This window comes from Corvus brachyrhynchos, unplaced genomic scaffold (genome assembly GCF_000691975.1).
Source record: "Corvus brachyrhynchos isolate BGI_N302 unplaced genomic scaffold, ASM69197v1 scaffold101, whole genome shotgun sequence".
Lineage (NCBI taxonomy): Eukaryota > Metazoa > Chordata > Aves > Passeriformes > Corvidae > Corvus > Corvus brachyrhynchos.
Window position 1 is genome coordinate 12405272 of NW_008237239.1, and position 72089 is coordinate 12477360.

General features: G+C 37.0%; 1 protein-coding gene and 1 long non-coding RNA gene across 4 annotated transcripts in view; both read right to left on the reverse strand.

Annotated features, from left to right (window-relative positions):
- Window positions 1–5469: 5469 nt before the first annotated feature.
- PRKACB (protein kinase cAMP-activated catalytic subunit beta) lies at window positions 5470–41908 on the reverse strand. 3 transcript variants are annotated; one of them, XM_008630313.2, is made up of 11 exons: window positions 38015–38407; window positions 27873–27881; window positions 24975–25036; window positions 23900–24028; window positions 20319–20417; window positions 19240–19322; window positions 18596–18722; window positions 16340–16435; window positions 14706–14828; window positions 12493–12657; window positions 5470–8852 (listed from the first exon to the last, which is right to left on the reverse strand). In XM_008630313.2, exons 1-11 carry the CDS (start codon window positions 38019–38021, stop codon window positions 8727–8729), a joined length of 1026 nt encoding a protein of 341 aa, XP_008628535.1. In that variant the 5' UTR covers window positions 38022–38407; the 3' UTR covers window positions 5470–8726. The 3 variants fall into 3 exon arrangements, with proteins under 3 accessions (XP_008628535.1, XP_008628534.1, XP_017585473.1); XM_008630312.2 differs by lacking the exons at window positions 27873–27881; window positions 38015–38407 and adding an exon at window positions 41615–41908; XM_017729984.1 differs by lacking the exon at window positions 27873–27881 and having other exon boundaries at window positions 38015–38341.
- An 18072-nt stretch (window positions 41909–59980) lies between these two features.
- The window catches only part of LOC108445598, a 12764-nt gene continuing 655 nt past the window's right edge, over window positions 59981–72089 (reverse strand). The window contains exons 2-3 of the long non-coding RNA XR_001860528.1: window positions 63454–63543; window positions 59981–62032 (exon numbers count right to left, since the gene is read on the reverse strand). This is a non-coding gene — a long non-coding RNA (uncharacterized LOC108445598). The remainder of the gene's footprint in view (window positions 62033–63453; window positions 63544–72089) is intronic.

The following is a 72089-nucleotide window of genomic DNA, read 5'->3' on the forward strand; positions in this document are numbered from 1 at the left end:
AGGCAGAAAACCCATGGCCAGAATGCAGCAGAGCAACGTGGTACCAGCCTGGCATTCATTTTTGAGGCAGTTATGTTACAGTGTGTGTTAAACATAAGGTCAGAGCACAGCAGCCAGTCGGCCTCAGTTTACCTTCCATACATTTACCTGGGTACACTCTTACGAGGTAAAGAACAGGGTCTGGAGATATGCACAACCTTTTGTGAAAGCTCTGGTAGTCAGGCTGAGAGATCTGCAGGTGCCCAGTGCTGGAGCAGTGACACAGCTCCTGGCTGCCAGCCTGAGGGGAGCAGCACTGCTCCGACTCACTGACCAGGCAGGGGGGCAAATACCTCACTTTTGTCCTGGTGGGGAGGCCCTGAAACCTTTGCTTTAGTATCCTAAGGTACTTTTTATACAATATGCATTATCCGACCTTTTTTTCGTAATCATATGAATCTCCAGTAAAATGACTAGAGTTGCACCCTCTTCATTAACACACCAGCCTAAAAATGAACGTGTAGAGCAGCTGACTACAGTCCAAGGCCAGTGATACCTTTCTGCTTTTGCTTCATCTTTTTTCCAAGACTGAATTGCTTAAATAAATCTTCCTGCACGTGAATTATATCCACTTCACTGAGAATTTCCTGCCCTACTTATTTTGTTGTGCAACTCCTTATTGTGGTAGTTTCTTGTATTTAATAAAGCTTCTGTCTAGAATTAAACCTTTGTTAATTTAAAGCTTATACTTAATATTAAAAAATCCTTGTATAAAACACAGCTCATTGTGCCCATACTAGCAGTAATACCTGCCACATATTTGCCCAACTTGTAATAATGTAGCAAGAAGCTTATAAAAAGTATTCATATGAAATACCAATATTGTTAAACAGAATCCAGCCTAATAAAAACATTTTATAGAAACATGGCTCGGACATCTCAGTGAAATGACTACTACTTCTCTGGGAAATCTAAAATGTAGCATTTTAGTTGTACGAAGTGAGGCAAATGAAAAAGCACAACATGGTGATGCACTCAGAAAAACAATTACAGACAGACATGCGTCAACAAAACACAAGCAGAAATCTCAATTTCATTTCAAAGAGTACATTAAAAAATTAGTGCTAGTTTTTTCCCTCCTTTGCTGCTTTCTCCCAGGAGTGAAGAACCTGACTGTGAGAAATATCCAGATTTTTAGCATTTGTAAAGCGACCACGTCCCAGTAAATACTGGCATCTTCTTTCCATGTTGTTATTTTGGTGTAACTGCCAGAAGTGATGCCAGGTGTGGAAGACCAGAGTCTGGCACTTCATTCTTTGCTCAGCCTTGGAGGATGCTGCTCCTCAGCCCTCTGAAAGCACTGTGGACCTAGGGAAGGGCATTTTCTGCAGCTCTCAGTTACTGGTTCTGTTGGGGGAACTTACTGGGTGCTCTGCTCTTAGGCACTGAACTGTGAGCAGACCAAAAGAAATGACATCCCTATGATTTGTGTGTCAATATGCAAGCTCAGAGGATGCACATGTTGTTTTGGTGGACAGTGGTTGCCAAAACAGACTGCAAGAAAAGAACTGCTGTTACAGGGGGGCAAGTGTTCCAGTCACACATTAGAGACCCTGTTTTTCCCTCTACTCTGTTTTGATATAAACCAAACCCAGATGCATCTGAACATGAGCAGACATGACATTCAACAGTTCTGCATTAAGGTTGTAACAGTTAAACTGATCATTTAAACACTTACTCAGATCTTGAATTGGTTGATGAGGCTCTGATCACGGGTGCTCTCAAGAGCACATTTGCTCTAACTTGTTCTCCAACTGCTCTGGTGATCACATAATTCAGAAAAATATGAACAGTTGTTCTTTTGCCTGTAAACATAATTAGTAGAGATACATCTAAATTTGATTACCATCCAACTCAAAAAAAATTTATATCTGCTTTACTATAAATACTATTTACTTAACTAATCAGATTAGGAGCACTTTTCAATTTTTATTGGTGACAATCTTTGGTTAAAAACAGTGTATTTCTGAACTTTCAATGGCACATAAAACAGAAATGTGATTGTGGGCTATTAGAACAGACACTTCCCTCTAGTTCTAGCTTGAAATGAAAATAGGAACTATCAATCAGGGATTTTTAGTGAAATTTTCATATAGTTCATGCAATAATACATATTATAAAAAAAATGCTTTCATTCAAATTAGTGTCAAAACCTTCTTTTTTGCTCATATATATGATACGAAAACCTGTACAAAAATACTGCAACTATTAACTCTAAAAGGATTTAAAGGCAAAATCTACTAATACACAAAGAACAAATACTCATGGTTAGTATTGCATGTATTACCTGACATATTATGTGACTGGTACAATCTAAATTTTTCATTCCCTACTGCTCTTAAATATTTTCCAAGTCTCTCGTTCTTACTGTTCTCTGCAGCTGCCATTTCTTACACAGGATTCCACACCACGTAAATGTGACATCTACCGGCAAATAAATGTAATGAGAGCAGTTGGTTATGGAGAGCTCCTGAAGGTGCAATCATAGAATACTTTAGGTTGGAAGGAACCTTAAGGATCATCTACTTTCATGATTTTAGTTTACAGGATTTTGTAGTAACCCAAAACATTAAAAAAAAGTTCAAGAAAAGTCAGAGTTGAGTTCTATTAGTCAGTAAGTAGTAGCTGAATTAAGACCAGTTTAATAACTTCACACATAATACTAGGTATGCCCCAAAGCATAGGTTTGTGTTGTACAAATCCCAAGTTAAAAAGCATTTGTGCTGATATTTCAGGTTTCCTTGAGGGGCTTAAAAAAAAAAAAAGTTTATGAGACTTTAGGGAGTTAGTTTCCTCCCAGCATTCACTGCAATGCTTCTCTTGGCAGGCAATGTCTCTTGCAGCAAACTCAGTCCTGCTCTGAAATTCCTTTCCAGAGTCCATGAGCTGTGGGTGCTGTGGCCATGGGAGGTGGCTCTCTGGAGTGGATGTCCTCCTGGAGCCAAGGCCCTGGGTTATGTCCTAAAAACAGAGCAGATTCTTCTATGGAGGTGGAACTACTCTGGACATGAATTAATGTGCTTGCACTAACAAACTGTATCATGACATGCACGTTACATCACATTACGTGTTCTGCCACCATGATCCTGTTTCTGGTACAATGGGATGTTTTTACTAAGGCTGCCTGCTAAGTTCCTCTCTTACGTTTTTCCCACTGGTAAGCAAGCCTGTCAGATGCACATTTCCCAATAAATATGGCCAGAAAAAAAGGGAAATGAAGATAATATATTAACTGAGGACACACACTGAGGCCTTTTTTTCAGGGGGGCATTTGCAAACAGGTATTTTATAAACACTGGGCATTTATAAAATGATTACATATTGATAGCTTAACCTGAATTATCATGTCTGTGAGATAGGTGAATCATGTTTTACTTATCCAAGGTGTTACCTATCATTAATGGAATCCTGACACTCAGATCCCCAGCCCATGCAAACATCAAGTAGAAGGACGATGGCAAAGATGGGAGAAATTGAAGGAACATTCCAATCAAGCATTCATTTTGTTGAACTGTTACTTAGATAACTACATATACACTCAAAGTAGCAATGTAGATACAAAGTAAAGAGCAATACTTCTGGTATTGTGATATTGCTGTGTAGACCAAAGCATTAATACACCACTAAATTGAAATGAGGTCTTGGATAATTTTTTTTCTTCAATTGAATCAAATTACCTTGGTGGGGGAAGAATTTCAGTTAACCAAGCCTTTCCATCACTCCAATTTTCTCTTTGTTGCCCTAGTCAGCAGTAATTTTTCCTGGAACTTACTGAACACACTCAGAACATACCACACTGCTTGCCAGGCTGCTGAGACCTTGCTCCATTTGTGTCAACACAGGTACAGCTGTGTCCTTTCTCATTGTCCACAGTGCCTTGGAAGCAAAGGCAAAGGAAGAAGTTTCTGATAACGACCTCCCAGCAAAGGAAAACACCTGTCACCGTGGTTGTGTACAGATGGGAACAGATCACTGACCTCCCTCTCAAACTCCAGCAACCTTTCATCCTGAAGAGTTTTTGTGCTGCAACCTTGCCATCAGACATTAGATTGCCACTGTGTGATCCATCAAAATCTACACCTGTAAGCTGAGCATCAGTAAGAAATGTGCAAGTTTGTCACTGGCTCTTCCATTCGTGCTTCACTGACCAGCAGCTCATGTCAATGAACATCACAAGTATGTTGCTTTTAAGCTTCAAAGCAAAGAGACACACATACACAATTCTTAGAAATACGTTTTTGCAAAGACATTTGTACTTCACCCTCTAAGGGAGGGAACAGCACAATGAAGCTGTAAGGATTCTAAAGGAATTTTTACCTTGAAAACACTGTTGGGAACTGATCCCAATGATTTCATAGAAACCTCAAGCTGTTTTTATCCCACTGAGGGACTACTTTTTGTAGTAGTCAATTATAAGAATAAAATACATTTTCAATATCTGCAAGTTTCCTTCAGGGATCCCTTCTTGTCATATGATACCCCTCCCCAAATCCAAACCACAATAACAACAAAAAAAGGTAAAAATGTGACTAGATCTCCGATTGAATTCATACTTTTATTTGTCATCAAATTCAGAAATTAGAAAGGGAAGATATCTTGAGATCCTGTCCTGCCTCTAGGTACCCATCTTATACTTCAAAAAATTCCAACGCTTCACATAATCCCTATGTAAGATGACAAACACTTACTACCTATAAGGCATTTAAATATCCTTGTGGAGCTCTAACCCTTTTACTGCCCAGCCTGATGTTAGGTGCTCGTATTTTACCTTTTCTGTCAGAGACCTTAAATAATACCTCAAGCCTTCCAATAAAAACATTTTTAAAATGTATGCAAGACCCACACTTGTAAAACTGTGGTGGTCAAACTCTTTTTTTTTTTTTTTTTTTTTTTTTTTAAAATATCATTAAACACATCCAGATCAGCTATATACACCTAAGTTGGAGAACAGAATTGTTTACCAGTTTCTAATGGAATGGTTCTTCAATTCTGATCTGGGATAAATCCTCCTTATGCAGCAAATCAGAAGAACAGATTTTAATTACACCTTCAAATCTGTGGCTCAGCATGCTGTGTTTGTTTAGGAGCTGTAGTAAAAGCAGAAGACAGTATTTTCACAGGTTTTTTAGCTCAGCTTTAGAAAAAGTACAAAGGTCTTTAAAATGTAATGTAGCAGTAGTACCAGGAAACCAAGAACACAACACTGCAGTCGCAGGCGTACAGCAGCAGAAGCACAGAGGCCACAGCTCAGCTCAGACAGCGGGAAGAGGAGGAGCTGCATTACAGAGCAGGCACCGGAAGCCTCTCTGAACACCACTTGCAGAAAAAGCCTCAAGACAGACAAAGCCAAGACCATGAACAGTCTTTACTTCTATCAGTTTTTCACAGCACAATGAGACACAGCACAAAGTTTGTACAGCGGGATCTGCAGACAGTTTAAAAACAGGCAATTATCTTTAATAAAAAGCATCGAGTCTGAATGAAAATAATATGAAGACAAACAATACTGAAGCTAATGATCACCTTGCTTGCTTTTGATTGTCTGAGAAGTTCAAGACTTCTCACAGTGCCTTTAATGTTCTCCACACCACCTTCTCCAGACACCCTAGTGTAAAGGTTTAGTGTAAAGCTTAATGCGTCCCAACTCATACGTTTCACAACCTTTTCCTCTTGCTCTCAAACCCTGCTCACGTGTGGGGAGGTGCAACAACTGTCATAATACAACATTCTGATTCACAAAGAAGCAGCACAAGTGTTGTACATAATTTAATTTGCACTTCTGTATATAAATGTTTACTATTGCACACTATTGCAGCACTTAAAAACATCTAATTATTTGCAAAAATTAGTAAAATACTTTAAAGGATTTAAAAATAAGGGTTTTAATGCAACTGACAAGATAATAAAAAAAGCAATTTACTTAATGAGATACAATCCTTTATGTTGGAAATGAAAGTTACATACAACTAGAGTACAATTAAAATATACCATATAGTTCAACACTTAATTCCTCAAATGTGTAAAATTAACAAGCTTCTACTGTCATAGATATACAATTTTTCCATATTGTGAAAAGGATTTTTCAAATTAAATACAGGTAACATAATATTCTGTAGTTATATTTCATGACTGTGTTTAAATGAGAGGGTTGTATAATACTCACATTGTCAAATGTACTCACTAATGCCTTGGAAATTGCACACTTCCCCTCCTTTTCCAAAATAGAATCTCATTTCCATACTGAAGTCTATTATGCCATATTGGAAAAGTGTTTTACTTTCTAACAGGATTTTCATAAAATTAAAAAATAGCATAATATCATGGCATTATGATGACTTTTCCACTTACGCTTGTGTAGAATTTAATCTGGATATCAGACAGACATGTCAGAACCAATTTCCTAGACTTCTGTCTTACTGTACACGCAAGATGAATGATTACAGTATTTTACAGAACAGAAAAATCTCTGAACCTTCCTAGAACTATAAATGTAATGATTAAAAATTAAAATCATAACAGAATCAAATTGTGATCTCCAACATTTATTAAAATCTTTTAAAGTTCATAAACGACAACAAAGTTACTGTAGAATTTATCGCATACAGCTAGCATACAGCAGCATGTCCTTGGTCTAAATGAAATACAAAAGATTTTAACATTTTCATACAAAGGATTTCTTTAAATTTATTAATGTGGCGATATATCTTTGTTACATAAAATTTGCTACAGCAAAGTATCTTATACTTTTCTTGCATGTATGTAAATATGGGTGGACAAAGACTGCATTCAGTGTCAGCCTCCTAATGACGTTGTGCAAAAATGCTCAACAACCTAAACATACAGAACATTGGGTGGTATGTTTCATACTCTTTTGTAAAATGTCTACAAAGGCTTTTCTTTTAGGAGTGTCGTACAGATTAAAAGGAAGGAATGCCAGCTGTTTATTTGCACTGGCATTCAAAGAAATCCAATGGCTATATATCAATATAGCTCATTTTTTAAAAAAAAGAATCATCCTTGTATGCATGTAAATTTGTCATAAAACATGAGTCTAGTTTAAACTTTTAGATGTGCTGTTTTAAGACAGGTCACTGAGACAGCCAGAACCAAGTGTACAAATAAAACTACTATGAATAAGTTTAAAAGCAACCCCGAAAAAAGTGCTGAGCCGCTGATTATTAACATTGAAATAAATGTGTAAAAGTGCCCAAAGCTAGCACATGGTAGCAATACCTTTTAAGTCAGTTGGTGAGAGTATACAAAACATAATTAAACCCAAATACTTGTATCTGTGTGACCATACATTCTGATTGATTGAAAGAAAGTAGGTTAGAAATGAAGACACAACGCAACTAAAATAAACTCAGCTGTTGCAGTTTTTAAACTTGATCTCTTTTCTTCTTGAATGAAGTGCTGTAATTAAAAAGAAAATGATTGTAGCAGTACTCCATCCTCAGTTTACTAATATAGTATACCAGAATAAAAACTTGGCAATAACCTCTTATTCTTAACAGCTAACAAAAAATAACCGTGTTCATCCAGCGATGCATCTAGAACATTATTTTGCATTTGCTAAACCATTTGTTTTTCATAGCTAATGGCAGAGCGCATTTTGCTTTTTGTGGCATGGTGGTTTTTATTCTAATGGATGCCTTTTTTAATCAAAAAAGGCTTGAAGCAAGGAATACTTTGGGAGCCCAAACATTGGCTACTTTTTAAAAATTAGGAAAAAAAAAAAAAAGAAAAGGTGAATCAAAATGAATTCTCTACAGTACTGACCAAAACTTCCTTTAAGAGTTTAGGGTTCTTGATCTTAAACAAGCCATTTCATACCTGCCAACTGAAATGCTGGTAAGTTGACTTGGTTTAATATGGTCCAAAATCCAGACCAGATGGAATTACTCCCTCTCATGAGACTGTAAGCTTTCCATGGTACAGTCTGGTTATGGCAATTTGCCTACTGCCTAGGTGGGAAGTACAAAGGAAGGAGGCAGTGACGAAAACTGCAGGGATGTAGAAAACCAAGGCACGGGGTCTAGCTACTGTCCCCTACTTAAGCCATCCAATTGATTCTACTGAATTTTGGTCAGCCTCCAGGAAAAAATGTTTTTAAGTTAATTTAGCAGACATTTATATGGCGATAAATACTACCTTCAAAAATGCTAAAAATGTTGGCTAGGTTTAGTCTGAGCTACTAAAAAATTATTATAAATTGTAGCATCAGACACAAGACAGACATGAATTATTGGCTGGCACAGACTAGAAGCAACATTTATCTTTCACTTCAGTCTAAATCACACTAGCCGCAACACCTTCCATTTCACTCACACAAATAATACATTATTCAAAATAAAATGGAGCATTCTTGGGTAAAAAACTACTTCATTTCAAAGGGGGAAAATGAACAATACACAGAAACAAAGAACGACAGAAACCAAAGTTAAGTAGGAAAGTGGTCTATTATTCTGTGTTACTGCACAAACAGTGCTTGCTTAATTGTGCCTAGTTAGAAGGGTTGGTGCAAACTGCACACATGGAAGATGGCAATAAAGACCTCAGTCAGCTTTGTGGAATGAAGTAACTAGGTAACTGTTTTGACATATGATGGTCTCAGCTCCACCTCATCTGTTAACAGAGTGCAAAGATCCCAATGTGAGCCCTGATGTCATCTTGTCCTCTTACTCCTACTAAAAATCAGCAAATTCTTTTGCACATTTTTCTGTTAGAGACGCACGAATATCTTCTTCTTCATAGTCATCAAAGTTGCTGGTATCTCCAGGACCTCTGCACTTTGGTATGAATGGAGCTTCTACCTGTATTGGTGGGAGACACAAAAAGGCACATGAAATGTTACTGGCCTAATATCAGTAGATTTAGCATTGTAATGATGAGCGCAGCAATACTCCCATTACTTTTCAAATCCTGCCAAGAAATCAGGTATTACAGGTTTAAGCTGTGGCTCATAAAACCAACCTAAGAAGGTACAGGCCTAGATGTGTGAATCTAAATTGAAAAAGACTAATCTCTTGCTGAGAGGCATCATTAAAAATGACTTCCACTTCCAAACAAAGATTAGTTCTCTCCTTGCAGAGGCCATCCTGCTCCTTCCAGCTCATTAGCACAGGACATGGAGAACACTGATTGCCACTACCACTACACAAAAGCCTTAGGGAAGTTTGGAACACTCTCCTTCCTACTTAATAATAATCTTCTATTTCCAAATAAAAACTAACCTAATGCAAGTGTAAAAGAATTTGTTCTGCATATCTTATGAAGTTCCTCCTAGGACCTAACTAGGTGAGAACTGAAAGCCTTCTCCAAACTAGGCCACAATGAGACACAAGCAATGACTTGAAGGAGTCACTCAAAAACAGTACCATAAGGTAAGCAAAATTACAACAAAATTGTGCAGGTGATGCAAATTTAAACCTGGAAACACACAGTAATCTGAAAAGCATCTCTCTCCCAAACATCCCAAGGAATAAGTATGCCAGAGGTAGAATGGTGGGGCGACAATGAAGCAGGACAGGCACAGCTCCAGCTCCAGCTGAGGCAGAGGATCACACCACATTGTGCAACCAGGTAGATTGCTGATGGTGGGGGGATGTGTCATGTGTGTAGATCAGTAAATTAAAGAGGTACAGCACAGACTAACACAAATTAAACTCCACTGACTGTGGGCAATAACATTATACACCGCCAAGAAGAAACAGTAACTTGTGCATTCATGAGTGCAATTGCCATGTGTGTATCCTTTTGTTCATGAAACAATATACGCATTTTAGCGGTATAGCCTGAGTGAGCACACAGTCTGTGTACATACCTAGCCTACAAAGCCACACATTGACCATTATCTGAATTCTCTCTGTTTTCTTAAACTGACTTTCAGTCACTCTCTTACAACAAAAATCAGAGCACAGAAAATACCTCATTTACTGCTTGAACTTTAGAACACTTTCAAATGAGACATGTCAGACCTTTCCCTATTATCTTCACTATGGAATCTCCAAAGAGATTGCAGGAGGTAACACTGGTTTATAGTGGAAATACCTGTTTGGCCCTAAGTACAATCATCTTATCAGGCAGTGTGTTAATAAATATGGAAACACACAAAGAAAGGAAGACTTGATTGTATATCATGCAATGGGTGAGCAACTGGCTCACAGGTGGGGCACAAAAGGTTACAGTGAATGGGGTGACATAAGACTGGCGACCTGTCACTAGTGGGGTTCTGCAGTGCTCAATCCTTGGCCCTGTGCTCTTGAGCATCTCCATAAATGATTTGGATGCAGGAATGGAAGGGATACTAAGTAAGTTCATAGACAATAAAAACTGGGAGGAGCTGTTGACTCCGTGGAGGGCAGGGAGGCCCTGCAGAGAGACCCTGACAAACTCGAGAATTGGGCAATCAGCAAGTGTATGAAGTTCAACATTGGAAAGTGCCAAATTCTGCACCTGGGATGAGGCTACGCTGGATGTATGGACAGACTGTGGGACAAGAGGCTGGAGAGCAGTGCTGTGGAACAAACCTGGGGGTCCTGGTCGATGGCAAGTTGGGTCAGCAGTGCCCTGGCAGCCAGCAGGGCCAAGCGTGTCCTGGGGACATCAGGCTCAGCATCGCCAGCCGGGCAAGGGAGGGATTGTCCTGCTCTGCTCTGCACTGGGGCTGCCTCACCTCGTGTCCTGGGGGTGGTTTTGGGTGCCACAAGGTAACAAAGACATGAAACTATTGCAGTGTCCAAAGGAGGGCAAGAAAGGTGGTGAAGGGCCTTGAGGAGAAGCCGTGTGAGGAGCAGCTGAGGGCACTGGGTCTGTTCAGCCTGAGCGCGAGGGGAAAAGGGCAGGCAGTTACTGATCTCTGCCCTGTGCGGACAGTGACAGGACCCGAGGGAATGGCCTGAAGAGTCAGGGGAGGTTTAGACCGCACATCAGGAAAAGCTTCTTCACCCAGAGGGTGGCTGGGCACTGGAACAGCTCCCCAGGGCAGTGAGCACAGCCTGACAGGTTCAAGAAGCCTTTGGACAATGCTCTCACGCACATGGTGTGACTCTTAGGGTATCCTGCGCAGAGCCAGGAGTTGGATTGGATGATTCTTGTGGGTCCCTTCAAACTCAGCGTATTTTGTGATTCTCTATCCGAAATATTAAGTAATTGACTGGTTTACTTATGACTGTAGCATTAAAAAAAAAAAAAAATCATTCACATGACATTAGCTGCCAAGGAACACTAAGTTTGTTCAGGAGAATACATGTTGTGGTAACAGCCACTGTGAAAAACTAGTATTAACCGAAAGTTTATTGCTGTATTTCTATGACTACTTGAATGATATTACAATCCATGCTGTTGTTTCAGACCCTCAGTATTAGAGTATTTATTCTTTATAATTAGAAGCTTCAAACTTATTTGGCATCAGTTTTCACAACCCTTTAAATCTAGTAATAGCTATTCTGACTGTACTACCTGTTAACATATAAAAATATTTCTTATTTCTGTGAAAGTAATTCACTATAGCAGTACATTAGGAATGCTAAGAATATTTAGCACAGTATTAAAACACCTGCTTTAATATTATGGGACCTGGGTGTTCCCAAACAGCATACTGGCAAATGAAACTCAGGGCATATAAATCTGCCTTGCAAAGAGGCATTAAGAAAGCGAAGAACAGATAATTAGAATTCTACAATAGGGAATATTTTCTTAAAAATATCTATATTTAATGCAAGGAATACAGGATGCGTTAATTGTACCCTGTCTTCTAGTAATTAATACATTAATGAATAATTCAACAACTGTACTGTCAGTTTGTGTAGCCAAACAACCAGTTTCTTTTTATAAACTATTGTTGGTATTTAGGTTTGGCCCTTAAAATACTGCTGTTACAGCAGCAAGTTCATGCCTCTATAGTCAAGACTGTTAGCATTTCAAATTCAAACCAATTTCTTTAAATATTATCATTTATCTCTAGCTTTTTTTTACAGTATCAAGACAAAGCAAGAACAAGGAGGGAGCAGGTTGCTTTAGGAGAAAAAAGAAAGGCTCTAGCTTTGGCTTGAGCTTCTCCACACTGAAGCAGAGTCTGAGTGCTAAGAGCTGGCTGGAAAGGAAAACAAATTCATCTCTGCTGTGGAGGAGTATTTATAGATGCCACTATAGCAGGGTTTAAATAAAAAGTGAGAGAGGCAGGAGATGCCTCATCCTGAGATAATCCAGAAATAGACTAACACACAATATGTGTGTTAAAGAGAACGTGAATGTACACAGAGGTCCAGGATAAAATACCCAAAAGAAACAAACATAACTCAATCAATACATATGCTTAGGAGTTTTAAAAGATTAAACTACTTTCACCCTTTCTCAATTTCAAGTCACAGATCTAGGAAATAAAAAATAAGTACAACAATTAGAAATTTTACTTCAACCTCTTAAAGGTTGAAGGATCAGGAAGGGTCTTACCTTTCTCTGATAAATGGCAATCCAATCTGTAGTTGCAAACCACTTGTGATTCTTTATGTCATTTACACCATTCTTGAGATTTCCATATCGTTTGGTCAAATCTACCTGGAGTAAATTTCTTAGAAGATCCTTTAAGTCTGAACTGAAGTGTGATGGGAACCTCACCTAAAATTATACACCCACAACATTAAAAAACATGATACAGATTTGATTCTTTCCCCTGTGAAGGGAAACAACTTCACACAAAAGGAAACAGTAGGGCAATAGTTTGTGTCTTTCTTCTAAAACCAAATCAATCAGGAATGCATGAAGAGACAGATGATTATTGTTGCACATGTATTTCTGTTTCACAAAGCCTTTATCAATAGCATTACATTGCCCATCCACCATTTCTTGAACTGGAAGTTTCTAGGAGGCAAAATATTAATTTAATGTAACAGTGATCTAAAAGATAAGTTTAACTTGGTGTCTCACCAACACATCATCTCAAGACATTCTCAGCTATTTTCTAGTTATAAATTTTTATATTATATTATACACACACACACACAGAAGAGACACAGTATATAGCATATACACAGCATATAAAAATATAGATATGCTCTGAAATAACTGTACATTCAGCAATCATATATGAAAAGTCAATCTGGAACTTTATGCTGTTCTGCAATCTGTTTCTGGTAACTAAATGCACCAAACATCAAAAGTCTTACATAACAGCACTATTTGAAGATAGCACACTAGTGACTTGCAATTCATTCAAACCTAGCTAAAGGATATTTGAAGATGATTCGTGGGATGTAATTACAAAGGGTTTTACTAACAAATGATCGACTGACACCATTTGAGATGGCAGAGAGAAGGAAGGGGAAAAGAACAGGCAGAAAGCTGTGTCTGTCATCCTCATAGTCCCAGTGTTTGACACTTCCAATATTCAGCTGATCAGTTATGATGTAAATACAGATCATGGAATTACTTAACATAAAAACATTTCGAGAAATCAAGAAGTCCAATTATCAAGGAACCTGCTTCAGTTTACCTACCAATATGGTTCTATTGTAGATTATGAGAAATTCACAGGTTTTAATGACTATAATATCTAGACCACAAAGAAGTAAGGAAATACTAACTCAAATTTTTAAGCAGAGAACTAAGCAAATGAGGTAGAATAAATGAAAGACCCCAGGTTATAAAGAACTGCTAGCTGAGGATTGAATTAGAGTTTCCAGAGTTGATGTCCAGTGCTGTTTCTGCAGCTGTCCCTCCATGGACTCAGAAAAAAGGTAGATGATCAACAGTACAAATGTCAAGCCAGTTAGATAAAAATACAAAAAATGCCCAACTTTTTTTTTTTAGTTTAGAAGAGAAAGATTTCTTTGAAAATATGTCTTGGTAAATTAATTCCCATATATTCATGGACACAGCTGAAGATTCATAGCATTAAAACCTTTCAAAGAGTAACCACCAGCCACCTTCTTTATTTAAATACGAATCAACCTCAGTGCAGTGCACCACAGGCCTACCAAGGTACTGCCCTTGATTAGAATTACAGAGGCACCTGAGATGCAGCACAGCGTGTGTCCATGTAGGGCCAAGGAAGAGAACAACTGTAACAAATCAAGTGAGCCCAAAAAAACAACACTGGCTGGCAGAAGAAACACCAGAATGATTACATTTTGGTGCTATTCAGCAGCAAATATGAAAAATAAAATGGGAATAATGAAAAATAAAAGGGAAACATTGGAAACACTTTTCAAAAATTTTATATAACAATGAAAGCCAAATGAACATTAGATATATCTAGCTACACAGCTGTGGAAGTAAAGAGACCTACTAGGAATGATGGAAACTCTCCAGGGCTTCTCAAAAATTGCAAAAAAAATTCTAGAAAGTAGCTAGGCAAATTAAGCACACAGCTAAGTAGTTGTTAATAGTCATTGGATCACTTTAATCCAAGCATAAAAGGATATAATACCACAATGCCTGTACTCTTAGTAACTTGCATTTTAAATCTGAAGGCAGGGAACAGATTTTTATAACTCTGATTTTCAAATAACAATGTCTGCACTTATGAAATGTACATTACAACTTCTCCTATGTCCTTCTCAGATTGCTCACTGTCTAGTGGCCAGCAAATTCTGCATCTCCTCCACCAAAACACAGGTTCTACAAAAACAACTACGTTTGTGAAAACACCCAGAGCCTTAACTCACCTTGCCAGACACAATCTTCTCATAAATTTGAATGGGCTGATCTGCAAAGAATGGGGGATATCCAGCTGCCATTTCATAGATTAACACTCCTAATGCCCACCAATCCACTGCCTTGTTGTAACCCTGAATAAAATGAAACACGCCACTGTTAGTACAGTTTCTAACACAGGTTAAGATTTTCAGTATATATCTGTATATTTATGGAATACAAAGAAAGCAAATACATTATTGTCCATTTAATGCAGAACTTGCAACCTAACTCCAACCAAATTGGCACTCACAGATTCCAACAGCAATACACTTGAAACCTAATACAGCAATGAGACGGAAACAGTGATGGAAGTGAAGCATTTTGCACACATTTCCTGTGATGAGTGTTAGTGATTTCTTTACACTCTTGTGACAAGACTCCCTAAGTAACAGAAATGGGAACAATTTATCTATTTATTTGAAATCGAAACAATCTTGCTACAGAATGATAATTCTTCAAAGCTTAGGGAAATTTCATTATAACACCATATATAACAGCACTTCCTATACTGTACACTGTCACCTTTTTGCTTGATTATCTGCATTTTGGAACATTCAGTTTCATAGGTAGTTAACGAGCTACAAGAGCTTGGAAGTTTAGTTAATTAGCTGTTATAGTCATTTATGATCTGATCTTAAAAGCCTGAACCTTCAATCACTAGTAGGTCCTATTCAGTGTTGTGAAAGACAAAGAAACTACCAAACCCATCCATTTCATATATTTTCTTTGAGATCTTTTACAAAGCTCAGGGCTCAGAGTCAGTCTTTAAGGAAAAACCTATTATGAAGACTTTGTAGTAGATGCATTGGAATTTCTTTTGCTGTTTTAGCCTCACAGAGGAAAAAACTATGCAAATAAGAAACACTTTTTCCCCAAACAGAAGTATTTTTTGTTCATTTTTGACAATCTGCAAAGGGTATTTAATCAAACCGTATGTTAAATGCTTACTTTAACATTATGCACTACGATTGTTTTATAGCATAAGCAGTTATATATTTTCCATTTGCAAAACATGCAGTGCTACAGTTAAACAGCTATAGGATGAATAATACTTTTCTATGTTGGAACACTTAGTGCAAGTAGTAGACAAACAGATCTACAGTCAGCTTAGATTGCATGTACTCTAGATGTAAAACCAGTGGATTGTTATGTTTGATGTGATGTCAACTGCCTTAAAACTGAAAAACTCTGCAACTAGTTGTGTAATGACTACTGATTCATCCCATATGCAGTTCTTGTTACCTTTGGAGTTCCTCTTCTAGTATGTTAACACTTCAGAATGTAATCACTCAGATCTGTTGTTCTGGTAAGGTTGTTAGTTAAATAACTTAATTACAGATCTTTTATCCCCTCACAAGTTATGTGGCAAGCATATGTAGAAAGTTCTCTACAGTTATGTGAAAATTCTTTACTTGGCATAAGTTTTGACATACTAAAAGAATATTTACAATACAATGACTTAATTTTGTGTAATTTCTAAAGAACTGACTAGTCAAGATTTGATTTTTGGAAGTATCAGCAATTGTTTATCCCCCAGAGCTTAATAATTGGATGAGAAGTTTTAACTACATCAAATGCATGGCTGAGTAACAAGACAAAGTACCTTGCTGAGAATTATTTCAGGTGCCAGGTATTCTGGAGTCCCACATAACGTCCAAGTTCTGCCTTTTACTCTTTTTGCAAAGCCAAAGTCCGTGACCTGTCATCGGGAAAAATAAATTGACTGTAAGTGCATTGCGATAAGAAATTTAAAATTAAGTGCTTTGGAAATATTTTGGAAAGCCGTTTTTTACAGGCGAAAAAATTATTTCTCAAATCACATCTAGTCAGATGTACCTTTATTAGTCAGTCCTCCCAGTACTTCTAATTCAGATAAATAGAAGGTCTCATGATAAAATTAATAAAGAACACAAAATATGTATTATCACCCTGACACCAGCTTCTATTTATAATTTAAAAATCAGTGGGAACTATGGCTTACTAATCTTCCACATGTACTGCAATTACATTATTAATTTTTCTTACACTTTTAACATCAGACTGTTTGTAATGCTGAAAATTTAAAGAACATAAATAAGATATTTATCTTTTCCTTTAGTTAAAAAATAAATGAATCACAAAAAGGGTTCAATATATCCCCCAGTCTTGTAAATGTAGAATTTTATTGCATAAGTGTACAAAGGTCATATGTCAAATTAGTGTGGGAATAAGACAGCATGAAAGAGGTCTTCCAGTAACTTTTGATTCTGAGTATCTTTGAAAGCATCACCAGAGTCAAGTTTGTTTATTTGAGGCCTGGGGGGAAAATGTAGCAATAATTTTACCACAAATGGCAAGTACTTGAACATCATAAATTCTTCATTTCACTTGTCTTGTTTTCTACAGTAAGTTTTCAGAACTCTGTATGCAATATCCGACTCTCTGTGATTTTTCCTTGACCGTATTGTGGAATACATACAGAGCCCAGGTATTACATGTGAAATTCTGGCATCAGTTTCAAGGTACCACATCTATGCTTGTTTGGGGATCTGTTTCTTTTGTTTCCTCCTTCTTGGTTTCAATTTCAACCCATTCCCGGAGAAAACATACTGCACCACAACGAGAATCGCCGCTAATTATACAATAACCCATGCTGATGTTGCTGTACATTAGCGCCACTAATGAAGCCAAACTTCAAACTAGCAAGGCAGCTTTTCTTCATTTTTGGTAGAATCAAGAGCATCAACAGCTGGAACTGAACAGAGTGGGTGACGTGCTGACTAGCTGCAGTCAGCAAAGAATCATTTCTGTGTTTGGGAATGCATATCAGTCTACATACGAAAAATATGCTGCAGACATGGGACAAACAGTAATGGCTTTAAAATACAAAAAAACCCTGAAGCTGAAGCTGCAGCATCAACATATGAACACAAACCTCCCTCTGCCACACCATCACAAAAACATACTGTTGCAGAGAGAGCTGCCAGTTCTGGAGTAAGCCAGTCATAGCTTTACATTAGTGGTGCTGCCCAACCACATTAAAGGAACTTGTATTGATCTCTCCCCACAGTATTATCTTACACTCCATGCAAAATTATTTTACAGTTATAAACGACATATAAGATATGAATCCTTTCTACTTCTCTCAAACATTTTATTATGTATTTTCTTGTTTAGATTCTGCTGTGGCAAAAGGTGACACAATGAGGAAAGAAGAACTTCCACAATTTAAGGACTGCACAGCATTGCAGAATGCTTATTGCTGCACTCTGCCTTCCCATTTCCCATTTAGCTAAAAACGTAAGAGCTAAGAGGAAGAAGAGAATGTCCCATGAGAGGCTGTTGTAAAACCAAAGCTGTCATTTGAGCACTGCAGTGCTGATCTGACCTCAACTCAGCTCACACTCCAGATGTGCTGGGAAGACTAGGACTCTCCAAGGGTGGGATTCATCTGCTGGACATTAAGTACTACAGCATCAGGTTTAATATCTAAGCTGGTTTTCTTAAACTACTTATACAGACAATGCAGAGAAACAGACATTTTAGGGCACCTTTCATCTTGTTCTAGGGCAGATGTATAAAATAGGTCAGATGAACAGAGCCATGTAATCACCTACTTCTCACCACAGACCCCAAGGGAAATTTTGACAACTGGCTCAACTGCAGACAGCTCTACTGTGCATACTTAATTTTAGTCAGAGGAAGTACAACCCAAAGGTTTTAACCATTACTAGGCAGTAGGGCATTTGAATGCTCCACACAAATATGCTAACATGGCAAACAGCTTCAGACCATTTATTCAAAATGCATTTTCTCGAATTACCTAAATCTACACTGCAAGACAAAACTTCACTCCCTAAGTATATGAAGAATATCATACCTGGATGTATCCTTGCTGATCAATTAAAAGATTTTCAGGCTTTAGATCTCTGTAGATGAGGTCTAATGAATGGAGGTACTCAAATGTTAGCACTATCTGAGCTGCATAAAACCGTGCATGTGGTTCACTGTGAAGAATTAAAAGAATATTAAGTACCCCAATGCTGTGCTAAGGTACTGAAACAACCACCTAACTGTCAGGGACAGACAAATTAAATACCTTTTAACTGGTTCTTTTACTGTGTAACAAGAAAAAGCAAAAGCAAACATTTTCAGAATTGATACATGCATTCCCTAAATTTAAGTCTTGCAGCTAAAATACACATGCAAATCAAGATGAACGTAACCCACGATGCAGAGCTTTGACTTCAAATTTTACTTTTAGAAACTATCATGAATTTCAGTGACAATATGTATAGGAATTCCAAGATTCCATCATGCACAGATCATAAATGCCTGTATTAACTGAAAAATAATTAGGAGTTCTTCACTGCCTGACTAATTTAAATCCACTGAATAAGAGGTAAATTAAATGCACTTAACCCTTCAGAATTTTTTATTCAATGCTAAAAAATTTTATAAAACCCTCTTCCCAAATCAGCAAATTAAGCCTTTTAAAAGGAATAATGTCATTAATACTCTTACCTGAACCTTCCGATTCTTCTTAGATGTGAAAACATTTCTCCACCAGGAACATACTCCATTACCATGTATAAATTAGAATTGTCCTAAGGAAATCAAGGAAACAAGTAAACACACACAAATACATATCAGGCATACTATAGTCTCTATAACTCCTATGTGGAGTACATTTTATTAATGAATGAAAATGAAAAATTGTAGCCATCCGATGACATTGACAAATATAATGCAACATGGGCATAAGTTATTGAAAAGATGCAAAAAAAGCATCACATATCTCAAGAAATCTATTTTAAAGCAAATTATAAAGATAATTAGTGAGGTCCAGATGCAGAATGGTGTGTAAGAGACCTGAAGGAAGAGAGGGTAAGATGACTACTGCCAGGCAAGACTTTGAACTCTTAAATGTTTATACGTGACAACCTGAGATATTCTTGTCTCCACAGCCCCTGCCCCAAACCTCAAAACTCTAAAGATAACATGTCTGCTTATTTAAAATTATTTTAAAAAAAGACAAAAAAAAAGAAGGAAAAAGAAGGCACATATCACTGTATAAACTAGAAAGCTACTCAATCTCTTTACAGACTGACTAGTACTGTCATGAAATTAGAAGCTAAGCTCAAAGTTCTTTCCTTCATGGTTAAAACTGTCATAAAGACCTGCCTCAAGTATAAATCTCAAGCAAAAAAATCTGCAGAACAATTACAAATTTACCATTCTATATATTGGTACAGAAGACATGCTTTGGTATCTCTCTAAGATAAAATAATGCCTAAAAGCTCCCTTGCTTTACAAAATCCAGTTGCCCTCCAAAAGAAAACTCTGACGAGTTTAATTTAATTTAATTTTTTTTTTTTTTATTTGGAGATATCCTTTCAATCATTACCTGATGAACCGGGGTATATGAAGTGTACACGAGTGCACTCCACTCCTACTCAAGCCCTGGCAACAGTGCCAAATGAAGCATCTTTGAAAACAAAAATACTTGAACTATGGTACTGTAAAAGTTATACATTTTAATATCTCAAGTGCAAGCACGCACTTCCCTGAAACCCAACAACTACTTTGAAAGTAATGACTACCTTAAAAGAATACTCCAGTTTAACAAGGAAAGGAAAGTTCACCGCTTGTAATATTCTCTTCTCGTTCAGTGTGTGTTCTATCTGCTTCAGTTTGACAACCTAGGAGACAAAAAACAATCTTCAGCTTAAGTGTGATATTTTATAGTTGTCGATAAATTTTTTAGTGTTAAACAATTAGTTGAAAGCAAGCTTGTAACTTTACTTATGGATTCCTAGTACAATAAAAGAACCAATAAAGGATTAAAAAGTCTAACAACATTTAAAGAGTGACACTTGTGCAATATGGTTGGCAGACAACTCTACAAACAATGCTTCTTCCTACTTGCTGAGTGTAAGAGTCAGTAAGGAAAACCTCTCTGCATTTTCTAAGAATTGCATGTGTTTGTTATGGACATACTTCCTCAGCACTTCAATAAAATCCATGTGATACTTGGACCCTTGCTAAGAAAGGCAGGAAACTGTGCAGGACACATTTAATTATGAATTTTGTTACCTGTGAACAGGAGTAAACAGGCTTATGTTACACAGCTCACACATTAGTGACAAAACTAATGTGAGAATACAAATTCAAAATCTCCATTTTTATAAACAGGTTACTTCTTGTAATCCATTAAAATGTTAGGCTGCTAACAAGGCAGCAAGTGGCAGATTTCTGATCATTGTTCTTTCTCAGCAATTTATAATTGGTTTCCTTGTGTTAAACCCCAACATTGCATAATGAATTATATCCATTTTACTTAATCCCTACTGCACAATTTATCTCTAACTCATTTTGAGAATGGCATGATTTTCAAGTACAGTTAGGGCTTTTTTTCCTTGCTCCATAGGAAACAAGAAGAAAAAGTACGAGTGATCAAAACAAGTCTGTTTTTATGTTTGGAAATCAAATCTAACTGCTATAAATAAGAGATAATCAACCCTGCCTGAAACTGTATTTATAAATTTAACTTTTAGATGCAAAAGGTAGTACCTGTAAAAAACTTACTACTGCTTTGAAATAAATGTCATACAAAAGAAATAATGATTTAAAAACACTAAATCTCTTTTGAATCCCAGATCTTTAGGGTACAAATAAAGTTTTGCTCAAATCGACTCATTTGTGGGAAGTGTCTCCTTCATCCCTAAAACGCTACGGTACTGGAATGACCTCGTCCATCCAAGGAAGAAGCCGAGGCTCTTGTCTGGCATTGCACCTGTACACCTCACAGACAAGACTTCACCCCTGTTCCTGCAGCCCCTCCCAGTGAGGTACTGGAGGGGGATGGCAGCAATACCCCAGGCTGAAGCTACTGTTTAACACTTCAGAATGTCCAGCTGGGGCCCCAGACACAGCTTTGCTCACACTTAAGCCCAGGCTCAGGGCATGGCCAGTGTCACCTTCCCTTATAGAAATGGTGTCTGGCATGTTACAGCCTTCCTAATGCAAGGCAGACAAAGGAATAACATCCCTACACAGAAAACTACTGGCTGCATCAACATCTATGACATTTTTTTTCATGTTCTATGAATCAAGCATGAGACTGGATAACAAAGACATACACGGGATGCTTTCCCCAAGTAAAATGGAAATGAAAAATTATAGGCAGCCTGCCCATCGTCTGATTCTATCTGTATGTTTTCTGTAATAAACAAAGAAATAGAAACATGTTCTCACCAAACCATATCCTATTTTTTGAACAATTAATGGAAGCTACTAATATATTTCTAATAGAACACATAAATAAATAATTATGCTAAGTTGAAAAAGCAGGTATTTCATAAAGGAACACATCAAGACTTCTTTTTATAGACAGAACCATCTAATTTACTAACAGAAGACTGATGTTTGGATGCAAACATCTTTATAATCCCATGGAATCATTTACTACAAGTCCACTGCAATTGTTAAAAATGTGACTTTTTGCTTTTCCAGCAAAACACTTTCCAATTTTAAGAGGTAGATTACTACCTTAATTAACTTAAGGGAGTAATTAAGAACTTAATTATCTTTCTTGTTAAAATCCTTGAGTATTTTTATGGCAGCTTTCTGAAGTAAGGTGTTATTTCCTAAATTGCTCCAGTGATGACAACTCAGCCATTCATGAAAAAGGGTTCAAAGAAAAAAACAGCTGAAAATTTGAAATTTGGTGGTGGGCTCTTAGGGCAGCACTGAGATGCTACAGTAGCTCTGCCTGCAGGATGCTACCAGCCATACTGAGGTAATGCTGAGGTACATTTCCACATGGGTGGAAATGGTCTGGGCTGTCTTTATTTGTACTATGGTGGAATGTAATTTTAACTTAATTGGATTTTTTTTTAAATACAAGTTAGAAACCATTATAATAGGAGAATGCTTTAGTTGCAAAAAATTCAGCTTTTCTGAGTAAAAAACCCCACATGTCGGATTTGACACCAAAAAGGCAAGTTTACTTTAGTTTCTGTTTGTATGACCATTATAAAGCAGTCCTTCATTAAATGAACCATTATTCAAGGTCCAGGACCCCAATCACATGTAAAGAATACTGGAACTGCAACTCAGGCAAAACAGTTTGACTATGTCACTGCCATAGTTCCATTACATAAAATTCCTCAGAAATGTAATAACGCCTAAGTGCAAAAGTCCACATTGAGGCATGGCTGACTTTGATTTTGTTAGTTGCTGATCATTAAGTTCTCTTTGCCAGATTAATATTGTCTTAAAATGACCTTTGTTATACAGCAGCAAAGTTACGTATAGTGTCTTGAAAGTTAGAACAGCTCTTACATTGAGGACTTTTGAATCTACTAATCTAAATAATGCGCTATTGAAAAACTTGTCAAAACCATTAAAAACTACTTGTATTGATAAATTCTGTTAAAACACTTCTTTGCATTCTGGAATTCTGTACTATTTAAAATTTAAACTTTATCAAATGGCATTGCTTACTTAATCTAAGAGTAATAAACTGCTAAAAAAAAATCAGGCTGGAGCAGCAATACAGGCTCAGACTACAGCACTGAAGTTTTCAACGCAGAAAATGTCCATTATGCGACAGCTGTTCTGAGACTCCTGTTCTATCTACAAGGTTACTAAAGATGCAACAAGATTATTACATAATTAAACATACAGAAAGTAATACCTCATACAATCAAGAATGGAAAAGAAATTATTTATGCAGACAATTTTAATTTCAGTTACGGTTCACAAATGAAAATTTTGAGAATTTCTGATCTAAAGAGTCTTCCAGAGTTTTGAGCTACCCTGCAAAAGTTTTTTTGTTTATTTGAACTATAGCACTACAATTTGCTTTTGCCAAAGAATATACAGGCCACCTTACAAAATCTAAGCAAAGAATTTACCCAATAACATTTTATGAATGCCTTGGACACTAGTTAAAGCCTCTTTAGACTGTTGTTAATGTTACTAGCAATTGTACAAAGTCTATACAATCCCAACAACTGAACCTACTGGCTAAAAAAGAAAATAAAGCATTAAATTATCACTGGTATCCAAGTGTGATAAGAAAAAGCACAGTATGTGCAACTCAGTTCAGCCACAGCTGTAGCTGTTCATCCGCATCATACTCTTCTGTAGCACAAACCCCACTATAAATTATACCAACCTTCTGTTTGTCCAGTATCTTCATAGCATAATACTGTTCTGTGGATTTATGTTTCACCATCATTACTCTCCCAAATGATCCTGTTCCAAGGGTTTTTTGCCTCTCAAAATCATCTAGGCCAGCAGTATTCTACATGTAGGATATAATCACATTATTTACAAACGAATACACAAAGACAATTTTAACTGTATGAATTCAATTATGAAAAAAGTTGAGTAATATTACATTTATCAAAGAAACTATAGCCAACTATACTGTTATAATGTGATACCTGTCAAATTTTAAAAAGAGATTTTACATTGTACTCATTAAACCAGAAGAAGACTTAACTGAATTATATCAACATTTCCTTAATTTGTCCATGCAGCTGTCCATACATGCTTAGTAAGGAACATCTAGCAGTAAACAGATCATTAATTATAACATGCAGATAAACAACCCCCTCATACTTAATGATCAAGAATATTACAACATGCAAAATCCCCCAAGCTCTAAAGACAGTTCTACATGAGAGTTGACTGGAGACCACATCCCTGAGTACATTTTCTCAGACATTCATTGCCATAGCATCTCAAATGTTGCTTTAGAACAAGAATGATCGTTCCCCCAAATCTCAAATTTTACAAGATTTCTCTCTAACAAGCTCCTTAACCAGCTCCCAAGCCCTATGCAGTAGTCTTAATACTCTTAATTCCACTTACTATTATGGGGGAAATTATTAACACGGTAAATTACAGATGTGCCAACACTTCTGGTTATTAAAAAAAGCCAACTAAAAACATGCCAATAGATTTTGAGTCTTGCCATGTTGATTGCGAACATCATTCTCATAAGAGAAATTGTTGTTCAGTGGGAGCATTTCATCAGCTCATATCTGGAGAAGACCTGAGAACCTTTGTTGATGAACTTCAGTGAAAAGTGACAAAGCTGGCATTAAAATACCTGAAACTCCTTTACAAATTGCACTAAAATGATTTCTGTTTTCTGCACTGCTCATTACAGACTGACAACACACTGATAACATTGTCCAAAAAATGCAATACAGAAAATTACTGAATGCTTAAATGAGTGATACCTGAGGGGGGCTTTCCCATTTTCTTAAAAAGTCTTCTTTGGCTTTGGCTAGGAACTCTTTCACTGAAAACACACACAAAAAAGTACATTTTAATTAATATAATTAATCATAGGTGCAATGGAGATGCTTTGTTAACAAAATACATAAACTTCATTATCAACTTCTTTCTTCAATTCATAATATGCTATTTTCATCATGGATGAAAGCAAGCATCGATGTCTCTAGAACTTCTACCGTATCTCCAGGTGATATCTAAGCTTTCTGAAGTAACTACATCATTCTACACAAGTTACTTAAACTTTTCCAGCTCTAATAGCTCACAATACTCTATAGGCAAGCAAGCCTTAAGGTGATGTTAGACATTCTTAATTCAGCTGGGAAAAAACCAAACACCTGGCATTTATAAATAGCCATTCCACAAAGATTGACTTCTTATCTCTTTAAATAAATGTTGCATTTTCTTTCAGCTGCTTGAGTGTAATGTCAATCTCATTGCTTTTTCCCCTCATCACCTATATTTAAAGGCTGTTTGCAAGCTCAAGGACCAAATGGACAGCATTACTGCAAGCAAAGACAAAGCACAGGGCTACGACGACATTGCGTATTAGGCATGCCCACAGTCAGAGAATATGCAGTTTTAATATTGATTTTCCATTGAAATTGAAGGAAACTATAATGGCAAAATTCTGGATGACTGTTTAAAATGTGCACCAACATATTTTGTTCAGATCATCTCTCAGCTGCTCTCTTTTTTTTTAATATCAATGCTCAGCCAGATCAATGCAGATTACTTCATGCACAGTCATTAATGGGAGGTGTTTCAGAAATTGCTGTGGTTCTGAAAGAGTCACAGAATCAAGAAAATATCATACTTGTTTTGTGTTCTCTGAATCATTTCACATAATACTACATTAATAACAGTGGTTTTTCTGTACTGTGACGTTCTGGGACAAGCAATTGCTAAAAATACACAGCAATATGTCAAGATTATTCTGGTCAGTATCTAGAAATCTGTGTTTTAGCAACTGTATTTTACGTTTCAACAGTCAAAAAATTAGGTTTATAATAGGTTGTAAACAAATCACCTGATGAATCAGAACTTCTTTGTACTTTTCAGTGAATACAAATGTTGGCAAAGAAAACTTCAAAAATTCTCTTCTTATACTGGTACATTTCCAGTAGCAGTAAAAACAACAGCAGCCCTGGAGAAGGCTGGTTGTAAATTTTTTTTTCCCTTTTCCCCCCGCTTCTTGGGTGTGCTATGGGACCTGGTTATCACAAAACACTCAAAGTAGGTTTATGGCTCCCACTACTGCTGGCTCTAATGGAGCATAAATAAAATGGAAATTTCACAAAAGTTGTCAAAAGTTCAGGCAGACCTCAACATTAGAAAAGCGTTTAAAGCATGATATCCGCTCAGTAATTTTATTTTAAGAGAAACAAGCAATATCACAGAGGAGGAACATATTCAGTATTCTAAACTTATGGTTAAGTAGAGCAATAAAAACATCGTTTATATCAAAGAAACTATTTTAAAATGGTATTAAAACTAACTGAGAGTTAAAAATATTTTAGTGGCTAATCAGCAAAAAATGCTTACATATTTATCCTGTGTGTAGAAAATATTTCCTTTGTTTTTAGGTTATAGAGGTTATTCATGTAATGACTTTTAATTACCCTAATTTGAAGAGAGGACAGGATTTCCTGTGGTGTGAAATAATTTTCAACACAAAAAAAAAGAAACTAGCAATGCCCAAATTCATGTTTGATGATCCTTCTTCCATTAGGAGAACAGAGATGACTTGATCAAATGAGGAATACTGATACAGTTTTTCAAACACCAATTTATGTTGAAGTAGCACAAATACTTTCTCTTAATGACAAGAAAAAACCCATGAAAATCATTAAGACTACCAAAAAGCTGAGCCTTCAAACTGAAGTGGCTGTAGCTTAGAAGACAACATTAACACTATATAGCACAACTAAAACATGAACTGGTGTTGTTTTTTCATGTTATTACAGTACATATGTCTTAAATATCCCTTATGCCATCTCTGTTCATATAAATAAATATTTTAAGTTTCCACATATTTTGCACTGAAGTATGACTATTCAGTATTTATAAAAATATACAATGACATTTACAGTCATTTTTGTCTCTGTTCTTCTTATGGAATAAAGAATGCTGTTTATGAACGAAATGTGATCCAGCTGGAAATATTCAAATTGTGGATTTGTGAGAAAAATCTCTCATTTCTAGAATACCACTAAGCCACAAGCTCTCCTGCAACAAAACTCCTACCTTGTTCTACTTTATTTTGGCTCTCTTTTCTTAGAAAGCAGAATTGTACATACATTTTCAAAATACAGCTGCCCAATGGTAATAATTTATCTGCAAGTCCCCGTCTTTTAAACGTGTTTTGTGCTGTGTTTTATTAAAACCATGATTTCATCCTAATGAGAGAGTAGATCAAATTGTGCCCGGTTCTCACTTTCAGAGGTCACCTGGGCTCCTACACCTCAACACAATTCCACAGGTGCTTACAAACAGAACTTAGGCAATTAAAGTGCATGCACTTCAGTCATTTCTCAGAACACGACTTGGAATTTGAACTTTTGAAAATTATCTCTCAAGCACAAAACAGCAGCTCTTGCTACAGGAGAACAGATTTAATTTCTGCTTTCAAGTGCAGAACCAAAATTTACACCAACTGGGTAGCAGTGGCCATTGGTATTACTGCAATGACAAACAGGTGTATTAGATGATGACTTAGAGGTTGTCCTCAAGTGCACATTTTTAGCCACTTTACAGTATGACAATGTGGCTCTTGTTTGCTTTTCTAGTATAACTGTACCTAGCATCTGTGACTTTGGGCACTAATGAAGGAATGAGCATACCAAACGTCTCTATAGGTTCCCCAAGGGTTTGCAGGAACATTCACCCACACAGATGAGATGATGAAGAGAGGAAAGAAAGAGAAGAAGAAAAAAAAGTTTTATGCATTTCCACAACAAACACATAGAAAACACAAATACATTCCACCCTTTCCCCTCCCCACTCAGGAACAGACCCTGTAATAAACCAGCCCTTTCCCACACAGACAGAATGACTCATGCTAAATCACAGAATGTTTGAGCAAAGAAAGAAAAAAAGTACCAAAGGCAGCTAAAATCAGTATGAAAAAAAGATGATGCATCACAGAAATAAGCACATCTTAGAAAACTTCAGGAGATCAAGCTGGCATCTTTAATAATTAATCTATTCCAAGACATACACATCCACGGAACTGTTGCTAACAATAGTGTATCTATCTTCATCACAGCATGCTGGATCACAATAAAACCTGTAATCGGGTGATCTTCCCACTACTTAGCACTTTGTTCCAGAAGACAGCATGTGTGAATTGCATGGCATGTGGTAGATAGCACAGAAGTGCCAAGCAGTCTCCAAAAAAAAAATCTCAATCAGATTTCAGTCCTATTATCCAATAACAGCAACTTGAGACGTCTAAACCGCACAGCTGAAGTTACTGTATGCAAAGTGGAATGTACACAGGATCCGGTATGGACACCATATGAGTACAATTTAATTTTGTAAGACTGTCAAAAAAAAAGGAACTAAGGAAAGAGATGTGGATATACAGGTTCCCATAAACACTGAAGAGCAAGGATCATTTGTCTATGGCTGAAGGAAGGGAAGATGAGACTGGGGCAAGGAGTGTATGCACAGATCAGCAACAGACCCTACCCAGACTGGGTTTACTGGTACAGTAGAAGTTGGAGTGTGGAGGCTGAAACCAAAGCCAGAGGAGCTGTTGCTCAAGAAAGGAAGGTACTGGAAGGAGATGGCAAAACACAGGTAACAGCACCAGTACAACAACAAGGACCACAGCAGAAACAACTGAACGTGGCAGGAAGGACACCAGTTAGAACTGGAGAGGATGCACCAGTTGTCCCAGGATTAGGCAAGCACAAACACACATCAAAAACCCAGCCCTCCGTGACCAGCATGAGCAAGCATTTGCAGGAGGCAGGTTCTGTGCAATGCAAACACCCAAAGCAGAAAATCTGGTGAGATCCAGAAGAAGGTGGGAAGAAATGGAATAATGGCCCAGGACCACAACTGAATGGCCTGAAGCAGTCTTACAACTTTAGCCCACTTTGGTTCACCTTGGTCAGAAGCAGTGCAACCACTACAACATACGATCTCAGCTACCCCCTTGCATATCACAGGTGGCCTGTGGAGAGCTGTACTTGGAACCAAGGCAACATGAGGATAAGCAGGGAAGTCTGCTGGAACAGTGCTCTGAGGGAAGAGGAACCCAGAGGTTCCTAGGTAATGCCAGCATAGGAGAAATTAAAAAAAATGCAAGCAACAAACCAACAAAACCCAAACAAATGAAAAAACTCTGCTACACACAAAATCGAAACACCCATGAACCCACCCCCAAACAAGAGGAAATTGCTCTCTATTAGTATATTCACACAGTTCACAATATGTTTGCTTGTTTTACTGATCAACTTTTGTATGAAAAGTTAGCATGCTTATAAAAAAATTGTTAACCAAGGGTATGAGTACTTTGACCTAAAACACAGTTTAAGAGCAAGTGAATCAGAAGAAAGTTCCTGGAAAAAATCAAGAGGGTGAGGACCTCTCAGTTGCAGGATTGCAATGACAGCAGAGGGAAAAGGGTCACAGATGGAGCAGTCCTGAGAGTTACCATGAGTTACTCTGCCTTTCTCCCACCTCCCACATGCACAGTATTTGTTATCCTCAATCACATCTCCCACAAGAGCCAGCAAGCCAGGATTTTATTTTTTGTAAGGGGGGGAAAAAAAAGTATTTGGCTAGGATTCACAGCAAGAAAGCAAGAACTAAACTGATTAAGACTAAACACTGGGCACCACTACAAACCCCCATCTGCTGTGCTAAATGCCAATCTCTGTCTGGTATTTAAAATGCCCTTTATCAAAATACAATTCAAATTTTGTTCCAAAATTGTAATATAATCATTTGAAGTCTGGAGTTAAATGGGCTATTTAATTAAATCATTTAATGGAAAAATGAATATGTATGAAGAGATTCTGGTAAATGTACATGTATATTGCATTTTTATAAAAAGTGTATTTATAGCCTTAAACTTTATCAAGATGTATATAGATACCTCAGTCAATCCTGTGGTTATGGTACCATATTTCAGAAGCAAGTGAGAAACTTCTGATTCCAGTTCCAAGCCCCATTCTTATACCATTAACCTGTCGTCTTAATTTTTTAAATTTCTCTTTTGATTAGCAGGAATAATATAACAAGGCTCAAAATAAGGTTTCTCCGCCCTGGCAAGTGTTTCAAAATGAACACAGCTAAGCGTTAAGTATTATTATACACCCAGAGGAAGCAGTGTGAGCACCAGTTAACATTTTAATAGCTGGAAAACGCTTCAAAGCACAAACTAAAATGTTATCATTGAAACAGACTGTCAACAAAACCAAAACACTTTGTTTCTCACAATATGAAAATGGTGGGTGAAAAAAGTCCAGGTGATATAAGCCTCGTCGAGGGCAAGTCCACCTTGTCTGACCAGTGCAGTGAGCACAGCCACTGGCCCTCTTGTGAAGAGCTGACCAGCAAGGAGTCTGTCTTGTTTCTGCTAGGGCAAGGTAAATGAACTGCATCAATTTCTCATTTATCATGATTCTGACTTTGAGAGCAAGGTTTTGACTTTATATTTCTCTTTAAACACTAACTATGATAAAAACAGGTGGTGCAGAGCAAAGCAACTTACCAGCTGAAATGGGTAAGAACCTTCCTTCAGTTAAAAAAACCAAACCAAAAAACCAAAACCCAACACTCCCCAAAAACAAAGAGCCAAACACATGGAGCAGTTCTGAAAGAGCCCATTTGCTGAAACACAAAACCTGAAAGTTCTTAGTCGATACATGATCATGGAAGAATTATTAACTTAATATAAGTTTGCAATTAAAATGGAAGCGCTAATGATCTAACTATAAACCTTTCTATGGAATACCAGAAAGGACAGGAAGAAGTGGAAAGGAGAAAGTCATGGGAAAAAAAGAGAGATAAACAGGATGAACAGTAAATTAAGGCCAGTTACAGCTGCTGTGCTTAAAAACGAGAAGAAGGCACTAGAATCTGATCTTCGTAGAAGCACATTCAGGAGTTAATTTAAAACGTGAAGCAATTGTAAAATACAAATTGCTCTTATCCATTACAACTCAATTTTGGAACACAGGCAAAATCTTTTTTTAATCCTGTCCATGATTTTGATGTCTTGAGCTAAACAGTATTTTGTGAATTTTATAAAAGCAAATTTAAAACAGTTAAGAGCTCTGCAAAGAACCCAGTTCACCTCTTTACTTGGCTGGCTATACAGCAACAGCCTGCACAAGAGATGTGACAGATTAAGACACACCAGAACAGGAGCCAGGTTTTCAGCTATCAGAGATAACACTGATCTTTGTTGAATTCTGAGCAGTAGATGCTCTACTGCACACAACTGCCACAGTCAGATTGACTTCCTTCTATTTTTATTACAGATAATATATTAATTTAATTTCCAAATCCAATGCTCAGTCTTTCTCCCTTGTTCTTTTCTTAAATACCAAAGTACTGCTTCAGAAGTGGTAAACCCTGCTAATGCCAAAAAGTGTAGTATAACAGGGGCCACTCTGGGGAGACAGAAGCAAACCAGATAACAGAGTCACTTAGGACATGAATCCCTGAAATTTTGTTTAACCCCCTGAAAAATGTATAATGTAAATCAGTAAAGTCAAATGTATGATGCAAAGCAGTAAAGTTTTTCAGTTAGAAATGCAACCAAATCTTGTACTAGCACTGTTCAGCAGAGCTGTACATGCATATATGTCCCAGTTCAATCATTTTCCACAAAAAAATATACAGATGAGATAAAACTCTGCTTTCTTGATCTACAAGACAACCCAGACCCAATGTTCATCAAAATTAATAAACAAACATACTTTAAGAAGTGACTTCTCAACAGAAGATAAATGCCAAAAGCCCCATAGCAGCCAACCAAAATTTATGATCCAAAATAGGATCTATTATTCAAATCCTGAAGTAATAATTATATGCAAGATTTCCTCAATGCTGACAAGCAGAATAGCTTCATCTGCCCATCCATGTACAGGATGTGACAAAGTCTGCTGCAGATTCCTGGTGGCCCAAGAGCTGTTCCATGCCACCTTAAGGTATTCTGGTCCCTCAGGCTGGCACCCCTCTTTATTACCCAAGTTTTCCTTTCAAATTAAAGTGCTATTAGCAACCTTTTGCTGGTTGATTAGAGCTGGGGGTTTTTGTTTCAATTCTCTAAATGAACCAGTTAGAACTGGCATTCAATTAGTTCTGGAATATGTTAAAACTAGTCTTTGGCTTAATGAAAGAAGTCTCTCTCATACCTTCTTCCTGCCCTTGAAGCATTCATTGAAGGAGATGACATATTCATAAATCTGCTTCTTCTCTTGCAACAATCCATATGATTTGAGGCTTAAAAGTCCAAGAAATAGCAGTTTGGTTTGTTAGGCTACAGTTCAGTGCTCAGTATGGGCTGAAAAAACCCCCACACTCCAGTGTTGTCCTCTCACAGTCACTCATTCCTGCCTCTCTGTAATGACCTTCCTTGAAAGAGCAAAAGCATTCTTGGGTCTGACTGCCAAGCCAGGTCAGGGAACCAGCCCAGATTAAAAAGTAATGGGCAGAAGGCAGGGAATGACCAGAGAAGCAGCTCCCTCTTCTTCCCATGAATGCTTTTCCCGAGGTGAGGGAAGGGAGAAGTGGGGTGGAAATGGACAAATACAGGGGACAGAACTGCTCCTTTTCTGAAAGCTTGTCCTAGTGTGACAAGACCATGAACACACCACACAGGACTGCTGAAAAGGATTCTGAGAAATAATTCTGATTTTAAGCTATTGATTTTCAATTATTGTATTGAATAATTCTATTATCTTAAAATTTAAAATTAATTATGTGTTTAATACAATTACTTTCAAATGCAGTACGTAACACTCCCTACCTAAAAAATTTGTTCATACAGAAAAAATCTGTGTGAAGAACCTTAACACGTAATATCCTAAATTATCATACACTGAGGTACTTTGTAAGCAATTGGGAATTAAGCTGCAGCTGTGCAGTACCATCCTCTATAGTTGTTGCTAAACTTTATCCAGCAAATAATCTAAAACGTTACAACTACCACAGGACCTGTAGTGTAAAAGACCATCTTCCTGTGTGAAATATAACAGATATTAACAATATAACAAAGAAAACTGAAAACTGTGTGAGAATTTTGAAAATTCAAACATCTTTTGTTCCTGCAGTGCACATATTTCCATGGTTACCATGTGGGGAGAAAGAAAAAGAATACACTTTAAGAATGAGTTCCAAGAACAACATTTTCTAGGGCACTACTATAAAATATCTTGTAAATGTACCACATTTTTGAGCAAAGGTTTTTAGCAAATTCTAGTAGTTAATACAAATAAAAAAAATAAATCAGATTTTCCTCTTACAGTCAAAACCACTTACCAAGAAGAATGTTTACAGCACCTGCTGCAGATTCCCTCTGGTTAAGCCCTCTGCACCATTAAGATTCTGGCTAACTGGTCAGCACCCACTTCCCTCCCCAGATTACTGCCCCACATTTCCTCTTTGTAAAAGTTCCGTGACTACAAAGGGTAACATACTGCCAGGCAGCTATCCCTGAGACAAGGCTTTATGGCTAGATTACTAGCAACAGTAGGCATAAATCTGCAGGTAGTTGATCTGATCTGCATATTGACTAATGAATTCCCTGCAAGCAGGGAATAATACCACACACACTCATGCACAAATAGATCTTCCTTCTAAAAGTAACCTTTAGAAGTTTTACTAAACTAACTTCTTCCTTATACTCCAAACTAAACAACTGCAGGGGCTGCTCATTGTATGGATGCATTTAACAAGTTACTTGAGAAGAGAAACTATTTTGTTGCTTCTTTTTTTTCAAATGTTTAATACAAGGCATAAAAATAATAGTAGGTGCACCAAATTTGGTCTATGCGCACTCATGTCAAAGTCCACTTCCCATAAGCTACCTTGTCCCAGCCCTTGCATTAATAAAACTCCACAAATTTTCATATAGATACTTTGGGATCAGCAAGACATCTTCATAGCTGTCAGGGTAAATCAGCAAAATAGCTCTTCATCTCTTCACAAGATCTGAGCTTCTGACACATCACTGCACTGACATATCTCCTGCAGAACATGCTTTCAATATTTACAGGAAAGGGTTGCCTGCAGTAACCAACCAAGCAGGAGAAGTTCATTTATACCCTTAAATAGCAGAGACTGGCTTCCTGAATAAGGAAGTCTTATGTAAATAAACACATTTCACAATTCAACACATGGAGTGAATAACAAGTTTTTGTCTGCCTCAGGATTAAGGCAAGCAAAAAGTAGGTAAGAGTGTTTATTATCCATTTTGATAAAGAATGATATTTTAGAGAGAAACTGAGTAAATTCAGCACTTATTTGGCATAAAGGCAGGCATAAAACTTGCACAGAACTGAACTGCAAAACCTGAAAAAAAAAAAGAAAGCTAAAGAAATTAAACTGCATTAATTCTTATTGGGCTGGGGTATCTGTCAACAGCTAAGAATGAATAAAGAAAAACACCAAAAACATTGTGCAAGTTACAAAACTGTCTGTAAGAACCTCCATAATTAAAGCTGGGAAACTCCTGTGAACTTTGGCCTGTAACAGCAAAACTAACAGCAACTCTCAGAGTAACCAGCAACAAATATATAAACAATTTGAGATGTAAACTAAAATTCAGGGCAAGAAACAAATCTTTCTCCTAACAAAATATACGTAAGTAATGCAATGGGGACTAAAGTCAGTCAAAGTTCAAGATTCCAAATTCCCGTTCCTTTGGAAGAAACCTCGATTCTATTAAACTCATTTTTTGCTTCTATCCCAAACCAAGCACTGTGAGGGAGCATTCACTACGTGGATGCATTTTAAGAACAATGTCAATGCAGCAACTTCTGTGTTGCCTTTTTCGAATATTTTGTACAAGAACTAGAACAAAACATGAACCCAAGTTAACACCCAAGAAGTTGTCCTAGTTTGCTGTCAGAGGCTAATGGGTAACAGTGGGGAATTTTTGAAAAGAAGAAAGCATTAGCCCCATGAGACACACATAGGAAGCTGTATGGTTCTGGCACCCGGAAATTCCATGGCATCCTTCCATTTTCTATAATTTTTCAGTTGCTACTTGTTGTCCCTTGCCCTTAAAAATGTTCCCAGGGCACATAACTAAGATATTTACACTACCTCCCTTCACTCCTTACACATGCCTATGCTCTAGTGTGCACAAAACTGGACAATATTTCAGCAGAGTCCATCAGCGTGGCTCACGCCCTTTCCATGTACTGTTCCATCTGTCTCCACGCACTTCTGGTAACTGCCATTTGAGTACAAATGTCTGTATCAGCAATTGCCTCCATTTGCAGTATTGGAAAGCAGTAGCCCAATCATGTAATTAGTGATACTTCAGAATATTAAGCCTATTCTTAGTGGAACGGAAGATGTAGCAGACTATACCTTTCACCCCTGGGAGCTGGGGCTATTAAAGTTACTTGACCTTACAGTTTTATCTGTTCAAGCTGTTCAAAACAAAAATCCAAGTCCAAAGAAATAAAAAACCAGCTTTTTCTTTGAGTTTTTCTAGGAAAAAAAAATCTAATCATGTAACCAGAGCTTTTTTTGGGGGGGGGGAAAAAAAAGAAATAAAAGGGAAAAAAATTAGCCACTTGTATTTGCAATTGAAGAAAATACATCACGTTTTCATCAAGGTTTCACTTGCATCTTGGCCATCTTTCACAAGGAAAGCATCTGATTTTATCCGCCGACAGGGTGTAATGTAACATTGCTGCAGTGAAGACAGCCACAAAAGTGCACTGAAAAGCATTAAGTGGTTTAAACAGGGAAATGTTTACAGCAAAGACTTGATGGATCTTGATTCTTGAATCTTGATTCTTGAATCTTGATGGAGCAGGAGATAGTCATCTTTCCCTTGTCAAAATTAGATTCATAGGTATTTTTGATGGGGAATCAACACCTGTTAGAAGTTGTAGCTATTTATTTCTATTTTTTAATGGAACTGGGAGCCTGCATGTCAAGATGAATGAAATCTACAGATGCAAAATGCAGAATAAACCCCCAGGGCAAAGAAAAAACCCCAAGCCTAAAAACAACCACCACCCCCAAAAAACCCACACCACTAAAGAAACAAAAAACCAACGCAATTGTTGAGGTTACAAACAATTATAATGTCTTTCTCACCTAGCTTATGTGAACTTCATTCCTTTTGTAACTCAATCATAAGAGAATATCCAAACCAAAATCACCCAAAATTCAACATTCACAGAGCTGATTTCCACAAATCTCAATTCCTGTGGAGGCTACACCTAATGGTAAGAGAAACAGGAAAACGCGATGGAAAAGCCAGCCTGGTAACAAGTGGTGAAAAGCAGAGACTTTCAGACCCCAGGAGGGACCTCTCCGTGAGCAGACGAGGCGGCCGCATGACATGGAGGAAGTGCAGGGAGGCTGTCACTTCCCCCCACTTCCCCCAGAGGCTGAGCAAGGGCAGCTGGTGGCGGGGATGTCGGGATGCCACTGCGTCCCTGCGGGGCAAGTGCAGGCCGGCCGTGGGCCCGTGTGGCTACACCAAGTCCCCACCAGGTCCAGGCTGTGCTCCTACCTGCCAGCACCCCTGCAGGGATGTGGGGAGCACCCACCAGGGGCTGGGACACCACTTTCAGGGACAGCCTGCATTTAGGTTTACTTAAACAGCCATGAATGATGCTGTACCACAAATCTCCATCATGTACGTACAAAGTATTGAAACACTGTCTTAATAACTGTATCAGTTTTGACATTTGTACTTTGCACACCAAGGAAATGACAGCCACACTTTCCATTCTGGGGAAGATGACCTCAACACATTTGTATGAGATAAGTATAGACAAGCTGGTATTAGATAAGGCAGTGGGATAACTCCTCCCAGTCTTTATCTCATGCCATATACACAAGAGAAATCTTTGTAAAAATGGTCCTTTAAATTTGTAGGATTAAGCAAAACCACACAGACACACATGCACACAAACCCCACATACATGATTAACTGCTATTTCTTTTCAAAAAAACTCTGTCTCAAGTCATTTTCCAAAGCTCCAGACTATCTGAAACAAAAAGGCATCATTTCGGAAACTAGCATATTTGGGCTTTTTGCAAACAATTTTCAAAGGGTATCTTTCTCTAAGGAAACAAATTTACAGAGTATATATTTAAAAAACAACTTTCAATAATATTACAAGTAAGAATATAGCACTTCATAACTCCATTATATTCAAAGTACCTTATAATAAATAGTCAAGGTGGTTTTGGAAAGTAAATACCTGCCTGATAAGTTTACTAGATCTATTATAGTATCTCATTTCAAGTGAGACTCCCCTCCCTTACTTCCATGAATGACCTCAACTATTCTGCCATCCCAGCATTTAGAAGACTAAAAATTATAGCAGAATAAGCTGGTTCAGATGAAAAACAACAAAAGCCTGATCAGAATTTTTAGGTGATGATTACAATAATTTCAGAAGGCCTCTCTGATTTGTATCAATTCCCAGAAAATAATTTATTTTGAGTGGCACAGAAAATTAAGTGAACAGACATGTATATATTCAATTAAAAAATTATCCAAATCAGATATTTCCAAAAGAAAGCTTTAAAATAAAATTTAAAACACTAAATACCAGTCATGCAAAGCAAACTGTTTAATAAAAAACCTGCAAATCTTTAAGACTAATAATTTTACACAGAAACCCACAGTGAGTCGATTACAAAAACAAAGAAATCAGCAGTCGATGCAGCTCTGCAGACAAGAAAGGGAAACCTGGTAGATTTTCCCTGATTGTGAAGACGGAACAAAAAAACGTGTCAAAAGGGAATAGAAAAGACTTACCATTCATGCTGAAGAGCTAGTTTTCAGAAACATATTGCTCCAAATATTAATCCAACAGTTGATGAAGTATGTTAATCTCTACCAAATCAGTGCTTCAATCTCTAAACACACTTACACACTAACCAGAAAGAGAGCACACAGAATCCAGAGAGCTGCTCTTCCTTATGAGCTCCTTGTGATGCAAAAAACTACAAAGCACAAGATACCAGTAGAATATCAAAATCAATATTCAGGACACGGGTATTTGGTTTTGCTCATTAGCTACTACTGTTCTGACCAATGCTACCTATTCATGTCTAAAGCAACTCAAAATGGCAGGGGAAAAAAGCATGCAAACACCAGGAGGGTTTAAGATGTTCTCAATTATATCAAGCACTGGTTGTTTCCATGGCAACCTTAGACCAGAATTATCTGTTGACTTGTACCCAACTAGTAGTTATTCTAAAGCTTTAAGCAATTCATACAGTATGCTCTGTACATTATTTTATATTTCATATTCATTTTTCTCTCTCTACATACACATATACAAGTAACTATTCAGCTAAATCTCTATAAATCCTTCTACTGTATTTGGAAGTATATTGGTATTATTTTGAATCAGAGACCAAATGATACTCCTTTGACTGTTCATCACCCATCCGCTTTCAATTTAGGGACTATGAAGATGGCAGATGCACTAGTGGTGACTCTCCTGGCCATTTCAGTTATCCAAGTTGTAGATATTCTTATGCAGATTTGGAAAATACTTTTACTGGTTCAAGAATGTAAGACTCACACTGATCTTCCTGTCTCTACATTCAAAACCAAGCAGCCTCATTCTCCTTTCCTTTCCCATTTCAATTTTACAAAGAACAACAAGCAACTAAAAAAACAAAGCAAAAATCAAAATGTAGGTTCCATATAGTTGCAAGTGGTCACAGTCAAGACCTCTAAACAAAGAACGAAATGCATTGTTCTGATGGCTGCCATCACATCCCTTTCACCCTTGGGCAGTGCAGCACAACTGACCTGGTTACCAGTCCAGGCTGCACCATCACATGTGTGCTCAGTCAGCTTTTTAAAACAGATTCCGAGGCCCGTGGTGCCCTGCGCTACCCTCTGCCCTACTGGACTCTGAGCATATTACAAAACACATTAATTTCATGCATCAACCAAGTATCCAAGGCAAGTCAGAGAAAGTGTATGCTTTATGTATCAAAATAACAAAGCAAAGATGTTAAGTTTCAAACTCAACCACTGAAAATCCCCTAAGGCCATAGACCACATGGCAATTTACTCAAACCCACAGCACTGACAACAGCCACCCACAACACAAAGTCCACCCCAAACAGGCAGCAGCTCCTTCCCCTTCAGCAAACCCAGAGCTTCAGCAGAAACTGCTTGTAAAAGAACAGAATCAGACCTGCTAGTATTTCATTACAGCAGAAGATATAAATACATTAACTTCCTTTTCAAATGGATTCTACCTGAAGCCTAAAACAAGAGAAATTCTGAGAAGACACTTCCCAATTTTTTTTCAGGAATCAGAGTGCTTTTGCCTTGAACTTCAAGAGTATTTCATGCTGTCTGCTAAGTAGCTTCACCTAAAACTTTACACTAAGGTTTTAAAGTTGCAGTGACATTGGCAGAATATTTGAGAATATTCAAATATCCTTCCAAGACAAACACCAGCATGTTTCTAAACCACTGCTTATTCATTAAACTTTCTGTGAAATTAATCTATAAGCTGAATTCAGTGGCTCTAGGCAATTCTATGACACTGCACTCTTGGATATAAACCCCCCCTGCCCCCCGCAACGAAACAAAATGACCCCCAAACAAACAAAGCAACCAAAACAGAATGAACAAACACCTTGTTTCTCTTTCATGTTTTACAAACTATTTTCAGAGATGATGTATTTTTCTGAAGATCTAATTAGGAGCCAGAAGTAGACAGAAATTACCTCCTCCACTGTACTCCTTATGTTCTCTATCACTCTGGCTACAGTGGTAGTAAAATGAGAACCTTTAAATGTGCACTCAGTTCATGGGTACCTACAGTAATTTAAATTATTATTTAAAAAAAATAATCTAGAGGTTGAAAGTAGAGTTTTAGGATAAAGAATCAGAATTTCACCCCAAAACCAAAGCTACACAGTCACCCATAATTCAGCTACCAGCTCAGCAACTTCAGCTCAGAAAACTGCATGCAACTGCTCTGCTTAACTATGACTTAAAATAGCATTCACAGAACAGCCATTTTCACCATGTTTATCAAGAGACACAACAGTCCATTTCCTCATCAAACATGCCACACTAGGAAGCCTGCCTTACACAGAGGGGGAAAAACTAGACTTGTACACAAACAGGTCACAATTTGTGAGTGTCAGTAGGTCATTACCATTACTTTCTTCACGTTACATAAACAAAAATGCTTCAGTGTTATTTTTTCAGATAGCTATTTACATAAAAAAGAGCTTGTACATAAACACAAGTATGCACCTATTTTTACCAAGCTGAAAATATTATGGAGAAGTGAAAGCTCAGAATTTATGCACTTTCATCATTTATCTTCCTAACAAAATGAGTCAATTCTTTCCCATCTCATTTGGGAGACCTAGATTTAATCTATTTTAGATCACTGCATTAACACCTTTTTGTTTCCATGTTTACTGCTTATCCTCTGAGAATAGATTCACTCCCTACTCATACAATATTTTAAATTTCAAGCAAGAAGTATAAATACTGATTTTCTTCATGGTAACACTGTGATGCTAAGCATTTCCAACGTGGCCTATCTTCAACTGAAATAATTGTGCTATCTCAAATCCATCAATGAATCTGAGATTTGGAAAAAAATTATCATAAATTACCATATTGTAACATTTTAAAATCAGTATTTAACCAGAGACAAGAATTGCTTTGCAAAATACTACACAGCTTTAAAGTTAAAAAGAAAATCAAATGTCATTTTTTTTAGATTGTGATTTTTTGGAAATCTCTTTTATTACTCCAAATACAATCATGAAAACTTTAATCCATACAAATAATACTGTAAAATGTTCACTAATTAAGAAATTAAAGCTAATCAGCATTCCCACACTAAGTTAATATGTAATAGTTAAAATCAAACACAATTTTATATTGTTTACCACTATATAGAGTGTTTCTGATGTATATATCCCTTAAAAGAAAACTATGAATTATGAAAATCCCTATAATTAGAAGTTTAATCTGTGTAGCAGTGTCTGCCTATTTCAAAGTTTAAACATTCTAGTCTTTAGTTAGAGTCTTCTATTTCTGCTGAACTCGCTGATTTAATCTGAAAATGAAAGAAGTAATTTAGAAGTAAGAACTGGGGTGGGGGCTTGACAAAACAAGTCAACTGTGTTTTGAAAGAAAAGAAGGAAAAGAGGGATAAATTCTCTTGCCAGCCACCAGCCCATGAACCAGCCCCCATCTCCCCCTGCCTGATGCAATATGGTCTTCCCATTAATACCTTTAGGTAATGAATTATAAAATTGCCCCAGAACGTATCACACATCAGTGGTCACACTTCATTCCCAAGGTAAACCGCAGAGCAAATACCTATAAAAGAAACAACGCCCTCCCCACACTTACTTGTTTCGTCCCACTGGACAGTGAACTCAGAGCACCGTTGGCTCTCATCTTCCAGAGCCGCCCTCTGCTCATGCGCACCATTCTTGGAGTGCCTATGGAAGAGGCGATTAGCGAACCCTTCCAGTCTCTGCAGTGCCGTGGCTGTCCCCGTGCCCTGGTTACAAGGGACCTCCTTGTGCCCTACCATCTACACACACCAGCGACGCTCACAAAAGCAAAAGAGAAAACATCTGAAGGCAGCTGGACAACCCAGCGCCACTAAGAGCTGTGCATGTGTCGGGCTTCCTGCCTGCAATGTTTGCTAACCACGACTCTCTTCTACTTCCTGTTAAGGAAAGCTCTGTGATGTACTGGTTTCTTCAGTGAAAAGTCTCTTTTCATGTAAATTGAAAAGTGTTTTGTTTTTTAAAAAACAAACAAGCAATAATTTGTCTAGCATGTGTTCTCATAGCTTTTTAATGCATTACACTTCATATTTAAATACACATTTTATGTTAGAGTACTACAAACAGCCTGTTCAGAAGTAAAGATTAGAAAGTAGATATTTTTTTAATTTACCACAACCATGTGTGAAAAAAACCAAAAGTAACTATTCTGCAGTTCCTCCCCTGTTATTAAGATGGAGGACTACATCATCATAGCAAACATAACCCGCTTGAATCTAATCATTAGTAAACTCATGCTTTCAACTAGTCAACTTCCTAAGCAAGGAAGTTACTGGCAAACACTACTTACTTTATAAAACTTATTTTATTACTGGAGGAAAAAAATGTATTGTTTTCCTCCTTTGTGGAAAAAATCATTGAAGAAGTTGAATTCTATCACACATTTAAACACAACTGCATTTTACTTTTTCAAACTTGGTTCTACTTACTCTGTGAATGAACCAAATGCATTTAACTTTTTACTGATAAGATTTCATTCTTTCACAAGAAATTTTACTATTTTCAATTGTGGACTAGTCTAGATAGTGTAATTTTTAATGCCACAAAATAGAAGGAAAATAAATTGAAAGCTGCATTTAACATTATATTAATTTGCAAATTATGTAATTTTGCATGCTTACAATGGGTAATACTAAATATTCATTTTTGTGAAAATGGAAACACATATATTTCTGCACATCTACAATGTGGCTTCTTAAAAATTTAGGCTATTCTTAAGAAAGATTGAAATATCTTTTCCACAATCTGTCTCCTGTCTTACAGTCAACACGTGTTAAAGACATACCTCTCATTTTTCACCACCATACTTCTCACTGCATAGTTTTCAAATGTCAGCAGATACCCACCCTTGGACATTATATAATCATTTCATAACAGCCCTGTGCCTCAGAAAAAAACCCTCATGCTGACAAACTGCCCATTGCAATGATAAAACAATAAAAATGCCGACAGACAGACTTTACAAATTTGGCTACATTCTTCCTCATGGGCACTGCTACAATTGTGATCAGCCTCAGCCAGCACAACCCATTATATTAGTTCTTTCGCCAGCCCCTATTCAAAATTTGGATCAACTGTCTAAATGTTTACATTCTGCACAGCCATCTGCCAATTTGGGTGAGCATCAGCTCTCTTGGTGGTGACTAGGGGGCTCTTCCATCAGGGTCTGGTGCTGCAGCCTTCCCTGGATGCCACCTCATGCCTTCCAGCCTTTCACCTGCTCTATTCCAAGACCAATTATGACATCCACAACATCCCATTGGTTCAAGGCTCTGCTGCCAGAAACAAGAGGTAGTGAAGATCATGAGGATCTGTTTGCCTTACCAGGTGTCACAAATAGGCAGAGAAGAAATATTACACACCATATATAACCAAACACTTTAAAACAGAGTAAGGACATGCACCTCTCACACAACAACATAAAAAATACTTAAGACAACATCAAGATGCTTATTCCCTGCATGGTGAACTTCTGGGAGCTGAAGAGCCTCTCCGGAATTGTACAGATGTGCTCCCCCTGTAGCTCACTGCAAGTCTTTGGGCATTGAGGGAATCTTTCCAAGAGACTCATATTCTCTCTAATTTTGGCTGTTTTCTCCAGTAAACAAAATTACCTCGTATGATGGCATGCTTATCTTGTCTCTCTCCTCTCCCATGGTTCTGAGCCTTTACACTACTGTCATCTTATCTTTCACACAGGTCTTCAGCTAAACCATTTTGTTTCCCTGATCTGAAAGACAGTAACTAACAAAATTCACATTATGTAAGTTAGAGTCTGCCAGCCATCTTGAGTCCACGGAGAGATGTGGAAACTGCCACAGAGCAACTCTGCCCACCAAACTTCAGAGCTTTTAATGCACCCAAATGTCTGACCTGGACAGTTGAGTTAGGAGCCAGAAATAAGAATCATAAATACTCATCCTCTGACATCACAGAAGTAAGTGGTTTAAGTGAAAACCAAAAAGGAATTGTTAGAAGAAATCCTAAGAGAAAGCCTGAATTTGCCAGAATTTTATGAACTACAGACAGGGTACACAGTTACAAAAGTTCTGCACACATAAAACATGAGAAGAAAGTGCTGGTCACATTTTCACAGATAGTAATACACTTTCCTAACGTAGGAAATTCTTGGCATTGATTGGCATTGCCCAATGACAATACAAAAAAGCTACCATACAAACCCACATCCCACATGGCTTTCAGTGTTTTCACATGAAGTCCATGATTTTTAAAGGCAGAACTTCCTATTTCCTTTTACTTAATCTTTTATCTTATTGACACACTGATCTTCCAATTAATTATTACAGCAAGTAATTTATAATGCTACAGAGGAAGAACAGAATGCAAAACAGAATCTGAAATTTCTGTTCTGTAAGAGGTAACGAAGTTCCAATTTCTTGCAGCCAAAGTCAACAGTGAAATGTTAATTTCCTTTAGACAGAAATTTTATTTTTGCTATCTTCTGGCCACCAAATCTTGGCAAAATTTTAAAACACATAAAAAAACTCAGAGCGGTAAGACATTCAACTTTGAATTTGAATATTGCATGTGCAAATTCTGCTATTTTGATAAATAGTATTTCAGTAAAAATTCTCCCACAATTTTATAAAAAAAACCATCATGATGATAGCCAAGGACAAGGGCTAACACAGCGGTCCCCATAGCTGATAAAGGCAACAAAGCCTTTACACTTTTCCTGATGGCCAGCCCATGGCCTTGGGCAGATTTCCCAGGGGCTGATGCCCTGTGGCACGTTACAACACACAGCACTATAATCCAGACACAGACCTTCCAGCTCCCTGCTGAAAAAGAATCGACCACGTAGCTACATGGACAATTTGTTTTTAATGATCTCTGCTAAAATGGTATTTCTCAATTTCTAAGAAGAAATTTTACCCTACCAGTCAAGCCTTAAAAATGAAGGATTAAGAAAGAGAGAACACTTCTCTCCTCAAAGGACCCAGATGGTTGAGTAACAGCATGTTACCATGTGTTGTAACTTTACTTGGAAATCGTTTTAAATATTTTTAAAGGATAATGTGTGCATTTTTCTATATTAAGGCAAAGCAGGACTGTACAAATAACACCATTCCCTAGTGTTTAATGAAGGTTAACCCTGAGAACCTTGCAATTAAGAACAAGAGTTTTAAAGACAATTAACTGTATTCCTTGACAGAACCTAGAAAAATGGGTTTAGGATACAAAAAAAATTTCAGATAACCTACAACCAACTAAAATTTAGGTTTTAATTCCGAATCTTGAAACTTAGTATTTTTCTGGTTTCATGTTCTATTTTTCTAATAAAAATATTATTTTCTATCTTATTTTAAATATTAAATATATTATTTTAAACTGAAATATTTCTTTTTTTCACAGGAGGCCTCTATCTGCATTCAAGAGACATACTGCAACATTTTTCTGCTTTTTTTTTTGTAATCAATGGAAAAAATAACTTAAACAAACCTTATAAATGACTAATAAAGAACTTTTTTTCCTAGAGGTTAAAGAAAGTTTATTTATTTCCTTTAAAAATTGATGACTTGATGAAACACATTTTCTTCTTTATGCATCAGTTATTTCAAGAATGAAAGATGAAAATCCAACTTCAGCATTTATTATTCATTACAAAAGGAATGAGCAATTACTTGATACAAAGTGTTAGTGGGGGATCCTTCATTTTTAAGAGCTTAGGGATCTTGCCAAATTTTGCAGGTCTCTTATTGACCAATAAAGTATTTGTAAGTTGAAAGACGCAGACAACACATTTCATAAAAAGAAAACAATTTAAGTATCTAATTTTGAATTAGAAAATATGAACGTTTATAAGCATTTAATGACTCTCAAATTTATTACACTATATTTATATATATATAAAAACTGAGAGTGTCTGTGCTATAAGCCTTAGGCAATATGTGTGGTATTTTTCTAGTTAAATAAGCCTTGAAAGAAAAGGATGTAAAACGAAGTATACAGATAGCCCTTTTGTAACTTAAAAACCCCCCTACATTTTCATCCAAAATTATGTAATTGAATACAATCCATTTTGAGTCTTGCCAGGCATGCATATTTCCGAAGGAATTATGGGTAGAAAGAGAGACAGAAAAAGGCTCTTGAAAAAGCAGATGTGTTTTTGATTTTCACTATACATCCAGCACTATTCCACTAGGTTGCATTTCTTCTTAAACACATGGAAGGAGGAGCAGTATTTGCTCACAGCTTACAGATTTAATGGCTCTCCATTATGAAACAAAGATTTTTCAAAACATACATAAAGAAAATAAACACAATCAGTAACTTCATTGTTTAATAAAACACAAGAAAGCAAACCTATACAGTCTTAGTGCACCTTTATGCCTGTGTTTTTTCTAACAAGGTTAACCCTTCCTAGAGAGTCCCTCCGAGAGCTGCACTGAGGCTGGGACTGCAGCACTGCTATAAATAGGACTGCCAGGAGGAAGTTGTTGCTATGGAAACACTGGTCATATTTCTATTTTGACTCAGTAGGTCTCTACTGGCATCTACTGTACACCAGTTTAACTGCAGCACACATTTCATACCTTCAGCTCTTAGCAGGAAGCATTAATGTAAGCTTACATGGTCAAACAGCATCATTTATTTGTTAACCATGAAATGAATAAAAAAATAAGCGAGAACTTGGAGGGGAAAAAAAAAAAAGAAAAACATCAAATTCAGCATCTGCTTTTTCATATGTAAGCTAAAAGTTTTTGCTCTTCCCATCAATTTTCTTGTCAAAATTTGACAAATTCATCATCTAAGATGATGTGATTTTCTGTGGACACACACCATGGCAGCAGATCAAGTTTCTTCACTTCTACCAACACATTATCTGGCCTTTTTGAAATCAAATACCTTGTAATCATAGTCCCAGATCTAGCGCTAACAAGAAGGGGACAGAGAGCTCTCTCAGTACAAAGGCCAAATCTTCCACAAAACTCTCCCATTTGCCAAAGACAACTGGATTTCTCTCCTAACACATCACCTTGCTCCATGCTTTTCTCACAGCTTCCTTCAAGGTGCTGTGCTCACTGGTGCTTGCCAATACAACAGTTCAGACTGCAAGATTGATGTTGGCAGAATGTGAATAAAAATTACACAACTGCTCCATAATAAAACAAAGGTTAGCCAGGAAACATCTTTGAAACAGCTGCTTTCACATAAGTACAAGAGATCTAAAAGTACTTGTGAAATCTGCTTGGTCCATGCCCTTCCAAATCACACAGTGCTCAAATAACCCTCTGTAGTTATGTTCTAGCACAATTTACAATAGTTTGACAGCCAATCAGAAGTTTTGTATGAAACTTGTTACTTTTCAGCAAAAGGGAAAGTAGCTATGTAAGTGGTTTTTGTTATATTTACACAAAATAGTAGTCTGCCAGGAGTAAAGTGTTTTTGCTTTTCAACCAATGAGGTCTAGAAAAAACATTTAAGTGTGTGGAATTTTTAAATTAAAATCCAAGATTAAATTTTAAGCAATTCAGCATGAACTCAGTAGCTCTGCCACTCTGAAAAACCTAACAGCTAATAAAGGTTTTGGTCCACTTAACTTACATCAAACTAATTACTACCGTTGATTAATAATAAGCATTAATGGGTTATCGATCCAAAATGAGTAAGATGAAGTTCCTGAATTAGAAGAACCAGGCAGACATTTTGCTCAGTATCTGACTGGGTTCAAGGAGAAGCTCCCTGCTTCCATTCTGGCCATTCTCCCATCAGAACAGGGATGCTGAAAATCTGGTTCTCACAGGAACCATAAAGGCTCCTGCAGGTGAGAAGCGGCTGTGGAGAGGATCTTGGCTACAGGGAGCTTTGGGTAGAGCAGCTCTACTTTTCCCAAAATCTACAGGTTTGGTCTATCCTTCCCTGGTTTAGCTACTTAGCTAAAGAAACTCGTAAGGAACTGCCCCATAAGAGGCACACTTAGGTTAGAAAACCCCTTCCGAGGACACATTAAGCATTACGTCTTCTGAGTCAGAGTGCCTCACATAGCAAATTATTATTAACCCTGAGTGATATGGAGTCACATTTACAGGTAATTTTTGACACAGGATAATGGCAGGAAGTAAGAGAAGGCACAGAAGTAAAATGTTCACCTTAACTGAAGTATCATAGGCAAAAAATATTCACTATATTAGCAGCTACACTCCACTATCAGATCTGTACTGTACAGTAAAAGACCAGAATGCTAAATACTAGAGTAACTAGAGACATTTTAGTAGCACTTTCAGGAAGCCAATCTGCATTTTAAATCACCAGCACACTTCCTAGAGGAAAAAGTAAACAAAAACAAATGACTCCACCTTGAGCTAAATATTTTAAATTTATACCTTTGTTTTTCTCCAAAACTGGAGAGTTCCTTGATTATATGACACTTCAGTTCAATTAGAAAAATATCCAAATAAGAAAGAAAGCAAACCCAAAGTAACTCTATTGGAAGGGACAGTACTTTTTCATAGACTGAAGGAGTATGGAGTGCAAATTAGAATACAGTAGTGGCTTTCATAAAGTATGATCTGAAGTACAAAACATTTGGCCATGTGTTGCAGAGATGTGCTCACCACTACACAGCCCCTGTACTCCAGTGCCTCACCAGATTACAGGCTGCCCTAGAGTCCTGGTCCCTCCACTCCTACCAACCTGCTCAACTTCAGACACTCTATGAAACAGTGGAACGAGTGACGCACTCACTGCCCCCCACAGCAGCTAGAGAGGAACACTGGCACTAAACCCTGAAAAGTAGAGAGGATACTGCTGGCCACAGGACAAGAGCCTGCACAATGTGTAAGAGGGCATTTTGGAGTTTGCTATATGCCCCTAATAGACCTTGTGCTAAGTTAGTGGAATCTCAACTACAGGAACTTGGACGAATGCAGAGGCATCAGAAGCACAGCTCAGAAAACAAGATTTCTCTATATACTGAAGTTAATTACGGTGTGTTTACAAAATTTATGTTAGTCTGCACTTAAACAGAGTAACAAATGCCATCTGCTGGTTTAAGACCAAAGAGTGAGGTACAAAAACTGTAATACTGAATAGAAAATTTTAAAAGTACTCAGTCATTCGTCTGTAATGTGCTGTACAAACACAACTGAGTATCTCAGATTTTTTAGAGGGGAAATAATTCACACACCGACATTCTAATTACTGGCTATTTTTCTTAGTGAGGCAGCAACAAAGTGCACAGATCTTACTTTTTTCCCTATTTGTGATGCATTTTAATTTATAAATTCTAACTTACATTGAGTTTCTTTCACATAAAATGAACTTATTTACTACTAGTCTGAATAGATTCTTAAATAGTATTTATGTTTGGATGTAACAGAAATAATTTACCAAGGGAAAAAAAAAATTCTTAAACATTTGCCTTTGGCTATTTAAGAAATGTGTTTACCAGTAAGCAACAGGCACTTTGCTTCCCAGTCCACACTACCTTGTGGCATTTCCAAGTGTTACCTTACAACAAAGGCCAAAACAACTAAAGCTTGGAAAAGAAGAATGGTCAAAAGATCTCTTTCACTCTTCCATTTACAAAGAATGAGATAAATACATGACTAAAAGTACTATTTAATTTGTTTTTATACTTTTTTAAAAGCACAGGGAAGCAGAAAGCACTTTTCAGGATAGAAACACTATAAGATTAAATCCATAGTGTTTCTTTTCTTCTTTTTTTATGGAAAAAACACACCAATCTTTGTAATTCTCTGAACAAAGTCAAACAATTCACATGGCATGCCAGCTCCACATGCAATATGAATGTCAGCAAAGATATAATTCCTTAATACTGTATCCTCGACCTTTCAATTGTATTTTCCCTTTCAAAGCAACATGATCAAAGACTTTTTTTTAAAAGATCAAAAGAAACTAGTGATTCCTTCACCAGCTTACAGAGAATAAGTTACAAGCTGTGCTGAACATAAAATTTTTTTCTTATTTTTGGTGCAAAACGAGTGCTTGATAATACATAATATTTTTATTCTGGTAAGTTTGACAATTTTGCATTTTGTTTAAAAACCAAATATTTTCTTTCTAATAAACAGGTTTTTGTTATGCTGGCTACTTGAAATAGGGCTCACTCCATTACATTTCACAAAGAATAAACTTTTCCACAGTAACAATATTTAAAATAAATAAAGAAATAATTTTAAATTAATTGTAATATAAACGTTTAACTGTCAGGTAAACCTTCCTGTAAATCTTCCTGAAGCTACTTTTTAATTAGATACAAGAATGTCCATTAGTTGTAATTGTATTTACCTTTCATTTTCTCTAAAGAGAAATAAGAGCAAAGAGTAATTAAAAATGCATTCTGAAAATCACTGTATTTCATACTGTGAATTGCCACTAAAAGCCGCTTCTCAAAGCAGTGACAATCAACCCCATACCCTCCTGAACAAGGATACTGTGAGTCTTCAGTACCGTGTGCTCCAGTGCACACCTCCACTGCACACTGCACACAGGGAGAGCACATCATTTGCCAAACAGGCTTCACCATCTAGGGGGTTCCTGCTAATGACTGGGAATGTTATCCTTCATCTGGCAGTGGTCACATCATAAGATAGGCCATCCTAATTGTGATTACTCCAAAACAAAGAAAATGTTTTGAATACTCCTCTTATGAATGGGTAAAGTCTATCCCATGATAGCATCATACAGGCCCTTCTTATTTCTAGGAAATAAAAATCTCTCTAATTTGGCAGAACTGGAAGACATCTCTTGAGTTTTCATCTTAATTTATTTGAACCATTTTGGGAAAAAATGCTTAAAAGTTTGTAACTAGCCAGAGGCTTCATTTCTTCCTCCTGGAAGAACAAATATGTTTCACTTTTGAGCCAGTCTCAGATGCTCATAGCTCTTCCTAACAAGCTCAATACAGAATTGTTATTTCTGGGAGTCACATGGCATGTGGGAAGGTTCTGGTTTTCTTCCAAATCCTCTCAAGTTAAAATCTACCCAAGAAAACTGCCAACTGCCAAAATGAGGTAACAGTTGCACTACATTGGGCAATTTTTTCTAAACTTATTTCCACTATAAGATCCACCTTCCCCCACTCTTGGGAGGGTGGGTGGAAGGAAACACATGGCATCCCATTTAAGTGAAGTATCAAAATAATGAACTTAGTAATTGCAGTAACTGAGCCCTCTCCTCACCTTTCCAATATGATAAAAAAGCCCAATACTTAAACTACAAGAAATAAAAGCCTAAACGAATACTTATCTGAAGTGAAAATGAGTGCTTATATATTATTATTAGGTAACATATGACATTTGCATTCATCTTGGTAAAGTTGACACTTTCAGAAGAAAATATCAGCTCAATTTATCATCCAAATAAGGCAAAGTATTACTGCAATTTTTGAAAGCACTGCTGATACATGATTTTTCTGGAAAGTTGTCCAAGGCTAACAATACATTTATACATTGCTGGAAAACTTGCAGCCTCATCACCATTCACAAAGTTTATCTTCCTTCCTTGCTCTAAGGAAAAACAGGTACATATATACTCACTCTAAGAAACAGGAAAGAAAGGCTGATAGCCTGGGTACAAATTTTGTTTTACTTAAAGCAACGAACTCAAGGAATATAGATAAGAAAAGCACACTTCCAGAAGAATTGCATACAAAACCATAACTACCATAACAACCCTGATAACAAAATGCTGGCAGTCACCTAGCATAGATATGAAAATAGCAGGGCAGCAAACTCAGCATGAACCTTTAACTCTTCTCCTTTTCTACAAAGACAAATTCTTCTCAACACTATTAAAAAATGCAATTCATGTCGCTAGGTAAATATTTTAATTCTGAACATCATATATGAACATCATTACATGAATATATATATATATATATTACACAGTATTTTGAAAAAATTCCTCTCCTCCTTCCTCTCACTTGGACAGTTTTTGTTGAAATTATTTGCTTCACTCCCTTAAAGGAGTGCACTCACATCTAGAGATACAATTTCCAGACACATGACTGGACACAACCACCTGTGGGACAAGAGGCCACTTACTCATGTCCCGTGCAGCGTACAGTGGAGGCTGAGCTCACAGATGTTCTCTCTGCCTTTCTTCACAGAATCTTTTTGCACCTCTGGTTTTGCAAATACCTCTTTAATATAATTTTGTTCCACATATTATGCATTCAAGTATTTTTCAGTTCAGCCTGACTGCTCAATATGCCAAAATTTCTAATCATACATTCCATCTGTTCTCATTAATTTGTGTAGTCTAAAAATAATTACTAGCCTGAAATTTAATAGAAAACTCAGCCATACACAGGGAAACAATTTCAAATAAAACTGTTTTTGTTTAAATTAAAAATAAGACTTATTTTGATGTTTCATGCTTAAATTGGCATCCTCAAGTTCAAACACTGTTGTTAATTTTTTTTTTGCATCAGACAAGAAGATGGATTAACATCACACTTCTGACAGTAAACAATATAAATTGGCTGACATATTACAAATCAAGAGAATTATAAGTACACATAAAAAAGACACATTTAATAAGGTCTGATTTTTGTCCTAAATCAAATAAACCCCAAATTAAGGCCTCTTAAGAAAACATATTGAGTGAAATAGATCTTTCCAAGACATATTTACACCAGCAACTTTAATTATTGCTAAAACAGGTTGAAATATGAAAGATAAAGGAAACTAGGCTTGCTTCTTTGCTTACAAGTAATTAGTGAGCCATTAAAACACAGCTTAAAATTAAAATATTCTCCTTTCCTCTGCCATTAAGTGTCCACTTCAGGAACAACTATGACACAAAAGCATGGGGAACATAACAATATCAGAATATACCAGAATGTCACCAACACTCCATCAAAAATCAGAATTTCACAACAGAACTGGGCAGAGGAAAGGCAAAAGAAAAAGCAGAGGAAGGGCTAACAGGCAAAGAATTGCGAACTGAAGCAAGACTGCATTAGGGATCTGGAACAAGGCAGAGGTAAAAGCGAAACAAGGAGCTAAGGAAGGACAGAATGTGGGCTCTGCATCTGAAACCACTTCTGTGAGGGAAAGCAAAACCTGAGCTTGAGGGTAAGTTATAGAGCAAGAAAAAGCATGCTTACCAGCAGTCTCAAACAATTAGAACAGTTTTATTCTCTTATGTTATTAAAAAAAAGTTGTACAATGCAAGCCTACAAGAGTGTAGTGTAGGCAAAAATTTTCCAGATAAAAAGGTCTGGCCTATCACTGTACATGGAGAAGAAAATAGCCTAACCCCTCACTGCCCCAATTTTTCAGCTGTTTAAATTTAAAGGACAATACTCCATGTCTATATGCAAGTTCACCCTTAATTCTGTTTTAGACATTCATTTTAGAAGGTCAAAGGCCAAAAACTGATTTAACACAATCTCAACTCTTTTCAGTTCTCAAACTGAAATGAAGCTTAATTTAGTTACTGACTGCCAACCGGGCACAAAGGAAAGACGAAACACCCACTTCTTTAATATTCTTCAGTAATTTAGCAACTTATGACTTGGCTATAGCTGACTTAGGATATGAATACCAAACTGCAGATACACTTTGGGCATGCTGAGAAAATGAACTCCTCAAATGCTAACATTTGCTAGATCTTGTTTTGCTATCCTTCAGTTTTATCTGATGCTGCTACAGATGCTGATTAAGACATTAAGCTGTAAAACTTAGTGGCTGCAGCATCTTTAATATGTTGATGTCTTCATATGAAATAAAAAACAAATATATGACCTTGGGGTGCTATCTCTTCAGCCAGAGCAAGACTGCAGCATGAAAAGCAACTTCAGAAAGCCTACAGAGCACTTCTGCTCCTTAGCTCACAGGCTAAGCAATGAAAACATCTAAAGTCTATTGTAGATTGCATTTGTCAGTGTTTGCCACTTAACAGTACTTCTTTGGATCCCAAATTATGATGCAGCTCAGACTGCAAAAATAATTAATATTCCTTTACGATGTGTTGTTAAATACTGGCATCTATGGTGCTGCTTGTCATTGGTATTTTTGTCTTTGTAACCCTCAGACTGAATTACTACAAGCAGCTATTACACACATTTATGCTCAAAAGCCCAACTACAATCAGTGTACAACAGCACTGCCTGCTCTGACAGAGTCACGGAACCACCCAGTTTAGTGACATTTCACCTGCTCTCCCATAGACTTATCTGTTGTATTCTACAGCTGCTTTCAACCTAGAAATGACTAAAATTCCTTACTGCCTTGGTGACTCTCTCTTACTTTATCCATTTTCATGACTGATAATTTGGTGAGGTGAGATTCTGATAGAAAAGTCCTAACATTTAACTTGGACCACATGCAGTGGGGATAAAGAGATCCCAATTGGCCATTACAAAATACATATTAACTTAAACATAACTTTTGAGCCATGACTCCATGACTGCAGAGTGAGAAAGGTAAAGACTGTTTGCTTTCCAAGAGCTGGTGTATTTTTAAAAACAGACACTAAGTTTTGAAAAGCTTGTAACTTACACACAGGGAAACAGTAATTTTTTCTTTGGTGTTAAATGTAAGTTCACACAGAAAGCATTTTCAAAACAAAATACCATTACTATGATTCTGAGCTCATGATGTCCAGCATCAGTTTCATTTTCCTTTGCAGCATCTGAACATTTTCAGGACTGAAATGAAGAAGATGAAGTTTCCCCAGCTTGCTCATTTTGAAAAAGAATTTACACAATTCACCTGACTTTATTTCAGGGTTTTTTAATTAAAAAACATAAAAGCTTGAAACATGGCCAGAAAGACCAATGGATACTCCAGGACCCCATTAGGAGGCACTTTACCCAGGAACATATGGGAAACTTGCTCTGCAATAGAAGCCAAAAGTTTGCAAAGTGCTTTCCCAGAGTCCATTTAGGTTTAAAAATAGATATGTAGTATTATGATACAGCAGTCACATGTGGTACATTTGATCTATTTTGAGCTAAAATTAATAAGCACTTTGAGAATGTGAAGTAAATTGATATACTAATTGCCATAAAATAAGGTATAGTTTTCTCTCTGTAACAGACTGCCAATTTAAATGTATAACTGGCAAAAAATGAAGATACGCATTATTTTAAGTTACTAGAAGCGTTACTATAAGCCTATAGTAATTATAAGAAGTCACTTCACTGTACTGCTGTGTGCCTAGGTCTTCTAATGAGTTAATTGTTTAATAAATATCTGCAGTTACTTGCCAGTTTACAGATGAAAGGTGCTAAATAGTGCCAACTAACTTTAAATTAATTTAATTAGCTAATTATTTTCTCGAAAGCTACACTTTCCCTAACAGAAATTCAGAAATGGTTAAAAGCAATAGGACTGTTAAGCCTGATTGCATTGCCTCTGCCTTGTTTTTCTGGAACATCGCAAATGAGAAGTAAGGATTTAGACAATCATATGACTCCCAAGTTTAACAGCCCAGATTTTCAGCGCATCAAGCCTAAGTAGGAAGGTCAACAAATACTGCAGTTTGACCTCGGATAAGAGCCGAATAGCATCTACAAACAATTTTCATACTGTGATACCAGAGCATGACACATTTCTGTTATTCTTACAAAACACTGATGGGTGGGCTTCTAAGGAAGTGTTTAGGAGTACTTCTGAGCTTAGAAAAAAGAACTCCCTAAGAGTTCCAGAGAGCAAAGGCTTCTCACCAGTACCTATTCCCTTCTTATGATCCCAAATTGTCTTTCTTAAACTTGACATATTTATGCAAATTGATGTCTTCCTAAAATTTTTAATAAATTCCTTGAACATAAAAATATGCATGCTAAAAACTATGTCACTGAAAAACCTACTGTACTACCTCTTAGCTTTTTTGTACATTCTAAAAATAATAACCAGGATTTCAAGTGACACTGGATAAAGTCAACTAAACCACTATTGTCATACTGATAATGAATATTTATGAGTAAAGATAATAACTGGCTAGTAAAGTTTACTGCCTTTTCATAGGAAGACATTTACAAATCAAACTGTATAAACAATTAATTGTCTACATACCTTAATTCAAACAGAAAACTATGTTTTTAAGACATTATTTTTGTATTTCAAATTTTTGCATTCAAAGGCATTAAAAAAGTCAGAATTAGCATTCTTTTAATAACATCTGCATGGCCCTTGTTTACATGTTCTTTGTAACAACAGATACGGTCATGTATTCGTTTTTCCCCAGACTGGTACTTCCTGCAGAACAATGTATGGAACTATCCTGGCACTCATTCAGGATTAGGCAGTGAAGGAAATGTATTGGTTGAGCTCCTTTGTGTAAGATGGAAAGATCTACAGAACTCTGGAAGCAGGATGGAGTAGCCTTCAGCAGCATCAGGACAAGTTGCTGCCACAGGCTATTGAATACCATCATTGAAGAGCAGATACTATCTGTGACAAGTTACTTAAACCATATGTTTAAGTAGGTACTGCTGCTTTTTTATCCCCACAATGATGAAATGGTATTTGGGTGCCTATTTCACAAAGAAGAAATAAAAGCTATTAGAACAGGAAGAAAACAAGCAGGGAGCAAAATAAGGCTTTATTTTATTCTCTACCTGCTGCACTGCTAAACTTTTGGTAACAAATCCAGTAACTTTCATATAGAACTTCAGTAGAAAGTAGTTTAAAGGAATGTGTGTACTACTGTAAAAACTCCAATATGAACAAAACCACAATGGAGACCAAATTAATCTGTCCAAAACAGATCTACATGGAAAGACAGCTTGGAAAAAAGGTGTAATGAAAAAACAGAGAGGGGCTGTTGTGCGTATGCTAATTACATCTGAAAGAAGTTCAAGAGGAATCATAAGAAGTATCTATAGGAATGAGGGAAATAATTTCAATTCCTTAATAAAATCCTTCCCCTCCCCATCATGAGACTGATTTTAATTTGCTCGAGCAAGGAATCCTTCAATTGTTATCAGAGCTATATAACCATAAAAGTTCATTTTAAGATGACTGTTTATTATGGACAAGAGAGGCCTGACAGAACTGGAATAGTTGCACCAGAGTTTTTTTAAAGCTTGTAAATTTACATAAGAATCACAAACTTTCTTAGCAGCAAGAGACCATCGTATATTTTGCAAAATAAAGTGGCACGCTTTATGTCTGGTGGTGTGCGATCACAAACTCTGAGAAGCTGTTTCTATAGAGAAAGCATATACTGATTTTTAACTGCCCAGGAAAGGAAAATTATTTATCACCTGAAAAGGTACATCTCGGCCTGTTGACAGAAACACTAAACCATAACATGAAGGCAAGGAACTAGGTGATACAGCAAAAGAACCTTTGGGACAGAACATTACAGGTCTGCCAGTCAAGAAAAAAACAACCATGCTCCTCACACAAATGCACGCTGCTACCTACTTGACCTGAGCAAGTTACCTGTTTCCATCATTGAACAGAAATAGGTGAAATGCTGCTCTCTGCAGATTATCTTGATTCAATCCTGGGTCTTTACAAAGAATGTATAAAATTCTACCTCTACAAAGAAATGAACGTGAGAAGTCCATAATAAGGCTTCTTTAGCCATGCTCAGTCAAAAAGTGCCTTGCTGTGTTTTTCAGAGGCCATCTTCCACTGTTTGCTCAAACTCTGTCTGGGTCTTTCTTGCTGTGTTTTTGACTCCCCTCAGAAACAACACACACTCATCTTTCCCAAATGATATTCAAGTACACAAGTTCTCCCTCCTGAAATATTTCACCAGTGAGCTGCCTGTTTTTTTAATTTGAAAACATCAATTTGACTGGTTTGAGTTTTGTGGACTTTTTAGTTTATTTACCAAGAAAAGGAAAGTTGCATTTCCAGCCTTCATTTTCACTAGAAATCTACCCAGCCCATAATGTCACAAATATGATAGTAAGAACGGACAGCATAAGAAGTGTTTGTATAATCCTACTCTTACCAAGCGAAGTCAGATACTGAAAACCACACTGAAATAATGTAACCTTTACTTCTAAGCAAAGCAAATTTTAACTAATATCTAGTAGTTAAAAAAATTTAAATGCATAGTTTTTAGTTTGCAATAGCCATCACTGTTTACTATTTAAACCAGCACTATTATACTGTAATATGAGATAAAAATACCTTCTTGGAAAAAAAGGTGTTAAAAAACATCCCATGACACCTTGTTTCAACAAGATGTACACATCCCTTCTCTTTTTTAAATATTACCTGAACAGGCGCAGGATTTGAGGGGTAAAGTTCCTTAAGAATGACAAACTGGCTAGCCCACAGTACTTTCTATACCAGACTTTAGAAGACAAAAACCAAAACAGAAGACAGACACATGGTGTATAAACACTTCTTGGCAAGAAAGTATTTTCTTTTAGTGAGAATCCTAATAGTGTTTATCATTAAAATCATTAAATGCAAAGAATGTAAAGAAAATACAGTGAAGAAGACACATCTTTTGTTGTTACATGTACTAAAATAGAAACACTGAATTTAGACAAACTGACTTGATCCTCATAAATTAATTTGTTCCTAAGCTAGATTCTCTTCGTTAATAAATCACCAAGAAAATGTAGCTTGAATTAATGAAAATGCCACACTTGCATTGTCTAACAGAGGACCAGAATATAAGATTTCACTTTGAAAAGATTTTCAGTTTCTGAAAGTGAAAGTCTTCTTAAAAATGCTTTTGTTAAGAGGTTAAAAAATTCATGAGTTAAGAAAAAATGTTAATTGCACCATGCTAGTATGTGCCAACAGAATAACAAAAGAAAAGCAGATCCCTTACCTATTAATGACATAATTAAAAAAAAATCAACTTTCAACATAAATGTCCAAATTTTTCTATGCTTAACCAGACATCCAAATTCAAAATTTAACTACCACACCACCACCATAGACTACAAATGATTGATGGCCTATTTACAGAGAGCTTACATATATATCATTATCTTCAGATCAAAATGACTGCTGTTTGGAATAGCAGTATGACCCACACATTCTGAGATTCAAATGAAAAAACTAAAAATTCTCTAAGAGGATAAATATTTCAAATACACTTTATTTCCTTTTACATAAATGAATCAAACACATTTGCTTAAAAAGTCCCCCATGACATATTAAAAGACCTTCTCTTGAAACAGGCCTCTTTCCAACATGAAAAATCATTAAGAGGTGGTGGTAGGAAAATTTCTTCTTGCCTTTGTTCAGAGTTTTTCCTTCAGTTAAATGAACTCCATCAATACACACACTATGAATACTTAAGTATAAAGCAGTGATAAATGTTAAGCTACTGTTAGGACTACACTTTTGCCTTCTTAAATTGTAAAAATTTCAAGGACCAGATTTATATCTGCTTGTAGGTCATCTTTCAAAACTGTTCTAATTTTGCCATCCCTTCTTAAATACTATCACCAGTGAAGAAGTACTTGAACAGAATGATTAGCTGGAAGTACTCTTTAAACAGCAATGATGTCTGATTCTAAGCACAGTATTTTAGTACTTCACATTGCAGTCCTGTAAGTTCAGTTCTAAATTATCCAGTGCTGTGACAATTACTCTGTGTTTGGACAACAAAACCACCCTAGTAAGTACAGGTATCTATAAAAATGAAATACTGGTTTTATTGTGGTTGGTATTGTTTCAGAGGATACTGCAAAGTTGACACTGCAGCAGGCAAGTAATTCTGATTCAGATAACCCTCCTCCACCTACACAAAGAAATGAGAACTTCCCAAACAATAACAGATGTCAGCAGCACTTGCAGTTTAATCTTTCATGAGAGAATACACTCTGCCATGTGATGAAACACCAGAAAAAATTTAATGCTACCTTTCATTGAATAGTTCTTGATGCAATCACAAATAGAGAGATCTAGTGTTTCATCATATTCTTGGAGTGCAACAAAGGGCAATTGGGCTCTTATCAGCAGGGAAATAAGGGTCCCAAAAAGGAGTAACATCAAGAGACATGTCAACAATTCTTTCTTTATTTTTTTTTTTAAACACATAACACTAGTGTACTTCCATATTTTGGAAGGGGAAAGAAATACTCTCCATGCTACAATGCTATTGTTGATACCTGTATTATTAGGAAATACTTAATAGGGACTAATAATACTATTTCTTAATTTCCTTGCATCTTCCTTCTTCAGTATTTACTATTATTCTGACTCAGAAAATTGCCAATATTGTGGCTTACACCCATACACTGAATATATTCCATCTTTTGCAACTGAAGCATACATTTTCCCCAAATTCACTAAATGTCTCCTTTTCATTATTAAACATACATTCAACAAAAAATCAAAACTGTTTTTCATATAACTCTTTCCTTCTTAAGACTATCTGACTGTGTTCACACCATGAGAAGAATCAAAAATCTCACCCTGGTTTTAATTCTTAAAACTCTACCTATCTATTGTCTCCTTCCCAGCTCGCAGTCACTTTCTCTAAACCCCTCTCTAGTGCTGCACAAGTATCAAACAAACAATCTCAAGCTCAAGAGACATGCTCTGCTACTCAGCTTCTCTGTAACATGTCAGAGAATCATACAATACCAGGCTGGAAGTGACCTCAAGCTCACCTGGTCCAACCTTTCTTGACAAAAGCACACCTTAGACAAGATGGCCCAGCACCCTGTCCAGCTGAACTTTAAGTGTCCTACTGTTGGGGAGTCCACCACCTCCCTGGGGAGATTATTCCAGTGGCTGGTAGCTCTCCTGGTGAAAAATTTGTGTCCAAGTCCAAAGGGGCTGCATGCAAAAGGATTGCACTTTCATGCTTTCCATACTGAACACCTACTGCTCTGTTTTCTCAGCCACTGTGTCTTGGGCTAGTTCTCTTAACAGCAGGACTGCCAGCAGAACAAGTAAGTTTGTATGTATTAGTGGAAATGAATGAGTCAATTTAGTTGGTGGAGAAAATTATAGTGTTGTGAATAGAACTGTGGAAAACCAGCCAACTACTATTTTCTGTTTGGAATTATTTTCACACAAAGAAAGGCAGAACTATCACAAGTTATTTTTGAAAGAAGGGACAGTAAGGCTATGAACTTTATTTTTATTTTAAATGAAAAATACATCCTGCAGAAAATCTTTATCATTAAGCGGAAAATTCAGTTCAACTGCAGAAAAGATAAATGCAAGAGATGCCTGAACTTTTCTTGCCAAAGATCATACTAAATTTGCAATGCTTACATCTCTAGCTTTATCATACCATTTAAGCTAACTCTGGTATTGGATTCTTTTGCATCTCTCATTGTGCTGATGCACAGCTCTGCATGTCTCTTCTCCCTCCTGTTACTCCCTACTCACATGCTGTATCTAAAAGGAGTATGTATGTATTAGTCATCTTCCAGTTTTATTTGTCCTAACAAATACTTGAGAACATTCTGGAGCAATTAAAGATATGAAGAGGAAGGCTGGTGATCTTTTTGATAACTTTGTCAAAATAAATTGTGGTCTGACAACCATGAGGATAATCACATTTAACAGAACTAAAATGATACAAACACTATTTTAGTCTCAGTTGTAAGCAAAAAATGGGACAACTCTTGCTGATAGTACTTGAGAATGGCATAGTGATGCATATCATTACAAAGTCAGTCAGTAGCATCTCTGGATGAAGATAAGGCTCCAAAGAGCCCCTCAAACTAAAAACCATCTCATGTTAAGGTATCCAAAAGGTGAGATCAACACCATGCAACAGTAGCATTTTCTTCTTCCCTTCAGTGAAATGTGTGTTTCTTCAGTGCAAAAGCCACTTGCAATACCATTTCACCCTTGTTTTGCAGGCTCCTTTGTATCAGCCCAACAAAAGGTGGGGCACTGTTTTAAGATAGGTCCATGAAATAAAGGGTTAAAACAGCAGAGCCTGGTGGGAGCAAGGGTCTTAACCATTGTGGTGAGACATCAGAGCAGTCCTTGAACAGCTGTATCAGCACAGGAAGGGCAGTGAATTGTAGCTATGAGAAGAGCAGCAGGGGTGGTAAGGGCAGGCATTTTTCAAGTCAGCTTTACTGCAAAGAAAATTGGTCACGTAAGTACTCCATAAGCAGCAAGTTGAAGAACGTTTCGTAATTATAGCCTCAAAACTCAAGCTGGAGACAGTACAACCATGTTTTGGGTTTTTTCAAAAATATCATACCAGCAAAAATCAGGTTCTACTCTGAAAACTCTTGCCCAACAGACACTATAAAATTGCTTCTAAAAGAGGTCCTGAGAAAACCACTCTTAAGAAACAGCAATGAGTAATGGGGCCTATAACTGGTTTGAAAATTCAACCAAATCATCATACAACACTGTCTTACAGTTGAAAAGCACAACAGTTATTTGGCCAAATTATATTCTATATTTCTCCAGTCAATTACTTAGCAAACATTTTTCTTTAATAAATGGCATAGCTCCAAGTATCTGCTTAAAAACAGAAAACACAAAACCCAAAAACCACCACCACCACAAAATCCCAACTCTTCTGAAATGAAGAATTTCATAATACCCTTTTAGCTCCTGAAAGTAGCAAGCCTCTAAAGAGACACTATCCATAAAAAAACCAGACCAAAACAAGAATCCCAAAACCCCCACAAGAACTGGCTGAAACTATACAATGTGCCAAGTACACCCGGCACCTGTGGCAGAACAAAACCACGGAATGCAGCTTTGGGCGTCTGGCATGAAGGTAGTCAGTATCCTCTCTGCCACCTCTGTAGCAAGAGCTGAACTCAACTATAAGACTGAGGCAAAAGTAACACCAGTAGAAGATTGTTGTCACGTGAAATACATGTCTTCCCCATGCAATATTTCAGTAGGCTTCATGGCATCCTGTTCATCTTCACACCTCATCTTGGAAAATTCCATTATGCCCTCATACTTCACTTTTTCACCATCTGCCCTGCCTAGACAGCAGAGGATGGGATCTCCTACGATCAGGAGAAGCACAATGGCAGGTGGATCAGCTTGTACTTTGGGCTAAATCCAGAGCCCAGCCAGGAAAAATACATTGAAGACATGAGCACATCCATAATGCTCTGCCAGGGATTCTGAGAGTTAGTTCCCTCTGGGATAAGGTGGAACACATGTATGCCATGGCCCAAGCTGGATTAATGACAACCTCTACTTCAGCTTCTCCAAAACATCCTTTTAAGATGCTCTTAGTTCACTTTTACATTTATACATTTCCCCTCTAAGGCTCCACATGATGCAGGATCTCTTCATCAGAGACTCTACTGTTCTGACCAAGCTGCAAGCAGGTAGAAGAAGCTTTTCAGGATGTCCTGACAGGTATTTTCTTTGACCTCCTCAGGCAGAGCATCTCTGGCCAGCATTCATCAGCTCCCTTTTCTGGGATGGGAGTATGTGGGCAAGACCCAAACCACACTCTGCTTAGAGCTCCCTTTGGCTCCCTGTTTTTACATGTCTCAACCCACATTCCTTTTTTTACCTCATGTTGCCTGTTTTTCTCCATCCTCATTTTCTGTAGTTTCTCATTCTCAAGGAGGGCTCTCATGTTTTATTAGGAATAAATTGATATCTGTTCCGAAGAAAAAAGCCAACAGAAACAATGACTCAAAGCAGTTACTGAAAAAAAGCAAGAAAAAAACAAGTGTAGGACATTCCTCACTCCCCACGCCACAGTTTTACAGATCATGCCCTCTAGCTATTCTAGATAAGAGATGTCACTTACATAGCAATTACATAATAATTCTTCACATGGACATCATTCCATCCTTGCCAACCTTCTCCTGAGTGTTCACATGAGGTGCAAGGTGTTTGATGCTCATCACCAACACATGGTAGTAAGTATTGCTTAACAATGAGAATTGTTAATTGAAATTGAAAAACACCAAACTCTGAACACATTCATTTAAAGTTCAAGAATGTCCTACCTTGGAGTTCAATATTAAAAACCTAAGCTAATATGCAAATGAAATAAATTCTGCATTTGAATATTAAATGAACAGTTGGATGATGAAGTAGGTAGTATCAAAAGAGCAACTGTTTTGGCAGAAAGCATGTCATAACAATAGAACAAATTTAGATAGAAACAGAACTTTCTTCAGTATTAGTGCAATCTGTGTGAAAAACTGAGGCTAATGATGTTTAGTGTCAGTTTTGCATCTGATCATTCACCCTCAAGAAATCCAAAGGAAAAAAAACCTGCTAATTTGCAAAAGGACCAGGAAACACCCTATGAACCACTACAAAGCACTACACTCCCTCAAGCTCCCAGGCAATTCCACATCCCATGAAGTCGCTGCACACATAAGCAAATTTCAAGACTTGCTTGCTTTGCAATTTGATATTCATATAGGCCATTGAATTAAGCTAAAAGATCTAGCACCTCATTTCTCTCTGTTCACATAAACATGTACCACTACAAATGTAGATTTTTCAGCCAATGGAGAGAATCCAGCTTCAATACAGGATGCACTGTTGCAGTCTACTGCTTTAGAATGCTTAACCCATAGTTCCCAAAGCACCAGTGCTGATATTTGCAGGGTGTGCTTCTCACTACACAAGTTTTCACAAGGAGCAAACATACAATTTTGGCATTAAATTTTTCAAAACTGCCCAATATAAAATCAAGTCAATGAAAATGAAAGTCAATGAAAACATACCTCCTTTCATTGTACCTGCTAGAGGGAAATACCGTGATCTTTCCAATGGGCTTGGCATGATTTAAGCTATGTAATGCTTTTCCTCTCACTCTCTTACCACCTACCCTGTTTTTCAATGAGAAATCCTGACCAAAACTCCATCCTCCCCATTAATCTATGGATCAGTTAGTAAAATGCTTGAATACAGGGAATTTGCATTAAAAACTTTATCTTAATGACAGACTTTGGTGCAGTTAAATCACATTTTCACCCTGTGCAAAGTAAGGCTAGATTATCATATGCTTAACAATCAGAATATACATACACAATAAAACTGTTACTGCTACTTGCTACAAGACAAAGAATTTCAAACAGCCTAATGTTATAGTAATCAAAACTAACCTTAATTACTGTAACAATGCAACTGCTGAAGTAGCAGAGTACATACACCCTTAATTATGTCTGTTTGTGAGAGGGAAAAGCAAACTGATCCTAGGCACAGGCAAAGTAACAGTCTTTTCTATCTTTCAAGTTTCCATCTTCTTGCCAAAAATGCACTTTCCTTTGTTTTAATTTCTTGAGCCACATGGCAGCTGTGGATGTCTTTGGGTTTACAGACAAGTGCTAGCAGCAAGTGCAGTATGTTAATGAGTACATACTTCCTGGAAGCAGCTTAACCAGAATGAAATAGAAGAAACAAAAAGTTCCTGACATCCTCTGTTTAAATATTACAGTATTTTAGCAAAAGGATACAAGTTAACAAGAGGTAGAGGAATAACAAACTAACAACTACATTTACAAATCACCAAACAGTTTAGATATTCATTCACCTAGCAACATTTTAAAGGAGGATTTCCTATGTCTCTAGTTTTAACATCACAGGTAAGATAGACTAACACAAAAGTAGCAAGGTATCACAGAACTACTGTGTCTCTCTAGAGAAAAGGGTCAGTGCAAGTAGAACCGTGCCTCTCTGCCCTTCCTAAGGGGAGAACTTGGCTCAAAATGCCCATGAGGCTTTCTCTGGTGGAGATCAGCTGTATTATAGAAAAGATTTTTGCTTTCTCAGAATCTGGACACTCATATAGCTCTTACATGCAGAACATATTAATATGCCTCCCTGATTTACTGAAAAGTATTTCTAAAACCTTCAAAATTATTGCTCAGAACTACAGATAGATGACATCCCAATGTAGAGAAACTGGTTGCTTATTCTAAAGTCACAAAATTTGTGGCTTTAAAAACCCACACAAAACAAACACCAAGGTGTTTCCACACCTTTGCTGCATAGCACAGTGTTAAGAAGTTAGCCTAACCCTTACTATATGTATAACAAGGAATATGTACCAGAACTCATTCTATCAGAAGCCAGCAAACACCTTTTCTTTCTGGGCAGGGGAAAGCAGAGAGCATTTTAATGGCAGAAATGAAAACTTTGTTACATTTCTTAGTTTGAATATCAAATTAAAAAAAAAAAAAAAGCAAACCCAAACAAAAAGGACCATATAAATACAAAATGAAAAACTTAAAAAGAAAAAAAACACCCCTCTTCTAAAATACTATTATCTTAAAGACCCATATGGCAAGTGTAGGGATGAAAACAAAGAATGTTTTTGCTCTATTTTTCTCTATCTTCATATATAGCTCTAGATGTCTAACTGCTAGGTGCTAACGTCTCTCACCAAAAACTTGAAGTCTTGAATTAATTCATTATATGAACAAATGCAGATGATAAAGTGGTAGTTTAGAGTAGTAATTTTTTCAAGTACTAAGCAGGGTAAGGTCTTAAAGAGTTCAATGCTAAAAAAATAGACTCCTTTTTCTTGCCACCTGATGATTTCATTGCCAATGGTGCTTTCAGCGCTTCCTTTGAATCTGTCTCTTGCCATCTGACACCTCAGTGAATTGATTTGGTGTGCAAAAATAATTATGGATAACCCAAAGAGATAAAACCCACATTGTTTTCTGCCTATGCAAAAGACCTTAACAGTGGATTGGAGAAACACTTTAATTGTGACCCATGAAGGCTCTAGGAATAAAACCTGATTTCTCAACAGTGCAAGTCACCAGATGGGCTCAGCTGTTTTGTGAAACCTTACTCTTAGCAGACGTGATTCTGCTGAGATGCGGAAGAAACAGCAAGGGAGATGGCAAAGAGAGGCTCAAAGAAGCCCTGAAGAGACTCTTGTTTACTGCTGCTGATCCCAACACCACAGGCAGGGCAGCGTCTCCCTTTAGCTCCGTGCATAGCATACCCTCTAAACTGCTGTATTCCAGTTCTCTTGCTTCACAAACCAAGACTCACTTTCATTTCCTGTCTGTCAATATTCACCTTATTTTCCAAAACAGAACACGTGGGTTTCAGAGAAAAAATTATGTTACGTTTGTACAAACAAAATGGGGTCCTAGCTTACGACTAGCCCTCCTGAACACCAGGATAACGAAGAAATAAAACACGTGTGATCCTTTCCCAACCATTGCAGCAGAAGGGAAAAAAAATAAAAGGAAACAAAGTGATTTTATCTTCTAGTTTTGCAACTCTAAGACAACACATTTCTCACTTCACTTACCTCCTCAGAGCTCCACTGCTACTTTGTTCTCTTTCCCATTTCCCAGGAAGCATTTCTACCTCACAGCGGAGAAACTGCTTATGGAAGGAAAATACTTGCAGTACAGCCTGAAACCACAGCTCTCCTTTTGGCAACAGCAGTAGGTCAGGCAGCTCCTATTTAGTGCCTGCTATTCACTCTCTTCTCTGTGCCATATCCCACCTGCACTGGTACAACTGCTTGTGTGGCTGCAGTGAACTGGATCAGGAAGCCAAATCCAGGTTAACTAAAGTCCCTTCTGCTTTCCCTTTTCTGTAGGGTTATTTTTAACCTAGATCAATCTCAAATTCAGTTCACCTTGTTGTCTCATAAATAGTTGCTCCAGCACACTTGAGGGCACACAGACAGGAAAACAAGTGGCAGGAGACAGAAAAGCAGAACTGCAACTGAAAGAAATGCTTATGAAATAGCACCTTGCGCCTGAAATGAAGACAAAGCTTGAGAGCAGTACTGCAGGGCAGACTTTTTACCAAGTTCTAGCCCTAAATTTCACAAGTTTATAAGGAAAATCCCCACTGACTCAAGGTTCCTAACACTGAGAACTTTGCAAGCTTTAAATGCTAGAAGCACTGATTAAATAAAACAATACAAAACAAACCTGTCTACTCAGATCTGATCTGGAACTCACCTGCTGTATAGCAGAAACAATATTCTTTATTAAATCAACCACTGTAGTTTAGAAAAAAAAAGCATCTGGACAAACAAGTCCTTTATGATGTCTAGTAAGGATGCAGACAAAACACAAAATCTGAAAGCCGTCCAAAAGCCTTTCCAAAGGAGCTCTGTCCAAAGGAGGGATCTGTGGGCTCCGGAAGAACTTTCATTACCTGGAGAAGACTCCCTGCCAGACTGGTGTGGAGTGGAGCAGAGCCCTTCACTCCACACCGTAACCTGCACTGCTGCATCCTTACATGCTGCTCCCTGTACCAATGAGAGGCTTCATTTCTGCAGCACAGCAAAGCCTTAATTAGGCTAAGGAATAAAGTCACTTGAAAGAATATGAGAAATCCCAGCATTATTCAAGATACTACTTTTGATTCTGTCAGTTCTATGAATGTGGATATAAGGGTAAATGAACAAACACTAAACAAACCCAGCAACAAGGGAATGCCAAGCAATTTAAAATACTCTGTCTTTAAAGTAGTCTGAGCCTGTAATAAAGGCCTAACCACAACGGCTAAATACAAACCAATTTATCACTTGGAGGCCCTTCTGACCTTTTGTTATGCTACCAAGTGGCTATCTTTAATGAGTGATAACCTCTCTCTTTGCTAGTCCAAGCTGTGAATAAGCATTTTGTTTTTAATTAAAGCAGAATTTTCAGATGGTGCCTCTCTTCACATGGTGCATACTGGTAGTCTTACATTGGTGATTACAGCAGAGGAATTTTCAGATATTTCTTCAGCGAGTAATTACAACTATTTCTTATTTTCTTATTGCTGAAACCTACCTGATTAATAGATGATACAACCCCAACACAGTGGGAAAGAAGCTTTACATACATTGTTTAAAGATGTTATTCTTGCAGACCATTCCAGCACCACTCCAATATACATTGTTAATTACTCTTTATACAATACATATTTAAGATGATGCTCTAATCCAAGAACAAGGCTCCAAAAGCTACCCATTTCAAAATTGGAGAGTTAAATACAATGAACAAAAGAAAAGACACTCTCTGTTGAATAAAACTACACTCTGATCAAAACCACTCAAACAAGAGTCTCTGGAAAAGTGACAGGGAATTAGCTACCTTGGGATAGCAATGGATACAGAGCTTTTCACCTCTACTTCACCAATTTTGATCTAACCAAGGTCAGCAGTGATAGAGCCTTGCCTAATCTAGTCTTTACAAGAAATATACTTGTGGTGTCTTTTGGTCTTCAACAAGAAAATACAACAGAATGACCCAGCACTGAATGCACATGAAAAATAAGAAGAAAACCCCTCAGTTCTTAAGAAATATACCCAGAGGAGGCTAAAATCTACTGGAAAAAGAAAAAGTAGAAGGCTGCATCCTCCTGTCAAGCACACTTCAAAGGAGCACTACTTAAAGAATAATTATAGGAGTTAAAAAGCAAAGAATTGACTATAATGGGAACTCTGTCATACTGAAGATACTGTAGGGAATGCTTTGAGGAGAAGGAGGAGTGAATGAACATAAAACTCACATGCAGAATACACATCACACATGCTGTACTTGGCTATTTAAAGACCACAGAAGCCGAAGTTAGTAAAATCATGCTGGATTAATAAAGCCAGAGATCTGGCTACCAGGTAAGAAGACACATGTACAGAATTATACTTTGAATATCATGTACTGTTTCCCTTTAAAATACATTTTAAGAGCAATTTGCTACCACATACTGCCACAGAAAAAGCAGCAAAGACCATATGAATCCCAGCAAATAAAACTCAGAAGCCAAGCCCATGTCATCAAGATCTACTGGAAGAAGAGAAAGTTTACAAATCTTCCAGTCCCTGAAGAGTGTATGCTAATCACCTGGTCTCTAATCCAGTTTGGTGGTTACAAAGAAACAGACAACATCACAACTAAGTACTCTTGACACTGTTGGGGGGAAAAGGGAAATGGACAATGGGAGAAACAACCCAACAAAAACCATAAAGAAAACACCAAGTGGGATTACTCTTCATTTATAGCCAAACTTCTTGCTGTCATGTATGACATTCCTTTGCATATCTAATAGGGCAAATAATTCAGAGCCATACATCATAATTACTTTAAAAATCTGTATTATCGTGTTATCTGAAGTAAAACACAAAACTTTCTACAAACTACATACTTTTGTAGGGCTGACATTCATTCTAGTTTAGAAAGTAGTTCTAGTAAAGTTAAAACATCCTGTTTCACATAAAATCAATAATGATTTTGAAAGTAACAGATTCACTTGCTGAAGAAGTTATGTGACCTTTTTTAAACCTCAGATGTGTTGTAGTTATGTTTCATGATACTTTCACAAATTATTCCAAGATAATGAATAATAATAAAGCTAAAATTTTCCTACATTAATTGCAACAAGTTAAGGAACATTCCCTGTGGCCTTTAAAAAAAAATGTAACTTGCTACACGTTGATATTTTTAACTTCTAGGTTGCAAAAGTTTTCAACTACTGCAAATTGAGCAGCTGAAAAAAAAAAATCAACAAATAATGAAGAGAATAATTAAATGAATATTAGGATGAGAAATCAAATAGAGTAACTTTTATGGCAACTGATAATTGTGCCTCTCCAGATTTCAAATGAAAGATACTTATATTACTATTCTAAAAGGCCCTCAGAATTTGTAGGTTGCTGTGCCCTGTGGAAAATCATGAAGGCATTTAAAACAGATAAAGTTTAAAATGGGTACAGAACCCTTAAGCTTCTTGTAACTAAAGGACAACTTCTAATTTTAGTCCTCCAAATCAAAATCCAATGCATATTAGGAGAAGCTGGAACAGAAGGCCATAGAAATAAACCCCTAACAGACTACACTGAAATTTTCCATCTTGTGTATACACACACAGGTACCTTGCCCTCCCTGCTACACAAGCCCGATTCACTCTTTTGGTGACCAAACTTAAGAAACCACCAGTATTCAGATTCCATTCACCTGCAGCTTCAGCCCAGAAATACTCCAAAACATTTGCTCTCATCTACTACTGGTGTTCACATACACGTGGTTTTATTCCACTTCATAGCCTAAGTGCAGTAACAAGTACTAAAGATACTTGAATATACATGGAAAGCTACAATAAATGAGAAGGATATAAGGACCATAATTAGGTGAACAGCATTTACCGTGCTGACCATCGACAGTGAAAGAGGTCTCAAATTACATTTCATGAACTAGCAAGTATAGTTATCAGGGGAAGCTGCGTTACCCTTCATTGTTCTTTCAGGGACCTTAGCATGTCCTTGATCCACACAATTCCATAAGCTCCATGCATGGATCAAGGGCATAACATCACCTTTAGAATTCAAACCTGGATACTCTTCTGTTACCCCTTCAAACAACTTCATTTTCAGTGTCCTGTAGTCTGGAATACATGCTACTAAAGACACTTAACATGCAAAACTAGAAAACTGGTTCAACAACACAAATAAATAATTCAGAAATATTATAGCTCCAACACATTTTATATTTCTTTAGTTTTTGGTTGCCAGGTATCATATGAATAGATTAAAATCAACATTCATGGACAGTAAACCAAACTTTGTTGCTAATAATTTATTAGTTATATAGTATTCATATATTATCAATCTTCCATGGTAAGTGAATCCTGGTCTTTCCCAGCAGTATGTCAATGATGACCAATTTCTTCTCCTAGTTACAGGAGTTGTATCATTACAGAGCTTTTTGCTGCTAAATATACTGAGTAATTAGACATCTGAGCTTGATGGCTCTAGCAGCACTTCATTTTTAAACACTAAAAAAGGGAGAGAGAGGTTCTGAAAGAAACTCCTTCTGCAACTTAAAAATGACTGTATTTTATAATACGAGAATGCATTACTACTGTGTGTTGTAGTGTTATTTAATTGCACAAACTAATAGCAGTACAGTTACCATGAAGTACAAAATGCAGTGTTTTGTCATCTGAAGAACTTCAAACAATCCACCCTCTCCCCACACTAATCTTTACAGTGATAAATACTAAAATACCAGGCTACAATACTTCCCATCAAAATTAATGCACTCAATTAAAAAATAAAACCACTAAACAATAATGGTCAAATACTCAATGTATTTGGATTGTGAGGTCTATAACAATAGTGAGCTAAGGCACAAAAATTGAAAGGTGAAAGCAATCACCAGAACTAGGTAGATCAAGCAGAGCCCCTGGTCCCACAGCTGGAAATACCCACTGCAG

Excerpts from the sequence above, each read along its gene's own strand:
- PRKACB (XM_008630312.2), bottom strand. The coding sequence starts at position 41,801 with ATGGTAGGGCACAAGGAGGTCCCTTGTAACCAGGGCACGGGGACAGCC. Across the intron at positions 20,418-23,899 it reads AGATACTGGACAAACAGAAG|GTTGTCAAACTGAAGCAGAT; the intron begins GTTGGTATAATT and ends TTTGTCTCCTAG. Across the intron at positions 19,323-20,318 it reads AACTGGAGTATTCTTTTAAG|GACAATTCTAATTTATACAT; the intron begins GTAGTCATTACT and ends TGATTTCCTTAG.